Source organism: Leopardus geoffroyi, chromosome X (genome assembly GCF_018350155.1).
Source record: "Leopardus geoffroyi isolate Oge1 chromosome X, O.geoffroyi_Oge1_pat1.0, whole genome shotgun sequence".
Classification (NCBI taxonomy): Eukaryota; Metazoa; Chordata; class Mammalia; order Carnivora; family Felidae; genus Leopardus; species Leopardus geoffroyi.
In genome coordinates, this window is record NC_059343.1 from 26,665,286 (window position 1) to 26,736,713 (window position 71,428).

Genomic DNA, 71,428 nt, shown 5'->3' on the forward strand with positions numbered 1-71,428 from the left:
ATAAATGAACAAACAAACAAGATGCTTCGCTTTGCTGGGTTTCGGTTTGCCAAATCTATGAAGTGGGGAGAAGTGGGTTGGAGGCTATTTGCTGTCTTTGGTGGATTTCACCAACGGTCTCCGGGAGTCATCTCCCAGACTTCGCACCCTGCCTTTCTTCATCTCTCGCTTCTTTTGACTCTGCTCTGTCATCACCCCCCCCCCCCCCCCCCCCCCCCCCCCCGCCGCCGCCAGAATCATGACTTTCGGGATTTGGAGGGAGAAGGGAGGCTGGCCCATTTCAGGATGAGGACAGGAGCCATGCACACAGACTCTACCAGAGCTCACGTAACTGAGGTTAGTGACTTCTCTCAGGGGAACATTAGTAAGGGTCTGGCAAAAACGGATGTAGTGTTGGAGGTCTGGCAGAAAAGGAAGTGTTGGAGGCGGAGGAGGGCGCCGCCCCAGAAGCAGCCTGGGAAGTGTCCGATCTATTACGCTCTCTTGTAAATAACCTCCTATCCACGGAGGGGCGCTCTCTCTGGCACGCTCGCTCCCGCTCCCGGTCCCCAAATCTCTCTCCCTCTCCTCTCTCCTGCTCCCGCTGCCGCTCCCTCCCACGCTGCCAGCTGAGCGACTGTTTCGCAACACCAGGTAAGGACTTCAGCCTGTGGCTTTCCTTAATTCATTTTTCTCTGCGATTTCTGTTATCCTGACAAAGTTTTGGTTTCTACCCTCCATTCATAGACCAACCACGCTAAGTTAATATGTAGGAGTTTTCTTTTGCTTTTTAATGGCGTCAGGGCTTGAGTTTTTTTCATATCCTGAAGGCTTACAAGCTAGTACCAGTTCAAAACCCGCCAGTGGCTCCCCATCAAATAAAACCCTTACTGGTTCCAGTGACCTGAACGTCGCCCTGGAACAGCCTTTCCTGCCGCCCCTACCACTCGGCTCTACCTGCGGATCCTGGAATACACCAACACTGTTCCCCCCGCACGTTGTGAACCCAGGCTCCTCTTGCGACACACTGCTCTAGGGGGAAGCAGGGCTTTTCAGATCCTCCAGGATGTTCTGACGTGTGACCGGGGTTGAGAATAACTGAACTAGAGTTCATTTAGGCTCAAAGCGTCTCCCATGTACCTGTGGGTGTAAACCACCTGGGAATCTTGTCCCAGTGCAGATCCTGGTTCCGGAGTGGGGAGTGGGGAGGGGCTCGGGCGTCCCCAGTTCAACTCCACTCCCAGGTGATGCTCATCGCGACCCTGGGGTGAGTTTCCTAAGATCAGGGAACGCATCTCGTTTCATGCCAACTGTGAAGGTTTGCCGACTGAAAGCCTTGCGAGTTGCCTCGGCGACTCACCTCACCTAAGATGGCGCGTGCCACCTAATCAAGACATCGGGCTCTGTAACATGCATCTGGATGTTGTAACGGGACTTGACGTGGGTGAACGTTTTGTCTTAAACCCTTACATTCTGGAGCCGTGACGGTTTTGTTCTGGACCACGAAGGAAGCTTTCATCTCTCCCGCGATCACAAAATGGGCTTTTGTTCTTCAGGTTCCTCCCCATGGCTTTTATTCCCTCCTCAGTCTTGCTGGGTTTGACACGGAGTGAGGTAGGCTTCAGCCCGAGAGATTTTCTGAGGGAAAAAGTGGCAGAGTAAGAGTGCCGCTCTCCTTTCGGTAGCCAATATCCTTTGCGTGCTCATAAATAGCCCTGATTCCTGACACCCATGCTACATAGATTTCCGAGTCTGTGTTGTGTCAACATCTTTTTTTTTTTTTTTTAATTTTTTTTTTTCAACGTTTATTTATTTTGGGGACAGAGAGAGACAGAGCATGAACGGGGGAGGGGCAGAGAGAGAGGGAGACACAGAATCGGAAACAGGCTCCAGGCTCCGAGCCATCAGCCCAGAGCCCGACGCGGGGCTCGAACTCCCGGACCGCGAGATCGTGACCTGGCTGAAGTCGGACGCTTAACCGACTGCGCCACCCAGGCGCCCCTGTGTTGTGTCAGCATCTTGATCAAGTACCTGTATAGCGTTTTCCTCTGAATTCTTCTTTGTGCCACTTTATATATCTTCCCTGCCCAGAGCGCCCGCACCCAAAAGTCCTCCCTCAAGGACCCCACTTAGTCACCCACTAAATCCGAAATGAAGTCACCCCTGGTCTTGCCCCATCTTGCCCCGGCGGAGGAGATAATCGAATTTCCGCAGCTGCAGCCTCTCTCCTCCCCAGCGCGTAAGAGAATGGAATTTCTTCCTAACGAGGCTAACCAGGGGTATTGTTGTTTCAGGGTTTGTTGACAGGCGAAAGATTTATCCTCTCCGCTCTCATTCCTGACTCAGAAGAGATTGCGGACCTGGAAGCTGCAGTGCCTCTGGGTCACTTGGTAATTTAAAATTGATGACTTGGAAAGAGAATGGAGATAAAGATGCTGTCCTGGGATGTGTCCTTTTATAGAGGGGTGTTGTAATTCGGGGGCATGACGTTCCCTCATGCAGTCCTTTGGAAAAAAAAAAAATAGCACACAGTGGTTTATGGATGTCCTCTGATCGCTGAGTTAATCAGCCGGCTACGCACGGCCACCCCTTTCTGAGCGTAGAGACAAAGACGTACCACTTGGTGATTAGAACAGGGGATCGCGAGGGTGCTAATTAAAATCTTACAAGTAAAGTAGTATGATTCCGTTCTGTCCCGTTCAAAACAGACATGACTACTGTGCTATTAGAAGTCAAAGTAGGGGCGCCTGGGTGGCGCAGTCGGTTAAGCGTCCGACTTCAGCCAGGCCACGATCTCGCGGTCCGGGAGTTCGAGCCCCGCGTCGGGCTCTGGGCTGATGGCTCAGAGCCTGGAGCCTGTTTCCGATCCTGTGTCTCCCTCTCTCTCTGCCCCTCCCCCGTTCATGCTCTGTCTCTCTCTGTCCCAAAAATAAATAAACGTTGAAAAAAAAATTTTTTTAAAAAGAAGTCAAAATAGAGGCTACCTTGGGGTGGGGGTTAAGGACTGGAAGGAAACACAAGGAGTGCTTTCTGCTGTTCTGAACATGTTCTGTTTCTTGATTCCTTTACCAATTCCACCAATCCGTACATACTTCTGATTTGTGCACTTCTCTTTGCATACCGTCCTTCATTAAAAAGCTTACCAGTAAATATCCGGCCCCCTTAACCCTCTTTTTAGTCAAGTTCTCTGCTTACGAGTACGTCGTAAGTTGAAGAAATCACTGTCCGAAATGTATTTGGAAATCAGTGGTTTGATTAAAGGACATACGCCCCCCTCCAACCGAGTGTTCAGTTTCCCACTCAGGCTTCAGTGCCGTGTGCGTGTCAGTCCTGTGCCTGATCCTAACAGCTTGGCTTTGGTGACGCTTAACGCCGGAAAATCCATGACTTGGATGGAGCTGCGACCTTAACGGGCTTCTTTATCTTACTAATGAATTATATCTTAGATGGGTGCTTGCGTTGAAGTATGCAGCCTGCCATTTAGTTATTAGTCACTGAAACCGCCCCACATCTTGGTGACAGCACTCACTGTCAGTGCCCGCACGACAAGACGAGGGACCCTTGTGATCAAGCCTAGTGCTTCCTGGATGCTAATTCCTTCTCCGCACAATGGCGCAGGCTTCGCTTTTACCACGTTACGGAATGAATCAAAACGTTGAGACGGATGATACGGGTGCCCGCTTTACTCCCTAGGAACAAACCAGATGGAATAAATGAATCCTTGGTGTGTTTTTTTTTTTCCCCCTCCCTGCTGTAAATTTATTTATTTAATTTCTTGGGTGGCTATATCTTCACATGGCTCATGAATCACAAAGTACAGATCGTATATAGGCAACGGTATTTCTCCCACCTCTGTTCTCCGTCAGCCAGTGTCCACACCCCACCATCACTGTCGATAGTGTCTTTTTTTTTTTTTTTTTTTAATTTTTTTTTTCAACGTTTATTTATTTTGGGGACAGAGAGAGACAGAGCATGAACGGGGGAGGGGCAGAGAGAGAGGGAGACACAGAATCGGAAACAGGCTCCAGGCTCTGAGCCATCAGCCCAGAGCCCGACGCGGGGCTCGAACTCCCGGACCGCGAGATCGTGACCCGGCTGAAGTCGGACGCTTAACCGACTGCGCCACCCAGGCGCCCCTGTCGATAGTGTCTTTGTATCTTCCAGAGACTATTAGTGTATATTCAAATACAATTGGAAAATATTGGTAAGAGCCTTCTGTCAGGCTTCTATGATCATTAAAAAAAAAAAAAAAAAAAAGGGGCGCCTGGGTGGCGCAGTCGGTTAAGCGTCCGACTTCAGCCAGGTCACGATCTCGCGGTCCGTGAGTTCGAGCCCCGCGTCAGGCTCTGGGCTGATGGCTCAGAGCCTGGAGCCTGTTTCCGATTCTGTGTCTCCCTCTCTCTCTGCCCCTCCCCCGTTCATGCTCTGTCTCTCTCTGTCCCCAAAATAAATAAACGTTGAAAAAAAAAAAAAAAAATCCCTGTTTTGGGATCTTGCTGCTCAACTTGTGATCTTCGGACCCGTAGCATCAGCATCACTTGGTCACTTGGGAATTTGCTAGAAATGCAGAATCTTAGGCCCCGGTCCAGAGCCACAAGTCAGAATCTGCATTTTGCCAACATCTCCAGGGGATCTGTGGAGCCTGAAAGCATGAGAAAGAATGCTGTGGGGGAAAGGGACCTTGGGAGTAAGGAGATCGGTGGATTGCAAAGGTACCCAGCTTATCCCAAAGGAATTCTTTGTTCTTGGGAGGAAAAACTAACTCAACAGAGCCTCATTATCCTTGCCACAGTTTCATCAGAGATTTTTTTTTTTAGGATTCTTTTTTACAAAGTTATTTATTTTGAGAGAGAGGCAGCACAAGTGGTGGAGGGGCAGAGAGCGAGGGAGAGACAGAGAATCTCAAGCAGGCTTGAACCCACGAACTGTGAGATCACGACCTGAGCCCAAATCACGAGCCGGACGCTTAACCGACCGAGGCATCCAGGCGCCCCGCATCAGAGAGTTTTCTGCTGTGCCGGTATGAGATGATGTTCAATTGTCTTCTTCGTGTATGGTTCTCTGAATGCCTGTCTCCTCTGGCCCTAGCATTTGAGGACTTTCACCTGTGCGTGTCTGGACCGGCATGTTGGCTGGCTGGGTGTTGAGCAACGGGCGTGGCCCCCACAGGGAGTCGGTGCCAGGGCCTGCCTAACAGGAGAATTTGGTAAGTCGCTGGCTTCCTAGTCCTCTTTCCCCAAAGTCCCTATCTCGCTCCCCCAGCCCGTTGCCGGCGTCTGCTTGCCTTCAAGCCTCCGTCCAGCGCTCTCAGTTGGAGGCAGCGCCAGATTGCTTTCCAGCTACCACCCTCACCATCCTTTGTCTTTGCTCCGGGTCGTTCCTTTTGGGCTCAAGGATCCTACCCACAGACCTCAGACACATTGTCCTGTTCCAGTCTGAGGATCTGGAGCCAGTTATCAACATGAAAAACAAGGGATGGGGCGCCTGGGTGGCGCAGTCGGTTAAGCGTCCGACTTCAGCCAGGTCACGATCTCGCGGTCCGTGAGTTCGAGCCCCGCGTCGGGCTCTGGGCTGATGGCTCAGAGCCTGGAGCCTGTTTCCGATTCTGTGTCTCCCTGTCTCTCTGCCCCTCCCCCGTTCATGCTCTGTCTCTCTCTGTCCCCAAAATAAATAAACGTTGAAAAAAAAAAAAAAAAAAAAAAAAAAAAAAAAAAAAAAACAAGGGAAAGCAATTGCTTTTAGATTCTCATTGCTTCTTCGAATAAGAACATAATGATACTGTTTGCGGCTGTCAGTGGAGGGAAGAAATTCCATGGGTTGGTTGCGTCCCGCACTGACGCGTGACCTTCTTTTTTGCTGGTTAAGTCTGTTGATGGGAGACATTTTTGGTATCGGTATTGGTATATTGTGGTTTTTCCAAGAAGGGACGTAGTAAAACTTGACACACTTCCTTTCCTCTACTTTTGCAAGTTCTTTCCTGAATAGATATCAGCCACAGAACGTACCTTATACCACTCGACCATTGGCTGCTACTCTAGATTTCCTTCCCTGCAATTTACAGTCCCTGGGCCTCTGTCACAGTCTGATGCTGAGAATTTTGTCTAATGACCAAACCACATTTAAAAACTTTTTACTCCGGGGCGCCTGGGTGGCGCAGTCAGTTAAGCGTCCTACTTCAGCCAGGTCACGATCTCGCGGTCCGTGGGTTCGAGCCCCGCGTCGGGCTCTGGGCTGATGGCTCAGAGCCTGGAGCCTGTTTCCGATTCTGTGTCTCCCTCTCTCTCTGCCCCTCCCCCGTTCATGCTCTGTCTCTCTCTGTCCCCAAAATAAATAAACGTTGAAAGAAAAAAAAAAAAAAAACTTTTTACTCCGGCAGGTGCGCTTAACATGCGACCTCCCCTCCTAACAGATTTCTAAGCGCGGGATACGTTATTGTTGACTGTTGGTACGGTGTTGCATAGCAGATCTGTAGAGCGTGTTCATCTTGCCTAACTGAAGCCTTATGCTTGTCAAATGAATTTTTATTACATTATAATATACACACAAAGGTGCACATCAGTGAGATTTCAAAGCAGGTTGCTCCCACGAAACCAGCACCCAGATCAAAACGAAACAAAACAGAACATGAGCTCCCTCGAGCCTCCTGCATGGTCACCACGTGCCTCCATGGGTAACCACTGTCTTGAGTCCTAAAATCCTACTAAACCGGCCTGTGTATGCTGTACGTGAATGTCCTCCTGTACTGTGCTCCCTTGCGCCTGGCTTCCGTCACTAAGCATGAGGCCTGTATGACGCTCCAACCGTATTCTGTGCAAAGTTGAAGATCGTTCATTCTCGTCGCTGCATTATTTATCCATTCTCCTATTGCTGATTGTTTTGTGGTTTCCAGTGTGAGGCTATTATGACTAGCACTGTTATGAAACTTCCTATCCGTGTCTCTTCATGAAAATACATTACGTTTTTCTCTTGGGTATATACCAAAGATGGAAATTGCTGGGTGATGCTGACTTTTTAACGTATCAAGGCCGATTATCTTGTATGCGTGAGTGCCAAAGAAGCAAGGTATGTGATTAGACGGGTATGCATGCATTCAGACACCTAAGTGCAAGAATTGGAGCTGGAATCTCCACCCCCCACCCCCCCCCCCCCCCCCAGCCTTGTGAAAAAGGATCTTTTTGCCTACCAGCAGTTTCAGAGCTCCTGCCTTCTTCCAGCTTTCCAAGGATGCAGTGTTGATTGCTTTAGTTTATTTTATGATTTTAATGAGATCACCCCCTGCGCCAATAGCTTTTCCAAGCATGACATATCCCGGCTCCATAGCGAGAACCGAGTCAACTCTCAGCTGTGCGCCAGCAGCAGCTAAAAAATGGCTCTTCCTGATTTTCTGCCGTAGGATCTCCATCCTTGAGGGTGAATAGTAGAGGCAGGACACGCCATGAGCAGAGGAGGTGGTCGTCTGCATGCTGTCACTGGAAGCTCTGCCTGGCCCTTAAATAGCGCTGCCATAAGCACCCTGTTCCTAGAGGGCGTGGGACCCCCACTGCCCACGCTAGCATTTTAGGTTAGACCACGGAGGCAGGGGAGATGCTGCTGGAAGGCTACTGCTGAAATGTATGCGCTTCCTGCAGAGAGAAGAAGGGTCTTTGTCTGTCTCCCAGGGGGGTTAATAACTCATAAACTTGGCAGTCGGGAGAACTCAGTGTGTGTGGCACAGGAAAGAGGGTTTTAATGGAGGTGACAAGGCTAGGAGGTGAAACAGTGGGGACTTGAGGGGGAGGAACAGAGTCTTAGGGCAGTGTAAGGAGAGCCCGGGCCTGGAGGGGATTCCTGGCAAGACCCTACGGACCACCTAGAAGGCAGGGCCGGGGTTAAGAGAACACCCAAGAACAAAATGTCTGCTGAGAAATCACTCGGATCTTTAATGGTCTGTACTTTCGATTCTCTGACTTCATCTGTTGAATAAAACAGTATTTTGATTCTTACACTTAAAAATCTTTACTGTTTGTACTTTCTTTATTATGCTGATCTTATTTGGTAGATTTTAGTCATTTCTTGTGGGAGAGGGTAATGGGGCCATAATTTGATAACTTCTCAGCTCCAGGCTGTTCAAGACTTTTTTCTGTCAAATGTGTAATATTTTCTCTTTATTTATGAATATATATATATATACACACACACATAATACATACTATATATATGTATATGTATATATATATATATATATATATATATATATATATAGTGTTGGATATCATTAAATTCCATCATAATGGTGATTTTGAGGGAGAGGAGGCATGTTCTTAGAGATTCACCCACATTGAACAGACCTCAAGAATCTTTATTGTTTTTCTGATTATAAAATAAGGCATACTCATAGGAAATTCAAATTTTACAGAAGTGAAGAAAGTAGGAACCCCAAACCCTGGATACCTTGAGTGTATGTTAAAGGGATAGCGGGACTCAGGGATATCTGTTGCTCATATTTTTTGATAGTAAGGGCATACTTTTAAAGAAGTATTCTGACTACTTCTCATACGACAGGATTAAATGCATATATTAAATACATTCCTTATAACAAATGTCCGATTGGCCATGGGATGTGATGGCCCTTCTGGGAAACACAGCAGAGCCTGACTTTTTCCTTTGCCTCTTCCCGGCCCCTTCTCTGTCTTCCACTGAAATTTAGGGAGCAATGAGAGTAACTACATAACAAGACAACTCCATGTATTCAAAAGGAATTTTTAAAAACCTAAGAAATGTATAAAAATTGCCACAAAAGATTATATAAGAATGTTCCTAAGTCTTCCTCATCTTAGCCAAAACCTGGCGATGATCCAAATTTCCATCAGTGGGATAATGAATAAACAGATTGTGGTGTATCTGTGGTGTATCATTTGACATTATCAGCAGTGAAAAGGATTAAGCTACTGATCAGGCAACATTAGGAGTGATTCTCAAGAATGTTTTGTTGACAGCAAAACAACAGAATGGGAGAAGATATTCGCAAATGGCATATCAGATAAAGGGTTGGTATCCAAAATCTATGAAGAACTTATCAAACTCAACACCCAAAAAACAAATAATCCAGTGAATAAATCGGCCAAAGACATGAACAGACACTTTTCCAAAGAAAACATCCAGATGGCCAACCGACACATGAAAAGATGCTCAACACCACGCATCATCAGGGAAATACAAATCCAAACCACAATGAGATACCACCTCCCGTCGTTCAGAATGGCTAAAATGAACAACTCAGGAAACAACAGATGTTGGTGAGGATGCGGAAAGAGGGGACCCCATTGCTGGTGGGAATGCAAACTAGTGCAGCCACTTTGGAAAACAGTATGGAGGTTCCTCAAAAAATTAAAAATAGAGCTATCCTATGACCCAGCAATTGTACCACTAGATGTTTATCCAAAAGATGCAAAACATGCTGACTTGAAGGGGCACGTGCACCCCAGTGTTTATAGCAGCACTATCAACGATAGCCAAATTATGGAAACAGCCAGATGTCCATCAACTGAGGATAAAGAAGATGTGGTGTATATACAATGGAATATTACTCAGCCATCAAAAAGAATGAAATCTTGCCATTTGCAACAACGTGGAGGGAACTAGAGCGTATTATGCTAAGCGATATAAGTCAGTCAGACAAAGACAAATGTCATGATCTCACTCACACGTGGAATTTAAGAAACAAAACAGGCACACAGGGAGAGGAAAAATAAGATAAAAACAGAGAGGGAGGCAACCATAAGAGACTCTTAAATACAGAAAACAAACTGAGGGTTGCTGGAAGGGAGGGGGGTGGGGCGATGGGCTAAATGGGTGATAGGCATTAAGGAGGCCACTTGTTGGCATGAGCACTGGGTGTCATATGTAAATGACGAATCACTAAGTTCTCCTGAAATTAAAAAAAAAAAAGAATGTGTCTTTGAGCAAAAGAAACCAGAATCAAGAGTACCTAGTATATATGATTCAATTTATGTGCAGTTCTCAAACAGTTGAACCTAATCCGTGGTGACAGAAATCGGAACAGTTGTTGGCTGGGATGGGGACTGGGTTGGGGGAGGTCATGGGCAGGGACTGGCTACAAGGGGCACAAGGGACTTTTGGGGATAATGGAAAAGTTCCATATCTTAAATGAGGCGGTGTGTTCACAGGCATATACATTTGTCACAATTCACCATTGTGTCTTATTATGATCTGTCCTCTGTGTTGCATAGAAATTCTGTTCCAGCAAAAACAATCTTTTAGTAACAATTTTAATGTTTGTTTATCTTTGAGAGAGACAGACAGACTGAGTGAGTGGGAGAGGGGCACAGAGAGAGAGAGAGAGAGAGAGAGAGAGAATCTGAAGCAGGCTCCAGGCTCTGAGCTGTCAGCACAGAGCCCGAGGCGGGGCTTGAACTCATGAGCCGTGAGCTCATGGCCTGAGCTGAAGTCGGATCCCCAACTGACTGAGCCACCCAGGTGCCCCAGCAAAAGTAATTTTAAAAGAATCCCGTAGTAAGTGAGAGAGGGCATGTAGCACGTGGCGCCATTGTCCCACCGACACACCTCTTAACTGCTCCTTCCCTTCTGCCCCTGGCCTTCCGCAATACCAGGGACATGCTGAATGCCCACTGAAGGACTTCCCATGAGTTACCATTCCTGGGGCCACCATCAAGCCCTGGGGGACAAGAGCCCGTGGATAAATACTCCCGCTTGTCAGGTGGACGATTCTGGAAGGTCTTCTATGGGCCGTTTGGTGGTCTTCATGGAATCGAGTCACTGTAAGCTGCCTAAAGCACCTTTACAGCGGCCAGTTCTCCTTCCCTCTCGCACTCTCCCTTAACTTTCGCTCCTCCGTTTTGGGATCCACTCCCAAACAAATGACCTGCATCCCTACCTCATCAAGTTCTGTCGTCAGAGGAACCCAAACTGTGTAGGGCGGGAATTGCTGTGGTTCCTGCTCCAGTATTCCCCTGCTTCCTTATTCCTTTCTTTCTCCCCTCTCCTTTCATTCTCTAAGACTGTGTTTTAGGGAAAATAGAGGGGAAAGAAGATGCATTAGAGGGAGGGTTAGTAAGAGAAATATATATATATATATATATATATATATATATATATATATATATATATATATTCCCCATGAAAACACCGTAATCTAATTGCAGAACATTTTCATCGCCTCTGAAGAAAACCTTGTGCCCACGGGAAGTCACTTCCCACCCCCACTTGCCCCTGGCTCCTTCACTCTCCAGCCTCTGGCAGTTACTAATCAGCTTTGTCTCTCCGTGGTCTGCCCATTCTGGACATTTCGTGTAAATGTGTTTAGTCAGGAGGTATAAACAACCCAAGACCATCAAGAGATGATTGGATAAACGAAATGTAGTATATACGTACCACATAGTATTATCCAGTCACGAAAAGCACTGAAGCTCTGACACGTGCTACAACGTGGACCTTGAAAATATTATAATAAATGAAAAAAAAAAAAAACCCTCAATCATAAAAGACCACATCTTGTACTATTCTATTTGTAGGAGATGCCCATTTACGTGGATTGGTCCTACCTTTTGGCTGGTGTGAATAGCGTTGCCCGAACCTTCAAGTACCAGTTTTTGTTTGGACACCTGTTGTTAGGTCTTTGGAGGTGTATACCTAGATGTGGATTTGTTGGGTCATTTGACAGTTCTGTGTTCAGTTTTTCAAGGAACCACCAGACTTTTCGGTAGTGGCTGTACCATTTTATATTCCCACTGGTAATATATGAGCATTTCAATTCATACATTGCCTTTTTCTTTAACCTATTCCCCAAGCTTTCCCTCAACGTTTATGGGAAATACATATATAATCAGCCCTCATTTACTTCTCGTAAAGTTGTAGATTTCTCTTACTAATCTTCCTCGAATGCACCTCCCTCCACCTCTAATTTTCCTAAAATGCGGTCCTTCGTACTGACAGAATTCCATTGGGAGGATTTCAAGCCCTGAAAGAAGTAAGACAGAGGTCATGGTCTCTTTTCTCCCGGAATATTCTTTGGTCCCTGAGGACATTTACCCACCTCCTGCCCAGAACCAGCTCTGTGTCGTAGTGAGTACTGGGAGACAGAGCTTTCGGCAGGACCTAAAATGATAACGGTAGTTACCCCTTGATAGAGAAACTTCACCTGGCTTTTCCCCCCCTCCTCTCTCCTTCTCCCTCCCTCAGAATATTTTGTATAACTTTTTATGTCATACTATAAGAATGTATTGTTTGTAACTAAAAAACAATCGAAGGAGAAAAAATGTGAGGCTTAAAAAAAAAATGTCCCCAACGATGTCTCAGTATTTAAACATGCAACACCAGTTATGTTAACTTAAGGTTGCTTTTCAAATTCCCTGTAATTCACAACATGCTAAGTTGATGTTGGACCCCCTCCCTCTGAATTGGAAGAAAGTCTCAGTTCTTTTAGCAAATACTTCTAAGAATCTCTTGGGATGCTCGTGATGAATGGTGTACAATTGTGAATATACCAAGAACCACTGAATTAGTGCATTTAAATCAGTGAAATTTCTAGTATGTAAGTCATCTGGCCCAGGGAAGGGAATCAGCACTAATTTTAGCAAACAGTGTTCTTCCATTTTAAATTTGGTTGGTGAAATTCCAAGGATCATAAACAATGGAGAGAGAATTAGACACCTGTACTCATGTACTCTTTTCCCCAGATGTCCTCTTTTCTGCACTCATTCATTAGTTAAATTATTTAACAAATATTTAAGTATTAATTAGTACTGTGTGCATCTAGATCAGTTGTTAATTCAGAAAGAGAAACAAATTTCTTTAAAACAACACCCAAACCGGGACTATATGGAAAGGGGCCCTCTGACTTGAGAGCCTTGTGAGCCTGTGCTTTCGGTGGACAGATTTGGACTGTGGCCCCCTCTAGCCCCCTTCCTTTCAATGAGGGACAGGGACATAGAAACTCGCCTGATGCATCAGGATGGTTCCTAATCAAGACTCATGTATTAGTGGTATTTTCTCTTTTCTTTTTCTTTCTTTTGTCTCTATTCTCGATGCTTTGGAATCAGGGGCTGGGGTGGGGGTGGGGGACAGCTGACCCGAAAGGGATGGTCCCTCCCAGGGTTGGCTAATTCCTGGAGAAAACAGACAGTTCGACCTGGAGTGTGCCTTTCATATGCAAACGAACAAATCCAGACCCCATACCTCGTCCGTCCGCCTCTTCCGCCTGGCTCTTCCATTCCAGGCTGATATTCCCAGGTCCTAATCACCCCGGGGCCCAGTCAGACAACTCAGGACAGCCCCAGACCACACTGCAGAGATTATCCAAACTAGGCAACCCTAAACCTGTTTATCCTGTCCTTGCAGCGAAAACCACAGTAAAGGCTTCTACCCACATTGTCTCTTTACTCTTTCTGCCTCCTGATCCACGCTGTTCTCTGTGCCTGTGCGACCCTGCGCGGTGTGGCGTGCCCCTTCTTTCGGGGATCTGTGAGTAACAAACTGTCTTTTCAATGGTAACATCTTTTGATCGGTTGGCTTCGTCATATATTACTTGAATAAGAAAAACCTTACCTGGGCCTAAGTATTAGAGGGGAAGATTTGTTCTGCACATAAAATACAGTGACTATCAGGATAGATTCAGAGATGCTGATAAGCATCCTTTTAGACAGTAAGAAGTATTTGGTGTGTGTGTGTGTGTGTGTGTGTGTGTGTGTGTGTGTGTGTATAGGCCTTGATTCAATTTCAGTAGGTCAAGACTCCAACATCAATTTAACATGTCATGAATTACAGGGAATTTGATAAGCAACCTTAAGTTTGCATAATTTAATAGAGTTGCATGTTCAAATATTGAGACACCACTGGGGGGATTTTTTTTCAAAAGCGCTCACATTCTTTTCTCCTTTGATTTATCGTTTTCTAGTTATAAATAATACATTCCTATGGTAAAAAAAAAAAAAAATAGAAAGCTACACAGAATTTTCTGAGGGAGAAAGAGAAAAGAGATTGAAATAAGAAGAAAAAAAAAAACCAAAACAGGCGCAATTTCTCTACCCAAAAGTAACTACCGATATCCCTTTAGGTCCTGGTAAAGGCACTATCTCCCAGTACTCAGTACGGCACAGAGCTGGTTCTGGGCAGGAGGTGGGCAAATGTCCTCAGGGACCGAAGAACCTTCTGGGAGAAAGGAGACTGTGACTTCTGTCTTATTTCTTCCGTGGTTTGAAATAGTCCCCGTGGAGGTTTGTCAGTGGGAGGGACATGGAAATCCCCAAAGGGACCATCACAGAGACGAACCCTTGATGGGTGATTGGGGCCCAGTACCAGGCCCTACATCTGGGCGGATGGGAGGTTGTCTCGGACACAGTGCGTGTGATCCAGCTCCGACAGCTTCCCTTACGTAGCAAAGGGGCTTTAGGGACAGTAACGGAGCGTGTGAATGTAAACTTGGTTAGAGCTCACTAACTAACTCGAGTGGTATTGCGTTTCCTTGAGAACCGGCTGTGGCTGGCAGAGATCTGGATGAGGGTGAGGGTCCCAGGTTCCCACTGGTACCTTATGGGGACCACAAAGGCAAGAAACAGAGGCTTACTAGGGGTCGAACAGAACATATCTAACTTTTGTGCCAAGTCTGAATGTGTCACATGCCTTTATTTATTTAACCCTTATACTTTAACACTCACAATACAATGAGAGGGTTGCAGTAAAGAAATCACTCCCATTTACAGAGGAGCAGGCGACGCACAGAGCATTGAAATAGTTCACAGCGCTCCTGAAGGGCTGTGCTAAACGGTGCTCTTCGTCGGACATATTCATTTTCCTCTCCACACACCTCCTTCTTGCTCCGTTGACTGGGGACTTGACCCCTGTCCTTCAGTCACCTGTTCTCGCAACACGGACTACCCCAGAAGTTAGTGGCTTAAGACACGACTTGATTAGTCCTCATGATTCTGTGGTTTTGCTGGGGCTCCGCTGGAGTTTCCTCTGCTGGTCTCACTTAGGGTCTCTTCATGTACCCACCTCAGCTGGGATCTAGCTGAGGCCAGGATGGTCTCTTATCCTTCAGGACTCCCCTTCACATGGATTCTATTCACTCTGTTGTCCAGTCTGGGTTTTCTTCCAACTTGTGCCCTAGGACACAGGAAGTTGAAGCTGCCAGCCTTCTTAAGAGCTGGGCTTAAAAAATCCTCCAGTGATGGGCATGCAGGCTGGTGCAGCCACTCTGGAAAACAGTATGGAGGTTCCTCGAAAAATTAAAAATAGAACTACCCTACGACCCAGCAGTTACACTACTAGGCATTTATCCAAGGGATACAGGTGTGCTGTTTCGAAGGGACACGTGCACCCCTATGTTTATGGCAGCACTGTCAACAATAGCCAAAGTATGGAAAGAGCCCAAATGTCCATCGATGGATGAATCGGTAAAGAAGATGTGGTATATATACACAACGGAGTATTACTCGGCAATCTACAAGAATGAAATCTTACCATTTGCAGCTACGTGGATGGAACTGGAGGGTACTATGCTAAGTGAAATTAGTCAGTGAGAGAAAGACAAAAATCCTATGACTTCACTCATATGAGGACTTTAAGAGACAAAACAGATGAACATAAGGGAAGGGAAACAAAAATAATATAAAAAATAAGGAGGGGGACAAAACATAAGAGACTCATAAATATGGAGAACAAACAGAGGGTTCCTGGAGGGGGTGTGGGGGGGGGTTGGGCTAAATGGGTAAGGGGCATTAAGGGATCTACTCCTGAAATCATTGTTGCACCATATGCTAACTAATTTGGATGTAAATTAAAAAAAAAAATAGAATTAAAAATAATACTAAAATAAAAAAAAAAAATCCTCAAGTGACCCTTCCTGCCACATTCTGTTGGTCCAAGCAAGTTCACAAGGCCAGTCCAGATTCAAGAGGATGGGAAACAGGCCCCACTTTTTGATGGACATAGCAGCATATACATACAGAAAAGGAAGGAATTGCTGGTAGAAACCATACCATGTGACTTACTTTATTTAGTAAAAAAAAAATATGAGTGGATGTGACATCCAAGCAGAAGCTTTAAGAGTGTTTGCAGAGTATAGTCTAGTCTCTGCTGTCTTCCACTAGAACATGTATTTCTCAAATCAAGATCCCTCCTTCAGTCAAGAAGGCACATGGTACAGAGCCTATCACGACCCAGAGTCAGGATCATACTCAAGGCAGCTTACCTATGGCCACCTACACGTCGGATGAAGGAGAAATATGTATTTGTTGCTGTAATCAACATTTGTTTGTTAGGCAGCGTAACCCAGTGGTAACTGACTAGTACACACGTAGAGCTGGGATTTGAACTCAGGCAGCATAGTTTGGGAATCCAGACTCTCAGCCAGCACCCTCTACGCTTGACGTGGATTCAGTGATAATCCAAGTTCAACTTTGGATTAAGGAGGCCTTGGATGTTCTGAGACAGACGGAAACCGTTGGGGAGGTGCTGAGAGAGACGTGGTGCAAATGTGAGGAGGTATGGGCTACAGGAAGAAGGTGAACTGTTAGAAGGATATATGATCAAATTTGTATCAGAAGCTGGACAAGTGGGCCATTCTCCTTATTCAACTACTATGTGCCACCCAGCTCGTGCCTCAGCTGTACCTTAGCTCCCCTCCTAATTAAAGGAAGCTTTTATTTTTATTGTTTAGCATCTTTAAAAACCTGAAAAACAGAACCAGGTTACCTTGTATGGGGGAGACATACTCCCTCTGGAGTCAGCATTGCAAACATCTTTACTGATGTTAAAGCCCGAGACAGAAGTGTTAAAAATGTCATTGTATTTTATTTATTATTTTTTATGATTATTTTTAGAGAGAGAGAGCCTGAGCCGGGGAGAGGGGCAGAGGGACAGAGAGCATCTCAAGCAGGCTCCACGCCGAGTGTGGAGCCTGATGGGGGGCTCGATCCCGGGACCTTGGGATCCTGACCTGAGCTGACATCAAGACTCAGATACTCACTTGGTTGAGCCACCCCGGTGCTCCTAAAAATTTCATTTTAAGTGCTGAGAGTTTTCTGTATACCAGTGCAATGGTCACCTCTCAGGTCTCATGTTACCCGACCTGCGAGCATTATGAGACAGAGCCGGATATCCCTCATCCATTAATTGCACTTCCTCCATGTGGCTTCTGAAGCCCCGTGCCCTTGGGGTTCCTCCTCCCGCCCTGGTTGTTTTTTCTCAGTATCTTTTGCCAGGTCCTCCTTTCCCGAGCTCCATTTTCAGTCGTTATCTTTCCTCTGTCTACGCCCGCTTCTTTGGTGAACTCATTTGATTTTGAAATAGTTGACATTCTGTCCGTGTGCCAATGACCCCAAATTTACCTGCAGCCCAGACCCCTCTCCTCAACTCGAGGCATGCTCATGTGACTGCTTATTTGACATCTCCATTTGGACGTCAGACCTCTCAAAGTCACCATTCCGAATGGAACTCCTGCTTTCCTCCCGCTCTACTGCTGGTGTTTCCATCTCAGTTGATGGCAACTCCATCCTTTGGGGGGTTACTTAGCCCCAGATCTTTGGAGCCATCTATATTCTTCCTTTTTACCCTCCGTATTCAGTCCATCAGGAAATTATGTTGATTCTACCTTCCACATATATTCACAATCCCCTTCCTTCTGATTACCTCCCCATAACCACGATGCTCTGAGCCCCAATCGCCTCTCACCTGGTTCGTTGCCATTGCCTCCCTATGGGTGTTCTTGCCTCTACCTTCACTCCGTTGCAGTCACTGTCAACAGAGTCAACAGACTGATACTTTGAGACGTAAGATCACGGCACTTCTCTGCTTCAGTGGCTTTTCATTTCATATTAATATAAAGCCACAGTCCTTAATTTAACTTGCAAGGCTCTAGATACGATCTGTCTCCCGTCAGACAGAGAGCACTTCGTCTTGTACCCTGAGTGCAGGCGTCGATCCAGACACATAGGAGGTATATAAATATGTACTGAATGGATAAATGAATGAAACTCGTTATAGGAGAAGCCTTCAGTCCCCCAGCGAAAGGTAAGATATGTTTGTTCAGAATAGAGGTGTTGTGTTTTGATCGTTAAAGTCAGAAGTCTAGCGAGGTGTGTTCCCGTTTTTCACAAAAGCTGGTAAGACAGTACAGATGGAGAGGAGTTTAGCCTACCTCACCAAATTCTTTCTTTTCTTCTGCTTCCAGGACTGGGTTGGATGAATTCAGCAGCCCTCAGCTACACTGTAATGGCCCATGGCCACATCTGGCTTCTCTGAGCTCACACAGCTGTTCTGTCAACTCCCTGTGGGTTTATGTCCCCTCCTCTTCTAGGAAACTGCACTGCCTATTGGCAATTAGCCCTAATGAAGCAGCAGGAGTTTCCTGAGGGGAATGCATTGCTGCCAAGTATAATTACTATTAGCAGCTGTGGGGCCTCTGGCTCCGTGAAAGGAACCCATCCACCTGTCAGAGCGGGCAGCAGGACTGCTAAAGCCGCACCTAGCAGTCAGTTCATGTCTCTAAGCCAGGCCAACTCTGTGCCGAAAACAAGAGACTGGCATTTGGAAACCAATTGAGAGCACTTAACTTCAAATGTTCAAGTTTCTGCAGCCCAGCTGCATGGGTTGTGGAGCCGTAGCAAATCGCCAATTCACATCTCTCCGTTCAATGCGATCCTTATCTCTTCCAAGCATCCACAATGCCTGCCTATCCTTAGAAAGCAGTGGGGACCCCTCAGAGGGATGCAGGAATGTCTAATTGTGTTTATTTTGGTCAAAAAAGAAAGGAGACAGGTTTTGCTAATAACTGACCGACCCTAGTTTCTTTCGTGGGTCAGTGTATGAGACCTTCACGTCTCTTCTGGGAGAAGATGTGCAGTTCTCCAGTGAGGAGGGTTTATGGTGGCGCCCTTTTGGTGCTGTGTTTCTATGGAACTAAATGCGATTGCCGATTCTTTCCTGCGTCTGAAAGATGGAATCTAACTGTACTCCCGCTTGAATCCAAGCTTAGTGACTTACTTGACCAGCAGTGTATGATAGAAGTGACTCTGTGCCAGTTGTGGGGCTAGCGTACGAAGAGACTAAGCGCTTCTGCATTGCACTTTTAGAACCTTGGGCAACCATGCCGTGAGGAAGCGCAAGCTATGCAAATGGACAGGCCGTGTGGGGAGATGGCTGGTGGCCCCGGTGTTCTGTCTCCCAGTCAACTCATCCTAGATGATGTCCCAAGCATCATGAAGCAGAGATGAGTTGTTCTCACTGTGCCTTGTCCAAATTGCTGACTGACAAAATGTTAATCTTGAATAATACTGAATTATTGTTTTAAGCTCCTGTCCTTGGGCATAGTTGTACAGCAGCAGTTGGTAGAAACAATGACCAGTTTTCGTAATTGAGAGGATTTCGCGCTTGAGAGGATTTAGAGATTGTATTAAGAAGTTTAATTTTTTTTTTTTTTAACGTTGATTTTTATTTTTGAGACAGAGAGAGACAGAGCATGAACGGGGGAGGGGCAGAGAGAGAGAGGGAGACACAGAATCGGAAACAGGCTCCAGGCTCTGAGCCATCAGCCCAGAGCCCGACGCGGGGCTCGAACTCACGGACCGCGAGATCGTGACCTGAGCTGAAGTCGGACGCTCAACCGACTGAGCCACCCAGGCGCCCCTGTATTAAGAAGTTGAAATAAACTCTTGAGACACTGATAGGGACCTCAAGAGATTCTTACAAAGAATCCTCAGATGGATGAAAACACCAGGACTAATACAAGTAAACTTAGGAGCGGACCGTCGTCCTCGTTCGAGCTAGCTTTTCATCACCCATATTGTGAGGCAAAAAGGTGACACTTTTATGAAACCTAACAAGTAGTTATCCCCAAATCTGAGATTATTAGAGAAGACCATTTGAAAAATTAATAGACACCCGCTATCGTTAACAATATACGTCACCCTGAGTATATACGAGTCTTCAGAAATTAGCTAACGTGAAGCTATCGTGATTAGCAAGACATTAAAAGCTAAGTGTTCAGAACATGAAACCAAACTACAGTTCACTAGAAGTATAATTTTGATACCATTAGTTAAAAGAATGTTTAGTTTATTTTACCCCGCCCTTTAAAATTGTCTGTTTTTATGTGTTTTGTAATTTCTACATAGTGTGAACTATACCATACACGTAAACTACACATGTAACGGTGTAAAATGTATATGCGCAAATTAAATAATAATAATCAAGCGCGCATTCCTGGACCTACCACCCAGCTTCAAAAATAGAACATCACCACCACCTTAGAAGCCCCCTTAGAAGGTCATGTTGCTCACCTTCCACGTGAACAGTAGCCTGGACTTGAGATTGCCAGTCAGCTCGTTTGCTTCAGGGGTTTTCTTAACTCGGTGTGAATATATCTGTTAATGATACACCGCTTAGTCTTCCCCGGTTAGACCAGTAGACAGTTGGATTTAAGCTGGATGGATTCTGTAGTGACCTGGCCTTTTCACTGAACTTTGTGTCTCTGAGTCTCATTCATGTTGACGCATGCGGCTGTAGTTCATTCGTGTCCACTGTTGCAGCTCAGTCCAGGGGATGAATGTCTCAGTCTGATGATCTTGTTACTTGTGATGGAGCGTTGGTTATTTTCAGCATTTTGTTGTCGGGGTGAAGACTGCCGTAAGCATTCTTTCTATACCTCCTCGCACACGTGCGAGAAGTTCTCTAGCTTACGTATCTACAAGTGGGAACTACTGGGTCATAGATATGTACGTGTTCAACTTCGCTTTTCCAAAATCGATGAGCTTCTAGCAACAGCGGCTGAAAGCGCGTGTTGTTTTACATTTTTTGTCCACCCTTGTTATTACCTGACTTCAATCTTGCCATTCTAGCCTGTGCAAAATGGTATTTCGTAGAGTCCATTTGTGTTTCCCTGAATGATTAGTGATTTTAGCATCTTTGCGTGTTATGGCCATTTTTGTTTCCTCTTTGGTGAGACGTCCACATCCATTTGTCAGGAGCACCCTGTCTTAAATATTACAGCCATTAAATAAGACTTGATGGCTCCTGGGGTATGTCTTTCCACCTTATTTTTCTTGTTCAGGAGTGCTGTGGTTATTGTTGGTCCTATTCTCTTCTATGTAATTTTAGAATCAGCTTGTCAGATTCCACCCTAACCCCACTGAGCCTTTGATTAAAAGAGCATTGACTGTAGGGATTCGCCTGGGAAGAGTTGACATCTTTACAATGCTGAATCTTCCAAAACAAGAATTTGCTCTATTTCTCCATTTATTTAAGTCATCTTTGTCTTTCTATCTAGGATTCTAATTTTACCATAAGGAACATACTCATCTGTTGCTAGATTTATTCCTGGAAACATTTGTCTATACTGCTCATTTTAAATGGCAATTTTTTAAAAAATTGTATTTTCTAAGTACTTTTTTCCTGGGGCCTAGAAAATCGATTGGTTTTCGTATTTTGTGTTCATATTCAGAAATCTCACCAATCCATCTTTTATTTTTTCCCCAACTGAGCCGTTCTTTCTCCCATGTTCGCTCCTAATAACGTATCCTGTCTCTCTCACTTCCCCACTGCGTACATTTTCCCCTTTCACGTCTTCATTCACCCAGGCTATTTTTACCCCCCCCCCCCCCCATTTAATCTTTTTTACCCTTGGCGAACACTCACACCAGTATCTTTTTTCTGCTCTGGATTGCCAGCCCATCTTATTAATTCTAATAATTTATCCGTAAATTCTCTCGATTTTTCTGCATCGGAAGTTATAATCACATATCGAAAGAATTTTGCTTTTCCTTATCGATCCAAAACCATTTTGTTTTTTGCTCTTACTGCATTGGCTAAAAGTTCCAAAACAATGCTGACTGGAAGCTGTATCAGTGAGCTCAGTTATAATATAGTAACAAGAGCCCTGCAAATCTCAGTGGCTTACAATTTTTTTTTTTTTTTTTACTTGTGCTTCTTGTCTACATTGGGCTGACTGTAGCCTCCAGTTTATTTTCATTCCAGAACCAAGGCTCAGTGGGCATCCTCTCTCTGGAGGATTGCTAGGAAGTTAAATATGGTAGAATCAACATTCTAGTTCTTTTTTTAAAAAAATTTTTTTTTAACGTTTATTTATTTTTGAGACAGAGAGAGACAGAGCATGAACGGGGGAGGGTCAGAGAGAGGGAGACACAGAATCTGAAACAGGCTCCAGGCTCTGAGCCATTAGCCCAGAGCCCAACGCGGGGCTCGAACTCACGGACCGCGAGATCATGACCTGAGCCGAAGTCGGCCGCTGAACCGACTGAGCCACCCAGGCGCCCCAACACTCTAGTTCTTAAACCTGTCTTCAGCAGTGGGCACATCACTTCTAATCACTTTCATTAGTCCAAGCAAGACTATTGGCCAAGGCCAACACCAGCAGGGCAGGGATGTAGAATCCTAAACAGGGAGCAGCAGCAAACATTGTGCGCAGTAAAGCAATCCACCACAGGGGCTGTACTCCCATTATTTTACTACTGGGAGAGCATCTTCAAAAAATGCTTCACCTTTTGGAAGCAAGTTCAACTTTGTCTTGTGAGCATTTTGGCTTTCTCTGTCAGTTCCTTCTCGTAGCTGGCTGCATCTTTGTTGCTGCCTAATGTGGGGTCTGTTCTCCTGTCAGTGATCTCTCTTTATATTTCCCCACTCTCTTTTTCCTCACGTTCTTCACGCGCTGGTGGAAGAACGACTCTTCTATGAATCCTTCACCAACTAAGCCCAGCTTTCCATATTAGAATCCCTAGAATGTGCCCTCCATGTCACCAAGCCATTGACTCATTATATAGACCATTGTGCTCTTCTCGTATGAATCAGTGCTCCAACTTACGTCTTTTTTTACCTCATTAAATAAGCTATAAGAATTAAATGAGATATGTGGAAACTTCCTCCTACGTAGTACCTAAATTATGCGTTTCCTTTATTATTTAGGAATATTTACTTATACTCTACAGAGAACAACAGAAATAAAGGCAATAGGTGACATAAATAGAGGCTAGAGATTGCTAATAGATTGAGACATATTAGCCATGTTAAGGCAAGTAGAGCATATATATTGAACATCGACAAGAAGGACCCACTCAGACTACCCACAAGAATTGTAGATTTCTTTTTTTCAACGTTTTATTTATTTATTTATTTATTTATTTATTTATTTATTTATTTATTTTGGGGGGACAGAGAGAGACAGAGCATGAACGGGGGAGGGGCAGAGAGAGAGGGAGACACAGAATCGGAAACAGGCTCCAGGCTCTGAGCCATCAGCCCAGAGCCCGACGCGGGGCTCGAACTCCTGGACCGCGAGATCGTGACCTGGCTGAAGTCGGACGCTTAACCGACTGCGCCACCCAGGCGCCCCAAGAATTGTAGATTTCTTAAGTCAGCTACCCATTAGTGACTCCCGTTCTGGCCCCACATGTCCTCTGTTTGAGACACACAGACAAAAGCAGCAGAGTGGCAAATTATAACAATGGCCAGACATACTTGTCCCTCTTTCTCACCGATAGAGCAAGAATATATTACCTCCAGGTGATTTCTCCTTTTAAAAAATTTATTTATTTTGAGAGGGAGAGGGCTGGGGAGGGGCAGAGAGAGGGAGAGAATCCCAAGCAGGCTCCGCTCTGTTAGCACAGAGTCTGGCACGCAGTTGGAACTCATGAACTGTGAGATCATGAGCTGAGCCGAGATCAAGAGCCAAAGGCTTAACCAACTGAGCCACCCAGGTGCCTTGTCTCCAGGTCATCTCCATTTGCCGAGTCTCCTTGTTCATTTTTAACTCTGATCTTTATAACCACGTCACCAGTAGGTGATGTGACAGTGGGATACAGGACGTACACATTTGGCGTAACTCATGTTTCAGGCGTCGTGGTCCTTCTATCCCACGTGTACCTGATCCCAAATGTGTCAACCACTCCCTTTCTTTCCCTTCTCTCTTTTTCTAAGTCAACTCAAACTATGTGATTCGAGCGCTGAAAGTTGATCTGTGAGCCTTTCTGTTTCTTTTTTTTTTTTTTAACGCTTATTTATTTAGTTTGAGAGAGGGGCGGGGCAGAGAGAGAGGGAGAGGGAATCCCAAGAAGGCTCCACTCCGTCAGCACGGGGCCCGACGTGGGGCTCAAACTCAGGAACTGCAAGATCATGACCTGAGCCTTAATCAAGAGTCGGACACTTAAAACGAGTGAGCCACCTAGGCGCCCAAGCCTTTTTGTTCCTGATCCCTTGGTGTAGCTTGTCTGCTGATGTTCGTGGAGTCTCCGGATTCGTCAAGATAATTTCCTCCCCAAACAGTTTCTGTCACACGGGTGTCCGTCAGTATTAATTACTGTCAAAAACAAAAGCACAGACCCAAAATGGAGTCACTTAAGCTAGACCACATCACCAACGGGCGGGGGTGGGGGTGGGGCTCAATACCTAACCTAATTAGGGTACTTAGGCAGTTTTGACCTCCCCTAGAAATGTAGTTTTTACTGGCCAGTCAAGAATTTTCGGGTCAGCACCCGTGGGGTCATCTGTCACACAGGGCCTCTCCATTCCCCAAAAGGAGGATGAGGTAATCTGCACGATAAGACCCCCAGCTTTTCCACCTAAGGGCAAGTGGCCTTGCCTGACATAGTCCTTTCTTTTCATGATTCGCAAAACCTCCTTACCCCCTGCCTCCTTCCTAGAAACCTCTTCCATTTTTTACAGCTCCTTGCAGCTCCCCTCTGCCTGCTGGATGGGACGCTCCCCGATTCAGGAATTGCTTAATAAAGCCAATTACATCTTCACATTTACTCGGTGAGTTTTGTTTTTTAACAGTACCTTCATTTTTTTCTCCACTAAGCTCTTTGAAGTCAGGAACTATTTTTTCTGCTTTTCTAATATTCTCTTAGCATTCAGAGTTGGACAAATGATAACCACGTAATAGATATTTATTGATGAACTTTCCTCCCAGTTTCATGTAGGCAAGATGTGAGAACCATGGCATTACATTCCATCATATGAAGTTTTTGTTTTGTTTTGTTGTTGTTGTTGTTGTTTTTAAGTAATCTCTGTGCCCAGTGTGGGGCTTGAACTCTCAACCCCAAGATCAAGAGTACCATGCTGTACTGACTGAGCCAGCCAGGCGCCCCCGGCCATATGAAGGTTTACAGGTATACTTCCAGCTCTTAATGTATGTAATTTTGAAACGATAGTGTTTTCACGTACAGTATTCCAAGCAATCATCGGCGCGCGCGCGCGCGTGTGTGTGTGTGCGCGCGCGCGCACGCATCCACACTTCCGTGTGTTGGGAGAGTTGTGGGCGGTGGGGGAGGCGGAGGAGGGAGTAAAACTTACTGTGCGGTTACTCTGTGATGTGGCCGCTTGGCCTTGTGCCAGTTATTTATACACATCACATCGTTCAATCCATTACAACAACGGTTCTCAAACTTTAGCCCGATGGAATCGCCTGGAGGGCTTGTTAAAATGCAGATGGCTGGGCCCTGCCCTCAGAATTCTTGATTCAGTGGCTCGCAGGTGAGGCCTGAGAATCTGCATCTCAGACACGTGCCCAGGTGATGCTTCAGCTGCTGATTTGGGAACACACTTTAAGAGTTACTTGATAGCAAATCTGTAAAGTAATCGCTGTTCTACGGATGAGAACATATAGTTGGACAAGTAAAGCACGTTTCCCAAATTCACACGGAGAGTCCGTTGGAAAGTTTGAATTTGAACCCTGGTCTTTCTGACTTGAAATGCTGGGGAGGGTGGAAGGAAAGAGTCCCACGACTGGTTTCCTTGACTTCCAGGGAAGAAAAAGCCTTGGGGTCTTGCAGAGACAGATGTATGGTCTGCAAGTTAACAGCAAGGTGTTTTGAGAAAGCATTGTGTATGAAACACGTGTTGGATCGAGTTCAAGTGCTACTGAGTCACTGCTGTCGTCTTCTGTGTTCGCTATATAGCCTTGACTGTGACGTGCCCAAATCCAAATCGTTCCTCTGTAGCCGCGCCTTGACTTTGAACAATTCCATGGTGTCAGGTGGTCCTCCTCTGCTTCCCATCTACCCTTGCACGCCCACTTTCTGTTCCCATGGTCATTGGTTCAGTGGGGGTGCAACGCAGTTTTAGTTCAGCATAAACATCATGGACATGTGTCTATTTAAAAAAAAAATTTTTTTTAACATCTATTCATTTTTGAGAGTGAGAGAGACAGAGCATGAGCCGGGGAGGGGCAGAGAGAGAGGGAGACACAGAATCCGAAGCAGGCTCCAGGCTCCGAGCTGTCAACACGGCCCGTCGTGGGGCTTGAACTCACGGACCGCGATATCATGACCTGAGCTGAAGTCGGACGCTGAACCGACTGAGCCACCCAGGCGCCCTGACGTGTGTCTTATTTTTAAAAACAGTTTTTGTCATCCTAATCTAGGGTTTTTGGTCACTCGCTTCTCAAGTTCAACCTGAAGGGTCCTGATACTGAATATCATTATCAAGAATATGAACATTGGGGCACCTGGGTGGCTCACTGGGTTCAGGGTCCGACTTCGGCTTAGGTCATGATCTCACGGTTTGTGAGCTCGAGCCCGCATCGGGCTCTGTGCTGACAGCTCAAAGCCTAGGCGTCCTTCGGATTCTGTGTCTTCCCTCTCTCTCTGATCCTCTCCTCACGTTCTGCCTCTCTCTCATATAAATAAATACTAAAAAAATTAAAAAAAAAGAATATAAGCGTCTATTTATATGTGTATAGACCTTTCAAGTTTTGAAACTGTCTGAAGATCTATATTCTTCTTATCTGGTCTTTTCAGAAATTATTTGAAAATATTATTAATAATCCTCATGTGCAGAGGAAACCATAAGCTTGTAGATGAGAGAAGAAATTTGCCGGAGGTTTCCAGACATGTTCTAGGGATTCAATAAATATTTGCTAAATTAATGAATAAAAATGAAAAAGCTGATACATTATGAAAGTAGACCTCTACTTTATAACATTATCTTCATTTCCAGTGATTCCCTTTTATATACTTTTTAAACCCAAAACCCTTCCACAAAGAAATGTCTAGCAAAGTCCATTTTTTTCCTTTCTTCCATGTTACCCTAATATCCATTGTTTATTGAGCTCTTGTCACATGCTAGGCATATCTCAAATACCATCTGATTTATTCTGTAAACTAAGATTAGGAAAGAATCTCATTTAATCCTGTGAGGTGGATATTATTATTCCCATTCTAAAAATAAGGAAGATCCCAACTGAAGGACATTCTATAAAATAATTGGCATGTTCTCTAAAAAAAAAAAAAAAAATGTCAATATTACCAAAGACGAGGAATAGGAGGATAAAAACAGATGAAAATTAAACGCGATATGGGATCCTGGACTAGATCCTGCAGTGGAAGTTTTCTTTTGGGGACAGTTTATGCGTTTGGAATATAGACTGTTGATTAAATAAAAGTATCGTGTCAACGTTAACGTTCTTAAATTTGAATTATGGTCATATAAGAGCTTCTCCTTGTTCTAAGGATATCCACACTGAAATATTAAAGGGTTACGACGCATACAGCTGTAGTCTGCTTCCAAATGGTCCAGAAAAAAATGAAACCGAGAGAGAGAATAATAAAGCAAGTTATTTGGACTCTTGTTGATTTCTCTAGTCGAAACTTTTTCAAATTAAAAAGTAGAACAATAGCAATAATAATAAAACTCAACAGGATCCAAACCTGTCCAAGGACGTTTCATAATCAGCACCACAGCCTGTCAGGTTCCTCACCACCCCCTCTCACCGCTCAGGCCCTGCTTTCCTTACTGAACTTCCTCCACGGGGCTCCAAGGCCTTGAAGGTGTTAGGCCTCACAGGAGGTGATGAGCTGGCCCACTTTGGCTAGAACTGTCTCAGTTTTAGTATTGAAACTCTTGTGTGCCCCGAAACCCTCAGTCCTGCCTGGGCAAACGGAGCGATTGGTCACCCTACCCCATGAGTAAGCTTTTACCGTATGTACTGCAGAGTGAGTCTAGGACCCAGGAAGGAGGTTTTAAGACCCCACTACACTCTGGGAGGTTAAAACCTGTTACCTGTTCCCCTTCAGCACCAGCCTGGCAAACCCCATCCACAGTGCCCTTGAAAGGGTCACTTAACTTGCCCAAGGTCTCACGGCTAGTAAATGGTATAGCTGAGCTAGAACCTGAGCTTGGGGCCAGTGCTCCATTTATTCATTCATCCATGAATCTGTCATCTAAAAGCTGTATTTAGTGATCACTTACTATGTATCAGCCAGTGTTTTAGGGCCCTGGGATATAGGGGATATAGCTGTGAACGAAATAAACAAGATCCCAAACTACCTTAGAGTAGCGAGGAAGATGGGTAGTACACAAATGGACAAGTCAACAAGAAAGAGTGAGAAGGGATTTCCAGAGAATTAAAACAGAGTCATGTGCTAGAGTGAGTATGCCTGGGTAACTACTTTAAATTGGAAGAGTAAAACAAACATAGAATGACAAAAAGGAGACTGCCACGGAAGTTTAGGGAGGGACATTTCTGGCTGAAGGTAGAGCAAATGTAAATTCCCTGAGGCAAGAACGATGTTGACATTTTCAAAGAACAAGAAGAAAGCCATGTGGCTGGTATATAGTGTGTGTGTGTGTGTGTGTGTGTGTGTGTGTGGTGTGTATCAGGCGGGAGAAGGAAGGAAAGGAAAGGGGAAAGAGAGAGAGGAGAGAGGGGGAGAGAGAGATAGAGCTTGCTCTAAGAACGGCGGGAAACCATTTGAAGGTTTTAAGCTAGGTCGGTGGCATGACCTTGATATGTTATTTTTATTTTTTTTAATGTTTATTTATTTATTTTGAGAGAGAACAAGAGAGCAGGAAAGGGGCAGAGAGAGAGGGAGAGAGAGAATCCCAAGCAGGCTTTGTGCTATCAGCACAGATCCTGATGGGGGGCTCTATCCCATGAACTGTGAGATCATGACCTGAGCCGAAACCAAGAATTGGACCCTTAACCGACGGAACCACTCAGGCGCCCCGACCTTGATATTTTAAAGGAGAGTGAATTTGTCAGGGTGCAGTGGTTCAAGTAGGATGATGGTGACCTGGATTATGTCAGTGGTGACGGACATGGAGGGAAGTGGGATTTGCAGGAGGAGTTGGCAGAGCTTACTGACAGATTGGATAGAAAGGCTGAGAGAATAAAAAAAAAGCAATCAGGTCTAATTCCTAGAGTTTTGACTTGAGCAGTTCTCTCTAAGGCAGCTGTGTCCTGAGATGGGGAAGGCGGGCAGTGGTGGGGAAGCCGACCGAGAGGCGGCCACCCAAGGGTCGTGTTTTGGCCACGTCACGTCAGGTGTCTGTCGCAGAGCCCCACGGAGTTGTTAAATAGACACTAGGGGCTGTGAATCCGGTGTCCTAGAGAGGGATCAAAGCTGGAGATTTAGTGCTTGGAGTCTTCGGGATCTGGGGAACCTCAGCATAAACTTGGAATTGAACGAGGTGGCCCGTGCTTCTCCCTGGCCGCATGTGCTGCCTGGACTGAGAGGCTGGGCAGCGGGCTAGGAGCCAGCCCCGGAGACCTAGTGGAGCAAGAGAGCGACTGGAGGCCAAGCGAGGAAGCTCTTTGATTAAGGTCCGCTCCCCCTGTGGGCGGGGTAATTTACACACAGCCCGATATTTACATGAGGTCACAATAATCCTTTAAACTCCAATAGCGCTGTAGGTGAGCGAGGGTTTTTGCTCAGGTGTTCTCAGGTAACCGGTGCGACAGTCCCGTGAGGTGTGTTTTATTATCGTCGTCTCGCATGTGAGGGACCTGCTAACGGACATGTCAAGTGAGTGTCCAGGGTCCAAGTGCATCTTAGGTCGGGTTCCCTAGAAGCAGAGCCTGAAGCGGGGTGGGGGTCTTGTTCGAGTGGCTTATTGAGCAAGCACTCTTCGAAGGGGAGAAGGGAAGTGGAAAAGGGCGGAGGAAGAGAGCCCAACAAGGACGTGGTCTGGACTAGAGGCTGATTTCTGCCTGATCCACAGGAGCCCCAGGGGCACACGAAGCGCCACGAACTGGTCCTCCCTTGAGATAGTCGGCCTTTGGTACTCTTGTGGCATCACTCATTGGCTAGTGGCTGCCCCTGGGAGGGGAGGGGGCCTTAATGTCCTGGGCCAAGGGACTCCCACTTGTCCGAGAGCAGTTTCCTGGAGAGGAAGACAGCCACGAGCGGGTAGCTGCCTACAGTGATAGCAGCTGGGGGACGAGCGAACCCGTCAGGGAGCCCAGTGCTAGTGGGCATTAGGATTTGAACCCAGGTCTCCTGGGGCTACGTCCCACGGAGTTTTGCACCATCGTCACACGGCACTATGATATCAATATGGGGTCCTTTATGGAGTGTGGCTTTTTACCGTGGGGCGGGGGGGCGTGGGGGTGGAAGAAAGAACTCCTGAAGAATAGGAAGAGGGCAGAATCGTAACTGAGAGGTTCTAGAACGTGAAGCGGGGGTGAGGTAAGATACTAGAAGTAAAGGATGAACTTGATCCTTTTTTTTTTTTTATTAAAAATTTTTTTTTTCAACGTTTATTTATTTTTGGGACAGAGAGAGACAGAGCATGAACGGGGGAGGGGCAGAGAGAGAGGGAGACACAGAATCAGAAACAGGCTCCAGGCTCCGAGCCATCAGCCCAGAGCCCGACGCAGGGCTCGAACTCACAGACCGCGAGATCGTGACCTGGCTGAAGTCGGACGCTTAACCGACTGCGCCACCCAGGCGCCCCAAACTTGATCCTTTTATTAACATTCCATACATTGATGAAAATAAGTCCTAGGTTCCCATGTCTTCCATATTAGAAATTTAATCTGCGAAATGGGTAACATGAAACAAAAGAGTCAAATGCTGGACAAGTGTCTTCTTGCTAATGGGAGGCAGTGCTGGTTGCTGAGATGGTTCTTGTAAACATTCAAAACATCTTCCTCTGCATGAGTCGCCTAGGTTGATTTCAAGCGTTTTCACTGGCTTCTTTTCACAAGCTCCCTTTTTGAAGACACTGCTGAAATTAGTGGTACTTTGCTATAAAGCCCCTAACAACTTTCATGTCCATTTTTTCCTTCTGTGACCTCCGGATAATTAAGTGCCTTTTCCTCCCAAGAAGAAATGTGAAGCATGTGGCGAGCCTGCTGGCCTATTTGCTGATTTATGGGTCAAGTCTCCAGTTATTACAGACAAAATTTGAAAGTCTCGGCTTAAGAAGCCCTGCTGATTTAAGAATCTCGCGAGAAATATGTGCATAATGAATTATCTGCAGATAATAATTCAGATTGTCCCTGGGTGATTCATATCACCCGCTTTTATTAAATTATCCATTTTCTGGGAGAGATTCAGGTCTGCACAAAGTAAGATGTAGGGATGCACATAATATTGTAAGAGGTTGAACAGAAAACAGTTTTATTGCAGAAGAGTGTTGACTCCAAATTTAAAGCTAATTTTCACAAGGCGAGGAGTATGTGTGTGTGACTTATACACATGTGTTGAAGAACATTTTCTGTCTGTACGTGTTGGAGCTCTTGGCGTGTTTAAAAATGGTTTTTGCAAAAAAAAATAACCATTTCCTTGTGAGTGGTGATCGAGAGAAGCAGGATAAAAATAATCAAATTATTTCTTAAAAAAAAAAATGGAAACAGCAGTCATCAAGGTCCATTTTTAGCAAGGCACATGGGCCTGACAAGGCACTAGTTAGGAGAATGTGTCACCCTTAAATATGTGGGTTTATTTAACAATGGAACAAATAGATATATAAAGAACAGAGCTCCAGTACCGAGAAGTCAGAAAGACCTATTTTTCTGTTTCTTCCTTTTTCTGTTTCTTTCTTTTTCTTTCTTTCTTTCTTTTTTTTTTCTTTCTTTCTTTCTTTCTTTCTTTCTTTCTTTCTTTCTTTCTTTCTTTCTTTCTTTCTTTCTTTCTTAGGAATGAAGCTTATTTTTTCCAATCTTGTTTTATATAACAAAAAGAAGGAAAGAAAACCTTCACAAAACAGATGCAGGAGTATTCCAGAAGGCAGATGCCAGAGTCAGTAAAGAGGTTCCCCCAGAGTCTCTGCCCTCCTCCGATGAACATGGGGGGGGGCACACAGGCGGGTTGGGGGTGCCAGCTTTCAACGGGGTCTCGGCTCCTTTTCACCTGAAAACCTGATTGAGGTCTGCTCTTTACAGAGCCCGGCTGGAGATACTGAGGGGGAGGAATTGCAAGCAAGCATACAAACCTTCTGGAAGCTCATCGAGGCCTTCTGCTTCTCCACATTTTGATTTTTCGGGGTTTTTTTTTAAGGTTTTCATACCTCGGGCAAGGTGATTTATTATTATTGGGACTTTATCTAACTCTTTATTCTTGCAAACTGCTTTACAGTCATTTTTCTCTCCTTATTGAGCACCGTGCCTTTCCTGTCCGCCACTATAATTGGTTTTGGGGGAGGTGGCACTTCCTTTCCTGGGGAAAAGGAGATGCTGTTTCTGATAGTAGGCACCTTCTGAGGTTTTGACCCTTGTTTCTCCTTTGCTGTTTCTTCCTTTGATCTCGTTCCCCCCAGCCACCTGTCACCTTGTTTCTTTGCTGCTATTCAGACCTGCTCTCATTTCCTCCACCTCTGTCCTCAAGTCCCACGTAGCCCTCTTGTTCGGTCTCGCCCCCACCGCTGGATCCCTCTCTCCGCTCTGGACGCCAAGTGGTCCAGAGCCAGCCTGAGGTCTGTCCTTGGGAAGTGGGCGTTCCTCTCGTGCCCCACCTGCCCTTGGAGCTCCACCAATGGGATCTTACCTTAACAGAAGGGAGGAGCGCATTCGTCCCAGGCCACTGCTGAAAGTGTCATTCCCTTTTGTGTGCGGATACTCTCTTTTTTTTAATGTTTGTTTATTCTGAGAGAGAGGGAGAGGGAGAGAGAGAGAGAGAGAGCGCGCGCTCACGCACCTGCGCATGAGTGGGGGAGGGGCAGAGAGAGAGAGGGAGACAGAGAATCCGAAGCAGGCTCTGAGCTGTCAGCACCGAGCCCGATGTGGGGCTCGATCTCACGAACCGTGAGATCATGGCCTCAGCCGAAATCACGAGTCGGACACTTAACCGCCTGAGCCACCCAGGGGCCCCCGGGAGGCAGATACTCTGAAGTTGAAGCCTGTGCCGTTATCATTTGGGTAGCGATTTGAATAGTAGCGATTTCATGTGCTGCAAACTAAATGCTATTCCCGCGTGACCTTAGAGTTCATATGTGTGATGCCTGGGTTCCGGGAGAGCCAGCCCTACCCCTTCTCCTCAGCCACCGAAGAAAGTTGGGGTAAATTCTTTGAAAACTTTGCAGACGGTCAAAGCCCCTCTGCCGGTTTTCTCTGGTCCCTGTTTGCTACGATATGCGACTCCTTGCACTTACCTTTCCTGTCCGCTCACGCCGTCCCCTCCGCCCCGGGAAGCTTGCAACTCGGATCCCGTGCTCTGCTTGCCCACGTCCTCGCTCGCTCTCCCTCGGTCCTAAGTGAAGCCTCGTCCCCTGTGGGTCTTTCAGGCGGTGGTCCCCCAGCTCTCATTCACAGGGTGTCAGGTTGAAAGGGGGGGGGGCGGGTCCTCGCCTGGCTCTCCGTGCTTCTTCCAGACCATTTTCCACCCTAGGGGCTTCTGAGACTCAGGTGGGGTAACTGCCATTCTCTCAATGTCCTCATCATCTCTGTCAGCGTCCAGCTCGCTGGTCACTCTCCCTCAGTCAGTGACTGTCCATTGTTTCCTCTACACCCCAGCCCTGCCATCATCCTCTGAGCCCCATGGCCTGTGTAGATAACAAGCCACCCCTAGGCTTTCAAGGTGCGTATCTTCTTCTGTGACCTTTGCCTACGCTCCCCTCCAGTCATGCGTTCCATGGCCTTATTGTAGAACTTGTCGCTCTTAGAACCGCACCCACTTCTGGTGTCCTTCGTTCGCATCGTCCACTCTGACCACAGTCTCCTAAATGTCCCCTCCCGCTGCCTCCCTCAGTTGCTCCCTCTACCCCTGTTGGTCAACCTCAAGGGAGCCATCCTCGCTTGGCCCACTTATTTCTCCCTGTGTGATACTGGCTCCCTCTTATCTTCCCTTTCTTGCTTTGCGTGCATCTGGCGGTCTGTCACTCACACCTCTCCCCTGCCAGGATTCTTAACATCTTTGTTCTATCCCTTCTGTCAAATCCACACGTCAAAACCCTATTCTCGCATGGACCCAACTTCTGCTGTTTGCCTACATCTAAACAGTTGAGCGCTTCTGGGCAAAATCTCACCACTGGTACGACCATTAGTCCGTGACTCGTGAGTTCACCCAAGACTGCCCTCCGTGGCACCTAGAAGTCCCTCCGTGTTTCCATAGTCGACTCCGTCCTTCTCAGTCTCCGCTGTGACTGTTGGAAACCTTCACTCTCACCTTAGCTCTGGTCTCTCCCTCACCCCTCGGTCTCTGCAGAGATACTGTGGTTCCTAGTTCACTGAGAAAAAAGGTCACCAGGTAGGAGCGCACAAAATTTCTGCCCACCAGACTTACACATATCTCTGTAACTGCCCCCTTCTCTCTCATTCCACCTGTAAGGATGGAAGAGATGTCCCTCCTTGCTATCAACTTTTAAAAACACTTAAGCCCTTCTACTCTTTTGTGTGTGTGTGCGTGTGAGAGAGAGAGAGAGAGAGAGAGAGAGAGAGCGAGCAAGCGTGCACATGAGCGACGTAGAGGGGCAGAGAGGGAGAGAGAATCTTTTTTAAAAAGTTTTTTTACTGTTTATATTTGATACAAAGAGACAGAGCATGAGTGAGGGAGGGGCAGGGAGAGAGGGAGACACAGAATCGGAAGCAGGCTCCAGGTTCCGAGCTGTCAGCCCAGAGCCCGACGCGGGGCTCGAACTCACGAACCGCGAGATCATGACCTGAACTCACGTGGGACGCTTAACTGACTGAGCCTCCCAGGCGCCCCAAACCTTTCTCCTCTTAATAAGCCCTTCTCATTCCATGTTCTCCGTCCTCTTCTTTTTCCCCATTCCCTCCCACACACTTGAGGGCCAACTTTCCTAAAAGGATTGTCCACACTTTCTGTCTTCATTTAATACCTGCCATAGCCTCCTCGACTCACTACGGTCTCCCTTCTGCCCTCACCACGCCACAAAAACTGCTCGGGCCAGAGTCACCAGTAACTTCTCGTGTTGGGGAACCCAATGAAGTCCCTTCTCTTCAGTTCTTACTTGCTCTCTTGGCATCCTCCTTGTGTTGAAACACTCATTTCCTTGAGTTCGGTGATACGGGCCACTCCAGCTTCTCCTCCCGCCTTTCTGACCACTCCCTCTCAGGCTCAGGCTCAGCCTATACTTTTAGTATTGGTGCTCCCTGGAGTTTGGTCCTTGGCAGTCTTGTATTGCTACTCCATAGATGCCCTGGGGAGACCTTGTCCACGCTCCTGCTTCGGTTATCGTCGGCACGCCTCTCTCTTCTCTTGTGTTCATGCGATGGATTCCTTTTTTCTTTTTTCTCTACTGGTTATTCATTTCCTTCATCATTTGGTGCCTGGATCACTTTCAGCCACGAAGTGTATCCACCTCCTAAGTATTTCCGACACAACTTCGGTCACTTTTTATTATCTATTGGCCAAATAAAAGCTCAGAGTTAACCAACTACGGTTCAGTGGCATTTGATTTGGTGTGAGAAAAATTTCAGTTAGATCCTGGTTCTAGAACTCATATTAATCGACTTCATGGTGATCATTTATTTGGACAAATTTTGGTTTTCTTGAATGAGCTTGAGATTCCAAATTATATCCAGAGAAATCTGTTAGGCTTTAAAAAAGGCATTTGAAATTCTTCCATGCAAATGAACATATTCCAGCCTGTGTATAAAAAGCAGAAGGAGCCCGAGACTTATTTTGGGTTACTCAGTGGTGTTCTGAGACGTCCCCCTGATTCAATACAGCTTGGAGAAGGATTTAAGAAAGTGGGTTATGTGGTTATCCTCAACCAACAATAACACCATAACCATCTAATAAAGTGTGCATGGGGGTGGGGGGGAGCTCAGAATGAGTATGTGATTTGAATGTGATGCATCAGCCTTGCAAATAGTTACTCCCAGAGTGAGTTGCAATTTGCTGTGTCAGATGAATGCTAAAACGGCTGTATTCATTCATTGCATGATCTCTAAATCTCCCGGGGGGGAAGGAAAGGGAGATTTAAAAAATTCTCGGTTTTATACTTACTTTTCAGGTTGCAGAATATGAAGTTGATAGAAAACCTTGTACCTTGTTCCACTGAATGAGGCTCCTCAGATAATGTTTACAGATGATGAGCCTTCTCTCACCAAAATGTTCAGCAAGAGGAACAACACACTTTGAAAATGCCTATCAAAGGCATTTAATCATAGTATAAAGACTCCCGGAGTGAGCCTGGGTGGGTAGTGCAATCCTGGCCTGTTCACCATTACAGGTTTATCTAATATATTCTGCACAGTAACACTTCGTACGGCAGTGAGGGTGCTCGGTTCAGGCTTCAGGACGTTTCTAATCTTCCGGGAAGCTTTTCGGCTTGGGCAAGATTTAGGTTCTATGTCCTTCCGCACCAGGCGGCTGAACTGCCTTTCTCGAACCACCGAGAGGGAGGTAGGGAGGGGTTCCTTCATCTCAGTCCCTTGCCGCGTCCAGAGTGTGCTTTGTCAGGAGAGACTGTCAGATAATTTGTGCGGGACATCGTACCCATGTGATAAAAGACCTTGCCTGAAGATCAGCACAATAATGTCTGCCCATCTGTGCAAAGCCCTTCTGGGCAGCATCTTAGTAAACTACAGAAGTCATGCTCTGAACACGAAACAACCCAACTGGTAGCATATGCATAGAGCCTGTATTAGATAGCTTTTGCCGTGTAACAAACTTTTCCAAAACTTGATGGCTCTGACCATCATTTTACTCTTTCTATCAATCTAAGAGAGACTGCAAGTAGGGGAGAGGGGCAGAGGGGGAGGGATGGAGGGAGAGAGAGAGACAGAGAGAGAATCTTAAGCAGGTTCCGCTTAAGGCTTGGAACCTGATGTGGGGCTCAATCCCGTGATCCTGGGATCGTGACCTGAGCCAAAACCCAGAGTCTGACGATCAGCCGACTGAGCCACCCAGGTGCCCCCACGATCATTTATTTAGCTCCCAATTTGGTGGGCTTCCGGGGCAGTTCTTCTGGTCTAGGCTGGCTCTACTGATTTCTGTGGGTTTTCTTCCTGAGTACACAGTTAGCTGGAAAGTTCGCAGGTGGCTGGGTGATCCAGAATGGCCTCATGTATGTGCCTGGCTGTTGACTGTCTATTGGCCGGTAGCTGACTGACTACAGTCCTTCTTCCTGTGGTCTCTTAACTTCCAGAAGGCGAGTTGAGAGTCAGTCACAAGGTAGTCTTAGGGTCCCAAGCATAGCAATAGGGCAAACCTCAACGTGCGAGGACTAAAAGCGTCTGTCCGAGTCATGTTGGCTATTGTCCCACTGGCAAGAGCAAATCACATGGCCCACATTCAAGGACTAGAACACGCCGTGATGGGGAGAGCTGCGACATTAATACTGCACGTGTGTGGATCTAGGGGTTGGGGGATGATTTGGGGCCATTTTTGCGATCAAGCACACAGCTCTTTGGAACTTGCCAAGTGTTCTCACGTGCGTTATCCTCGCTGCAATCATGTGGGATGGAAACTGTGGTGCCCATTTTACAGATAAGCAAAGTGGCTCACAGAATCTAAACAGCTTAACCAGCATCCTTGCCCCACACGGCAGCCTGAAGTATAAAAAAAACACAGAGAAACTCTCTGTTATACTGTTAGCTCTGAAAGCATATGCTCGGTATCTCAGCATTTTTTTTTTTTTTTTTTTTTTTTTTTTGCTTCTTAAATCACGTGGTTCCCAAATTTAATGAGAATCAGAGTCATTTCCTGGCACTTGTTAAAATTCAAATTCCAGGGATCCACCTGAGGTTCTGAATCTGCACTGGCTTATGACACTGGGTGTTCCTAGCATGGTACATTTTTATGCTCCAGGGGACACTAAAATTCCTGTGGTTGGCTTTCCAGATCCACGAGTTCATAGCATTGGGACAGTTATTAATTTCTCTGAGACTTTGTCTTGTCGTCCGCGAAACAGGGTAATAAGAAAGACATCCCCCCCACACCCCTGCCCAGAGGGCTGGAGTGAAGATTCAATGAATAGCCTAGGAAACGTTGAGCCTGGTGGCCGGGAGATGCTCAGTAAGTGTTATTTTTTGATCTCTTCATCCTGACAGGCTGTAGGACCTGATGATGAGGAACATCAACGCGAGGGGGAGAAATCGTGTCCACTATGCTTGGCAGACTTGCACTGTCAATGCCCATACCCGAGAAATGATGGTCAAATGTGCATCAGCACTTCAGAAAGCACATAGCTCTGGGGCACCTGCGGGGGGGGCTCAGTCAGTCGAGCGTCCGACTTCGGCCCGGGTCGTGATCTCGCCGTCTGTGAGTTCGAGCCCCGCGTCGGGCTCCGCTGCTGACGGCTCGGAGCCTGGAGCCTGCTTCGGATTCTGGGTCTCCTTCTCTCTCTCTCTGCCCCTCCCCTGCTCCCACTCTGTCTCTCGCAAAAATAAATAAACATTAAAAAAAAAAAAAAAAAGAAAAAAGAAAGCACATAGCTCTGTTTGAGGGGGAGAAGATACCAGATTCTTCAGAAGCCTAAGAATCATGACTGGAAAGAGTGACAGGCCTGGTAGGCAACAGCTGTTGTCATTAGAGACCAACTATATGCACAAGAGGCGCAGAAGGGCTGGTCATGCCTCAACCCCTCCAGTCTTTTCCAAATTGCTGTGAACTTCTAGTGTCAGCACTATTGTCTGTATGTCCCCAGACAGGGACAAAACGTACAGTGATTCTCTGTGACTGCTTCGCCTCATCCGAGTCCGTTGTGTCAATGTGGAGAGAAGCCCACCACACGGTTTCTTCTAACAATTCCAAGGAAGGATCTAAAACGTGGCACGTAGTCGGTAATTTCCAGATAACGCGAGACATCCTCTTGAAGTCTCTGCGTCAAAATGATGATCAAGTGGCCGGTTTCTTAAGGTTTTTTCATTTTGGCACGTTCTCTCCTATTTTTTATGCTGCTTCCCCCGTTGTGTCTCGGTCCGCTGTGTCTCCTTTTTCCTTCGTGGCTTCTGTCTTTGTAGATTTCATGGTTTTCTCTGCTGGTTCCTTCTTTCTTGTTTTTGAAAAGGAAAAGGTGCCTTTTTCCTTTTTTAACCCGAACGACCAGCATCCACTTTAAAACGTGTGCCTTTACTCTGTTCTTAGGGTGTTTGCAGCTCATCTCCTATATTAACCACCGTGGGGCGTAGGGTGGGGTGTTTTCCGCTCATCTGTCATCGTGGCTGCGGCGAAATCGTAGCTGCAAGCTGGAGTGATACAAAGCACACCTCCTAATCTTGGCTAGACCAGAACATCTACTCTTCTGACTCGTGTGAGCAGCGCAGGGTTTAACAGCCGCTGGTCCGGATAGGTGGTAGCGGAAAAATAACGAGGGGTCGTGCACGTGTGTGCGCCTGTGTGGCCGGCGTTTGTGTGTTGAAGACTGAGCAGCTTTGTGCCAGAGGGACCCTCTCTTCCCCACTCGGTCCCTCCCTCTCCTCCCCAGTATTCCGTTTGGCTCTCCGGACTTCACCTCTTGGCCGTTTCTCCCGAGGTTCAAGGCTCCCAGTACCCAGCGACACGCACCTGTCCCAGGACCTCAAAGTAAAATTAGAACTTGGTTACAGCTGGAACCTTCATTGTTCTCTAAGGCTGAAAGCAACAGGGCCCAGGGCAACGGAGGACCCCTGGTGGCACTTGGGGCAGCCCTTATCTCCGGTGGCACCGCTGTCACTGTCCTTCCTGCTGTTTGAGCAGCCATCCGTTAATGGTGGGCTCAGGGCGGGGAGAATTTCCTGATTTGCCCGTTTTAACTAAAGTTACTCAACACTGCTATCAAACAGCTGATCTGATCTTTTTCATCAAATCAACCAGCTGTTTTAACTTCGCTGTATGTTGGGGAAGGTGCAAGCGTCAGCTTTTGAATGAATTTGTTCCGTACGTTGCCTGCTGTGGTATCGTGTGCATTTGGGGACTTGTGTTTAGAGTTTGTCAAAGGTCCATCTGAATCAGCTGGGGTACTTGAAATAAACCCACAAATTCACGGATGCTATTTCTGTTCTGTAGCATTAGAATCTTTTGGCTTAGGGCTTGGGAATTTGCATTTTTAACGAGTTTGAAGAAATACCTGAAGTTTGAGAACTTAAGAGCTGTTGCTGATCATTGATTCTTTGGTGTGCCTCACCTGTTTTGGCTGGGCGTCCGCTTTCCACCCCCGTTCCGGGGAAAACAAAGCTTAGGGGCCACGTTCTGTGCAGGACAAGTTATTGTACATTTTTCTGAGTGAGGGCTGGGGTTTTCTTTTTCTTTCTTTTTCTTTCTTTCTCTCTCTCTTTCTTTCTTTCTTTCTTTCTTTCTTTCTTTCTTTCTTTCTTGTTAGAAGTTTATTTATTTTGAGAGAGCAAGAAAGCACACAGGGAAGGGCAGAAAGAGAGAGAGACAGAGAGAGAGAGTCCCAAGCAGGCTCTGTGCAATCAGAGCCCGACACGGGGCTCGATTGCACGAATAGTGAGATCACAACTTGAGCCAAAATCAAGAGGCGGACCCTTAACAGATTGAGCCACTTAGGTGCCCCTGGGACTTTCTTTTGTAAAAATAGTTTAGAAAAGCTCGTTTGAATAACTTCTCTTTGGGGGAAGCCAACCACTTGCTTCTATCATAATTAAATAAAGGACGTTTGCCGTGAAACTTTCTTAGAACCCTGGGCTGGCATCTTACGACACCACCAACAACCTCTCTCCTTCAACATATTTGAAGATCCTAATATTTATTATCTACGACCAGGGCCTTCCTACTAAAAGGCCAAAATACTTACTGCCTTAAACAGATTAGTGTAGAAATGTGAAGATTTGGCTGATTCCAAGATGTTTTCCAAGTTTCCAAGATTCTGCCAGCTGCCTCCGAGGGGTCTGTGGCAAAGGCTCACGGGTGTCATGTCGCCTTCTCCCTTTTCCTTTAGAAAAGAACCCTTGTTGCCTTCAAGGGGTTCAAACACTGCCCTGAATCTGATCTAAGGCCGCGTTTTCCAGCCTCTTTTGCGCATAGTTGCGGCCATGTAACTAAGTTCTGGGCGATTAAATGTAAACGGAAATGTCCCATGGGATTTCTGCTTCAAGGTCACGGCCTAATTTGGGAGGGTTTCCCCTTCCGTCTTTTTTCTGTTGTTCCTTCCTGTTCCTCTGAATGTGACATACGAGTGCTAGAGCTTGACTGGTCGTCTTGGACTGTGACGCACCCTTCGGGGCGAGAGGCAAGGCTGAGGGTGGCCAACCTGCAGACTTTTTCGACATAAAAGAATAAATCTGCTGTGTTTCGCCACTAATATTCTGAGTTTTACATTTTATATGCAGCTGAAACTAGTTCCGATACACATTTTAAACCTCCTTCTGCTTCCCTTCTGTGCTCAAACTTTATCCTGTATGAGAATTGCCTGGTGGCGGGGGGGCGGTGCTGGGTGGCTCAGTGGGTTAAGCTTCTGACTCTTGATATCGGCTCAGGTTGTGATTTCATGGTCGTGCGATTGAGGCCCGGCCCGAGTTGGGCTCCACGCTGACAGCGTGGAGCCGGCTTGGGATTCTCTCTCGGCCCCTTTCCTGTGCTCTCTTTCTCTCTCACTCTCTCTCAAAATAAAGAAGGAAACATTAAAAAAAAAAAACAAATAACAAAAAACCCCCATGGTCACCCGGAAGGCGTTTAGACGCACAGATTTCTGGGGCCATCCCCAGAGTTTTGGAGTCAGTAGATGTGGGGTGGGGTCTGAGAGCTGGCATTTCTAACAACCGCAGTGTGAGGCTGACGCTGCCGTCCCGGGGCTGCACTTTGAGAACCACTGTCCTCTCGAGATGATCTTGCATCGTCGGGCAGCTTCCGACTCCAATCACTGAGAGTGAGCATAGGTCAGCTAAATTTCACATCTCTCAGCTGATAGTGCAAGTGCGTGCTCCCCAGCTCAGTGAAATTAATACAAATGCCACAGTTTATTGGCTTTTGGAGCCAAGTCGCTTCGATTCCTGGGTTCAAGAGCACGGCCACATGCGCGTTCTTCGTGGTTCGCCCGCCCCTCCGGCTCCAGACCCCCCGATACCAACTCCTCTCTCATCCTCTTCACCACAATATGCAAACAACTTCCAGAGAAGCCCCCCTACATTCCACAGGGAACTCCTTGGCTGTCGTCCGTTCGTTCCAAGTTCAAGATGGAGGGGGAAAGCATTGCATTGTCCTCCTTCATGCTGGGCAAGACCATTTTCTTATATATCTGATGGGGGGCAAAATGTCTGCCGGTGGAAAGGACGCCTGTGTTCGTGCTCATATGCGAAAGTGCTGACTCGAACTTGGGATGTCATTGGTGTTTTCTACCCCCGGTCAGTGCCGATGTGCCGTTCGTCACTGCTGCTTGCCAGGAACTGCTCCTTCTTTACACCGTTTTGCTGGATGGGTTAAGTCCAGTCTTTCCCTTATGACCCTTCCTACCTCCTGTATCCCACCCCAAGTCCTGAGGAAATCCTCTCTCAATTAACATTCCCCAGTCTTTTTTCCTAAGTCCATTTTACCACGTACTTTGGAGTCAGACGTACCTGAGTTTGAAGCCAGTCTTGACTACTTCCTCACTGTATGAGCTTCAGCAAGTGACTGACCCAGCTAAGATTCCGTCACCTCATTTGTCATAATGCGGCTAATCGTGTGGACTCCACAGGGCTGAGGTGAAGATTAAGGTAGGCGACGCTTATGAAGGGCTTAACCCAGTTCCCGGTTCCTGGTGAGTGCATAATACCTGGTGTTCATTATCACGAATGGTGGCCTTTCAATCCGCTGAAGAAGAGTTTAGTCCCCCTGTGATACCAAAAGCATGCGCCACGAAAGAAAAAAATGGACACGTTGGACTTCGTCAAATGAAAACCTTTTGCTTTACAAAAGCCCCTCTTATAAGAACGAAAAGACAGAGAATATTTGCAAATCACATGTGCTACAAAAAACTCACATCCAGGGGCGCCTGGGTGGCGCAGTCGGTTAAGCGTCCGACTTCAGCCAGGTCACGATCTCGCGGTCCGTGAGTTCGAGCCCCGCGTCGGGCTCTGGGCTGATGGCTCAGAGCCTGGAGCCTGTTTCCGCTTCTGTGTCTCCCTCTCTCTCTGCCCCTCCCCCGTTCATGCTCTGTCTCTCTCTGTCCCAAAAATAAATACAACGTTGAAAAAAAAAAAATTAAAAAAAAAAAAACTCACATCCACAGTATATAAAGAATTCTCTCAATTCAACGGTAAGGAAACAAACCGTCCAATTAGAAAATGGACAAAAGACTTGAACAGAAATTTCAGCAAAGAAGATAAACGGGTGGCGAGGAAGCGCATGAAGAGTTAGTCGACATCACCGGCCGTTACGGGAAGGCAAAGTAAAATCGCGAGAAGATCCCACTACAGTAGAAGGGCGAAAACGAACGTTACCCATCGTACCAGATTCTGGCAAGAACGCAGAGATATAGGGGCCCCTGGCTGGCTCAGTCGGTGGAGTGTGCCACTCTTGATCTCAGGGTTGTGTGTTCGAGCCCCATTTTGGGTGTAGAGATTACTGAAAAATAAAATCCTAAAAAACAAACAAACAAACAAACAAACAACCCAAAACCCAAAACAAAAGAAGAATGCTGAGACACTGGATCTTTCATAATTGGTGGAAATGTAAAGTTGTACAATCATCTACAAAGCAGTATGGCAATCATCACACACCTGGGCATTTATCTTAGAGAAATGAAAACTTATGTTTACGTAAAAACATATACGTGAGTACTCATGGAAGCTTTATTTGTAGCCCCAAACTGGAAACAGCCCAAACGTCCTTCACCAAGTGAATGGTTGAACACATTATGGTACGTCCAATCCAATGGAATACTAGTCAGCAATAAAAAGGAATCGACGATTGATAGAACAACTTGGATGGATTTTAGGGGAGTTGTGTCCAGTGTCTCAACCCATTTGGGCTCCTGTAACAAAATACCACAAGCTAAGTTGCTTATGAACAACAGAAGTTTACTTACCACAGTTCTGGAAACTGGGAAGTCCAAGATCAAGGGGCCAGCACGATCTCATTCTGGTGAAGGTCCCTTTCTGTGTTCATAGCCTGAACCATCTTGCCATGAAGGAAGGGGCAAGGGACCTTAGTGAGGTCTTTAAAAAAAAATTTTTTTTAATGTTTATTTATTTTTTTTTGAGAGAGAGAGTGTGTGTGAGCAGGGGAGGGGCAGAGAGAGAGGGAGACACAGACTCTGAAATAGGCTCCAGGCTCTGAGCTGTCAGCACAGAACCCGACGTGGGGCTCGAACCCACAATCCGTGAGATCACGACCTGAGCCGAAGTCGGACGCGTCACCAACTGAGCCACCCAGGCGCCCCGTGAGATCTCTTTTAAGAAAGCCTGAATTCCGTTCACAACAGCCCTACCGGCATGATCTAAGCACCTCCCAAACACTTCCTGACAGCCTCATGTCTGGGGGCTAGGATTTCAGCGTGAGGATATGGTGGAGTTGGGGCACAACATTCAGATCATAGCGCTCAGTGAAAAAGGCTAGTCTCAAAAAGCCTTACATTTTATGGTTTCACTTATGTAACCTCCTCAATGTTACATAACATTTGTAATGGCCACATTAGAGATGGAGAACAGACAGGCGGTTTCCAGGGGTGAGGGAAGGGGGAGGAAGGAAGGAGGTGTGACTGAAAAAATGAGACAGCTCAAGGGAGTTCCTTTGTGGTGGTGATGTCGCATGTTCCTACGTGTGACAAAATGCCATGGAACTCTACGCAGACATCGAAAAAGGACTGCAGGCAGAAACTGGTGAAATCAGAATCAGATCTGTGGTCTGATAACTTACGCCAGTTCATCGCCCAGTTTTGACGATGCGTGATAGCCTTGTACGATGTCACCACAAGGGGAAGCCCCGTGATGGGCACATTGTGTTGTACTATTTTTGCAACTTCCTGTGAATCTCTAATTATCTCAAAATTAAAAGTTAAGAAAAAATTAGCGGCAACAAAATTGCAGCCCCAATCACCGAGTCCATGGCCCATTCAGTCGGCAAAATGAGAGAAAAAAAGAACCCTCCTGCTATTGGTTTTCATGGTGATTTCATTGGAGACGAGCTATACTTTGGAGAAATTGATGCTTGGTACTGAATTTTCCTTCAGACAGTTACTAGGTTGTGTTTTTTGCTTTCTAGAACTGGATACGTGTCGTGTTGTCATCAGAGCTTTACCATCCTACGGAACACTGAGTGGGAATAGAGTTTTAAAAGGAATTTAGTGTTGGAATCATTCTCTGGTCGCCATATAGCCTTCTTCCCATTGTACACATGCCTCTTTTTCTGGCCACGTTGCAGAAAGGTCTAATGTTCTGCCCACTTCTCAGTTGTAGGCAGCAAGGATGAGGTGACTTTGGTAGTGGCTTTTCCTAACCAGGAAGAGTTAAAAGTGGGTGGTGAAAAAGTCACCCAGAGCTGTATCTGGTGAAAGGACAGCTTTAAAAGAGCAACAGAACAATTCAACCCTTAAGCAGAGACCTTATTTATATGCCACATTTCGGCTGGGGAGAGATTTTGTGACCAAATCTTGGAGCCTTAAAGATGAAGTCTATAATATAAACACACTAGCAGCGTTAACTCTCCCAGCGCAAGGTGGGCTTGGCTCACAAGCCCCATGTGTTATTTTGGTTCCCTCTGGCACGGGAGACATTTCAATAGTCAGTGTCACGCTTGCATTTCTATGCTTTTCATCTGTGAACTTTCAGACGTGGCCCAGAACTACATGCAAAATTAAACCGTAAACCCCCATGTGTATTTTAACCCACAGACTAGATTCAGACTTTGGGTTCTAGAATGGACTTTTGTCACTTCCTTCCCTCTGACAAAATGGAGTTTGGCATATAGGCTGGGCAAGCCGAGGCTTCCTTCCGATTTGTTCTGGCTATTCTTTCCAGCAAGAAGTAAGCGACTGGGAACTATCCTTTTTCTTCCCGGTTGCCGGCGAGGTTGGCTTGGTTACATTACAGTAAGGTCTCGGGTAGAGGAAGCAACAAAAACTCTCAGTTACCTGCTTTCTAGAAGTCCTGCTTCTGAGCCCTCGTATATACTGTTCCCTCTCTTTGCAGTGCTCTTCCGTCTTTCTACTTCAAGCTTTGCCCCTGCCCTTGAGAGGTCAGTTTTTATTCATCCTTCAGAATTAGCTCAAAACTTACTTCTGGGAGGAAGCCCTAAATTAGATCAAGTCCCCTCTTCCACTCTCTCCTGGCATCCTGGACTTTTCTTTCATAGCATTTATGACAGATGTAATTAAACAGTTAATGCGGTAGTCACATTTCGCTTGATGTCTTTTCTACTGCACTGTAAAGGCTGCAAGGGCAGAGAGATGTCTCACTGAACACAGATGCTCATCCCCGGTACCCAGCACCGTGCCTGGCATATACTAGGGGTTCAGCAAACGTTGGTTGAATAAAGTAAAGAATGCGTGAAGACAAATGCGGATGCAGAAGAATGGTATTAATCATATTATCTACATTTATGGAGCACTTCGTGTACATAATGCTAGGCTTTGGGCTAAATGCGTTGCGCGATGATGTGCTATTTAATTCTTGCCATAACTCTGAGGTAAATACTATTCTCATCCCCCATTTAACAGATAAGGAAACTGAGGCGTTAGAGAGTTTAAGGAAGTTGCTCAAGGCTACATAGGTGGTAACATTTTTGAAGCCTGTACTAGCTTTTCTCGTATCCCTTTTCGCTCCCTTCCCCCTCCTCTGTCCACTTTATATCCACACTCACCCTTTCTCAGCGGAGAACATCCCTGATGTCGATGATGGAAAGAAGTTCCTTTGTCCCGGACATTCTCTGAGGACATTGCTCCTGGGGGACGAGCTGCTTCTGGAGCACATATTTGATGGGGTGGCCAAGGGCAGGTCAAGTTGCCTGATTCACGACATCAGTATCTCTCTCTGGCAGTCTGCGGGTGTTTGGATGATACGCTGAGGCAGGTTCAAAAGCACCGTTCTGCTCATTCTAATATATATGATAATATTGTACTTTAGTTATAGGGTACTTTGTTGTTGTTTTTTTTTTATCCAAGGGTCTAAAAGTTCTTTTTCAACGGATCAGTTTCGAACAACACAACGCGGTTTTAAACACGGACTCATAATGCTATTGGAGACCCAAAATTTGAGAAGCTAACGGCCACTATTTAATATTTTTCAAATCTGACTCATGGCTCTCCCCTCCCTGATGCTAGCTAGTGCCATCATCCTGACTATCACGGTTTAGCGGTTTTAAAATACACGTTACATACCAAGTAGGCTGCGGTAGCTTTCTCAGTGACATTTGGAAACACATTAAAAATATGCAGCTTGACTTTTCATCCCCTTCACACCCTCTGCATTTCCCTTTTGGAGAGCTCAGAGGGCGGCAGAGTGGGAAGAAAATCGGCCGAAAGAAAAAGAAAATAGCATTTACCCCCGTAGAAAAACAATGTGCAAACACAGATCTATTGTTCTCGCTTCAGGTTCCGGCTTCCATGCCTGCCTTTTTGCGTCTTGCATTTTATTTGTGTTTAATCGTGCTTTTGCCAGCTTCGGTGTCCTTTTGCTTAACCTCTCCTCCTGATTGTCTTGCTGGCCCCACTGTTCCGTTGGCTGCTGCAGCTCTGCTCATTTTTATGTTGTTCTTGTTGGTCCTTGCTTTTCGTTCGCTCCGTTCATTCACTTTGTCTGCGTCCCTTTCCTAATTCTCCACTCCCTCGTAGTTTCTCAGATCTCAGACAGGTCTTGCTTCCAACTCCAAGAATATATTGATTCCAAACCTTGACCCTTTTCGTTAACTAATGTTATTTCTTTAATTAATCCCTCTGCGTTTTATTCTTAAGAATCTATCTACAATTTTCTCTAATTGAATTTCCAGCTCCCATATTTTCTTGTGAGGTTTCTTTCTGGCAGAGCATTTACTTGGTTTCTTTTTTCCTTCATTACTGAATGTAATTGGAGAGGCTTGTTTTTTTTTTTTTTTTTTTTTTCTGTCTGTCTCTGCTTTTGGTCTTCCGATGTACGTGGACTCAACAACGGGAAGCAGTGAGTGAGCGGGGCACGTCGAAGGAGCACTGGATTTGGAGTCCGAAGGTCTGCGCTCCTGTCTCAACTCTGCCACTTAACCATCAGAAGCTCATGTGTACAATGGAAATAATGGTCTTACTGGCCCTGCTAAGGGATCAAATGAGATAAAATGATGCAGACAGATGGCAAATGTCTCCTCCTCCAGGGATTTTTAGGCCTTGTGGATGCATTCATTTCCTTTCAACGGCACCTCTTTTCCAGTTAGCGCAGGGCCAAACTAAAACAATGGCAAATCTGGGGCGCCTGGGTGGCGCAGTCGGTTAAGCGTCCGACTTCAGCCAGGTCACGATCTCGCGGTCCGTGAGTTCGAGCCCCGCGTCGGGCTCTGGGCTGATGGCTCAGAGCCTGGAGCCTGTTTCCGATTCTGTGTCTCCCTCTCTCTCTGCCCCTCCCCCGTTCATGCTCTGTCTCTCTCTGTCCCCAAAATAAATAAACGTTGGAAAAAAAAAAAAATTTAAAACAATGGCAAATGTGAACTTAAGCACTAGAAGTTTGAAATCTTATCCAATGCTCTCAGAAGCTCTAATTAGCCTCTTGGTGAAAATATCCTGGTCACGGTGGCACAGAGGATGCTGACCGTATCTCCGTTTCTTGGCGGAAGCATGCATCCCAAGAAGGCTGTTAAACTAGAATTAAAAGAGATCTTAGGTTCCAGGATCCGGAAACTGTCGTTCTGGTTTCCCAAACAAAGATGGAATCTTATCTTCATCATTTCCTTAAGTCAGTTGTCCAAACTTGGCATAAATACATTTTAGTTATGGGTACTTGCTCTTTCGGAAAGCAGCCCGTTTCACTGCCCAATATTTTGTGCAAAATGATCCATAGTGTTCATCCCCTGCTGCCGCTGACTTCCTGAACTAGTCCAATTCTTCTTACTTGCGACAGCTCTTTGATGTTTCTGGGCAGTTTCTATGCTCTTCTTTTCTAGAGGCTACAATCCCTGTCCCTTGGATGGTTTTTCGTATAACGTGGGTTTTCATGTCCTTCGACATTCTAGATCGCTCCATTTGTCAACGGCCTCTACGAAACCGAGCCTCCAGAGCTGGATGCAATACTCTGGATGTGTTTCCACCATAGAGATCTGGACGTTAGGCTATCGCCGAGGAGGCTCACTCGCCTTGGGAACATGGGTGCTTTTGTCGGTTTGAGAAAGCTGCATTACGGTCCATAAAATTCTCTCGCAGGAGCCAATAAGCCAGTTTTTATGTGTATGTCAAGAACTTGCATAGAGAAATTTATTTTCGGTAGGACTGTAGAGGGCTCTGAGTTACACTATGGATAATGAATTTCTTATTATGGAGAAACCCGAGGTGTCCCTTCAGTATAATTGGAACTACTTTATGCAAAGGATAGAATGCTAGGTGTCGGGTTCTTATCTGTCATTATTCTTTAACCTTTATTGAGTTTTTACTCTGCACTCTGCATGTGAAGTATTTTACAGATACAACAGCCCTGCGAGGCAAGACAATTATTACTCCTATTTTATAGAGAAGGATACTGAGGCACAGAGAGATTTATTAATTTGTCCAGGGTCAGCCAGCAAGTAGATCCGAACCCAGGAAGTCTGACTCTGAACTCTATTCAGCCTCCCCTCCCTATGCAGTGCATGATTGGAAAACATTACTTAGGGTGAGTGGTTAGTTTGTATTAAAGGAAAAGATCTGAAGAAGTCCTTATCCTCAGATTTCTCTCTCCCAAGTTTCCAAGGTCCGTTCCAGGGAACGTTGGTACCTTAAGATGACGTGAGAGGGGGAAAGGAGTTCCCACGGTGAAGGCCGCATAGTTAGTTACCATTTTTAACGTAGCCCCTTGGACCATGCTACCCTAAAGGCCTGCTTCAAGTAAAAGTGACAGGTTTCCGTGAGATACTATACGCGAGAACGCTTTGTAGATGCCGAACACGTGGTCCATGTATATGGCTTCTCAGATCGTTCATGAATTTTACATGCCTAAAAATGCCACTTAATACAGTTACTTCTCTGATCATTTACATGTCCTTTACGGAGTATTTTAAAACTTGCTGGATTTATGGTTATCAGTCGTTGCGACACACGTAATTATAATGAATTAGGAAGTTTAAGATCCCAACGTGGAGGCTGTGTTAGAATAGGAACACTGGTAAGGGACAGGAAATGGGAAACATTTTAAATCCTATCATGGTCTTTTGTAATTCTCTGAAATTCCATTAAGTTCAACCATCGATGCTCAAAGAAGCATGGACGAGAAATGTACGTTAGTTATGTTGAGCCACTCCTGTATAGACTTCAGTAGCAACCATAACAGCAACAATAAAGCTCTAAAGACACGTAGAAATTCTCTAAATTAACTCTGTGTTTTAATAGAACCACGAATATGACTACTCTAGATCCGTCTTTATTCTGTCATTACAGTCCAATTTGCTCTCTAGCTTCCTTTTATCCATTTTTGTTCCCCACACACTATGAATATTTACTGAATGATCATGGCCCACTTAGAAGCATCACTTCGGGAGACTAAACAAATTAAGGGCATTCAATCTCTTTGTGTAAATGACATTTTCAAAGACAAGTTGGGAAAAAAAATCAATCCATTCCATATAAGACACAATAAAAATGTCACCAACACTGGGCGTAAAGTCAAACCAAGCAAGTTTGTGCATTTTTATTATTATTATCTTTCCAAAATGAAAAGGGAAATCGAAAATACATGAACCTTAATTTTTGAGACCAGTCTGGGAAACTGTAATTACATTAGCAACATCCAACAGTGTTATCAACAGTGAGCAATTCCTCTCATCTCAACACAGCAGCCGACTCAGAAAATCACACCTTCCAGCTCATGGGATTTGTGACACTTAGTAATGCATGTGTAATTGGGTAAAAATAGTCATTACTGCAGTCTTGATTTTTGTTTGCTTCTGTATTTCTCTAAAGGAAGAAATACTCCTGAGTCTCTTCCTGCTTCTTCAAAAAGGCTGTGGTCCGCTCCCCTTGCAAGGAGTATATAGCACGACCTTTTTCAATCCCAGTCATGCAAAGGCTGCCATATTCCTGACGGGACAGTTGTGCCAGCAGAAGCCCTGGAACCTCTTCTTCCCCCTACAAAGAAGCTGGAGGTGCTGGGAGATCCCAGTCATCTGTTGGCTAGATCTCTTTGCCCCCACTTAAGCCTCCTTTTTCTCCTGGATGCTATTTCCAGACCATATTCCTAAAATATGAATCCTATCACGTTCCTCCTCTGTTCGGACACCTACCATGGCTTTTAATTGCTGAATGCTTAAAGTCTAAACTTCCCAGCATCCATCCAGAGAATAAATTTATTAGGAAATCCAGTGCCATCCTCTTGGTAATGTTCATTTTCCTCTTCTCTACCTCTTGAACCTTCTGCCCTTGCCTTGCTTGGTACCAGTGTTCTACCTTCGTTGATTCTGCGTTGCCTCCCTGAACTGACTTTTCCTCTCCCTCCTGCTTGTTCACATCCCTGCCTTTCTTCCAGTTCCCATTCACCTTCCACACCATCCACAAAGCCTTTTCTCTTTATCTTCCTGTCATTTGGTTGGAGATTTCCTGCAGGAAAGGAGCCAGGAGATACAAAGGCAGAAGGGAATTAGGTATTGGAACATTTACCCCCCTCACCTTTCGTTCCATGTAGTCTAAATGTATAATTGCTACATTTCATTCCATTTTCAGCTCCACCTACATGTCCCATGGCATCTTGAACTTGGGAAGAGTCCCTACTTTGTCCCAACATCCCCATACCCCTCTTCGGTCCCCTCTTTCTAACAATGATGTTACCCTGTATCCAGATGCCCAGAGCTAGAAATCCAAACACTATCCTTCAAAATCCTTTCCTTTCCTTTCCTTTCCTTTCCTTTCCTTTCCTTTCCTTTCCTTTCCTTTCCTGCCCATCTGGTCACCAAGAACTACAATTTCTCATCTTCCATATCTCTCAACACCACTCTCTCCTCTCTTCTTAACTGGATGAACTGCCAGATTTTCTCTGATCTCTCCTGGTTCTTTTCCAGTATCTTTTCTCTTTCCTTACCCTCTGCCTTACACTTCTCCACTTTTACCCTAAACGTGGGAAGGTCGATGTGGCCCACACCACTCTCTCTATCTGCGATGTATTCCCCTGTTTCTTCTCTTCAACATGTCCTATTCAGTCTTCAAAATTCTGTCCAGGTATCATCGTGCCCGAGGAAGCTTCCAGGATACCCACCACTCCCAAGGCAAGATCACGTTCCATTTCTCTGTGGGTCCGTAATTCGAATATAGCGCTCACATATCGGTTTTTATGTTGGTGTCTCCAACTTAAAATATGAACGTCTTGAGGGTAGAACGCCTACCACCTCGCACAGTACTTGACCATAATGAAGCCCTCATAAATAATTATTCAATGAATGAATAGCATATAGTTCTAGTATTCTCTCCTTGGCTTTTTAAGAATTCTTCGTTGGTTTACATACATAAATATATCTTTCTAAGGTTATAAGGACCTCAATAATAAAAAACGCTGTGTATCTAAAACTGCACTGGAATCACCCCCCGCACGTGAACAACTATGATAGATACACTAGAGATCGTGACTGAGAGTAAGAGGTCAAATATGTGAACTGATCAAGAGGCTATGTTTAAACTTTCATTCCCCCTTCCTGCTCAGCTTTTAATGGATACATCTTTGGCTTATTGAGTAGAAGTGTAATCATTTTTCAGGACATCACTTTCAGGTCTAGCCAAGGGCGCCCATCAACAGAGCCCATCATCAGCTGCGGTTGACCAGGGCTCTAATTTGGCTGTTATCACTGAACTCTTTTGTAAGAAAGGTTGACTAAGCAGTGACCTTGTCTATTTCACAAGATATAGAGAGCTCTCCCTCTAAACTTCTCCCATAAGTTTCAAGACCTTTCATTTTAATGTCTGGGAGCTGTAGATGAGGTATAAATAACCACTGAGGAAGTGGTGTGGTAGATAAATAATAGCGGATCAACAATCCCACAAGCCAGAATTCTGCTCCTGATGAAACTATTGACATAAAAAAATCTATTGCCACGGTGGTTTCAGTTTCGTAAAACTATGCCGAATTTAGAATGAAAAAGAAAGTATGTGTAATTCAGTAACACGGATAAATGCAAGAACCAAAATGCATAAGGAAAGTTCACATATTGCCAAACTATTCCGGTTTCATGTATTCCTTTGGACATCTGGTGGACCCGGGGCTTGATCATGCTGTATGATAATTCAAAACATGGCACTTCCCATGCATTTGCCACACTCCTGCTGTATTATATGGCATCATATGGCTCCTCTGTCCCAGCCAAATTGTTCCACAACTTGTTCCTGAAAATGCTTCACATTCTGGCTCCTGCCTAGATACCCCCACCCCTCATGTCACCCTTTTCTAAGTCATGCTCTTTCAAGATGTAGCTAAACCCGTAAAGAGTGTATAATGCTTCAAAGGCAAAAGGGATACTAATTTGGGAGAACTTAATTCTGCAAGCAGAAAAAAATCCCAACGTGGTTGCGTATGGGGTATATTCAATGCGGCCGGCGCATCGTCTTAGGAATAACCTCTCCTCCAAGAAATTACTCTGCCAAAATAGATCATTGCAGTGCCCTGCCCTCCACTAAGAGGCTTTAATATAATTAACTAGTGACTGTTACCTGTTGAGTGACTTAAGACCAAACTTATCTAAGGAATGAAAAGCGAAGCAATAGTAATTCTGTTCTTACACTCTTGGTGTTTTCATGGTGCTTAATACACATTATTCCATCATAATGCTAGCACTGCTTCCCTAAGAAGAACAACTGGTGGGCTGTGGACCGAAACATCAATAATGCCGTCGTGGCTGGCGAGGACTTTTCCTGCTTCAAATCCTAAAGAGCATCAGATCATTCACTCATTCGGTCAAACATACTTTCTGACGATCTCCTCTGTTCTAGGCAGTATTCTAAGCATCTAAAATAAAACCGTGGGCAAAACAGCTAAAAATCCCTGCCTTCATGAATTTTATATTCTAGAAGGAGAAGACAGACAATGAACAGAACAAATAAGTAAGGTAAGAAAGTGATAGTTGTTACAGAGGGACATTAAACAGAAAGAGGGGCATAGGAAATAGAGAAGGGGAGTTCAAGGAAGGCACACTAGACAAGTGATAGCGGTGCATAGGGTTGAAGGAGGTGAGGCAACAATTCAGGAAGGAGGAATAATATTGACGGTAGATTGTTTGCAAAAGTGGCCACAAAAATTCCCATTCCTCTAGCCACATCTTTGGGTAGGCCCTTCCACATTGATTCTAGGCTTAGCCACGTGTTCTTCTTTGACCTATGGGACAAAATCAAATGTGATCCAATTGATCTCAGAAACTCTTATGACCACCATATGTAAACAAACCTGGGCTACCCTGATGGATGATGAGAAACATGGCTAAGGGGGTTAATATTGCCCCATTAACATCAAGCCACTCCTATTATACTATGGAAGCAGTCACAGATGATACGTAAACATAGAGGCATGGTTGTGCTCCAGCGTAACGTTATTTACAAAAAGAGGTGGTGGCAGGCCAGATTTGGCTGGCAGCCTATAGCCTGCCAAGTCCTCTCCTAGACGATCTCGTCTTAGCCAAGCTGGCCTAGGCAAAAACTGCCCAGTCAACCCAGAGAACCATGAGACTCAACCATTGTTATTTTAAGCCATTATGTTTTGGATTGGTTTGTTACACAGCAAAAGCTAACTGCTACAGTGTTCCAGACAGAGAACACCAGATACAAAACCCTAACAAGGGAGTATGCTTGGGACACCCTAGAAATTATAAAGGGAGCAATGTCACTGGAGCCAAGTGAGCAAGGAGGCGAGCAATAAAAAATAAGTGCAGAAGAAACAGAATAGAGGAATAGGACAGGCAGATTGTAAGGGCTGTGAGGGCCACCGTAGCAGAGGAGTGACGTGATTTGACTTATGTTTTTAATTTGTTTTAACGTTTATTCATTTTTGAGAGATAGGGAGAACAGAGCATGAGCGGGGGAGGGGCAGAGAGAGAGGGAGTCACAGAATCCGAAACAGGCTCCGGGCTCTGAGCTGTCCGCACACAACCCGACGCGGGGCTCAAACTCACGGACCGCGAGATCATGACCTGAGCCGAAGTCGGACGCTCAACCGACTGAGCCACCCAGGCGCCCCTGGTTTGACTTATGTTTTTAAAAGCTCAGTCTAGCTGCTGTGTTGAAAATAGACTGTAGAGTACAAGGGCAGAGGCAGGGAGGTCACTTAGCCTATTGCAATCACCTGGGTGGGAGGTTTGGTAGGCTGGAGATGGGTAGTAGCCCTAAAGGTTGCAAGAGGGATCCGAATTTGGGTATATTTTTCATGAGATGCACTAATAATTTGGATGTGGACTATAGGAGACAGAAGGCAATTAAAGATCACATCACGGCTTTTGTCCTAAAAAATTGGAAGTTGCCATTAATTTGAGATGAAGAAAATTGTAGGTAGAGAAGTTCTGGGGCGAAGTATGAGGAGTTCTATGCAGCACGTCAAATTTAAGATGCCTGTTAGGCGTTCGAGTAGGTATTTGTGTACCCGGGTCTAAAGTTCAAAAAAGAAGATTAGATTGGAGGTACAAATTTGGAATCATCAGCACAGAGAGGACATTTCATATGCATGAAAATGATGCTATTGCCAAAGGAGTGCAGGTACACAGTGAAGAGAAAAGCCTTAGGAAGCGAGCCTTGGGACATTCCAATTCTAAGATATCAGGGAGATGGTGAAGAGGAATTGATCACTAAAGGAGCAGGTGACCAAGAAGGAGAGGCCAGAGAAGTATAAAGAAAACCAGGAGAGTGAAATATCCTGAAGGTCAACTCAAGAAAGTGTTCAAGGAGGATGAGGGCTGAGAATTAACCCTTGGATTTATCGGTACAGAGGAAATTAGAGACTACGGCAAAGTCCGTTTTGGTGGAGTTATGGACACGTAAGCCTGATAGGCATGGGTTTGGGAAGAGATTGTGAGTATGGAGAGCACTTTCAAGGAATTTAGCCATGAAGTAGAACAGAGAAACCAATCACTAGCCAGAGGGTAATTAGAGGGATATTTTAGAGTAAGATAAAAGATATCATGGTTTTGTTCTGAAGAGAATGATCCAGTGAAGAGAGAGCAAGTGATGATGTAGAAAAGGGAGTGAGGGGGGCACCTGGGTGGCTCAGTCAGTTAAGCGTCGACTTCGGCTCAGGTCATGATCTCGCGGTCCGTGAGTTCAAGCCCCGCGTTGGGCTCTGTGCCGACGGCACAGAGCCTGGAGCCTGTTTCAGATTCTGTGTCTCCCTTTCTCTCTGACCTTCCCCCGTTCATGCTCTGTCTCTCTCTGTCTCACAAATAAATAAATGTTAAAAAAAAGAAAAGAAAAGAAAAGAAAAGGGAGTGAGGCCGTCCTAGACCACGATGTCCATTAAAGCCACCAGATTACTGCATCAGCCTGAGTACCTCCAGATGAAGGAAAGTCTTTGAGTGGACAAGAAGAGATGGGCTCTAGGGGTTAACCTTAGATAGGGGCATGGAGAGTTCATCTGGTAGCAGGAGAGAGGGTAGAGTAAATGGGCCCACATGCTGGTGGGTGGGAGGTATGGTGGCAGATGGGAGTCTTCAGACGTCCTTATACTTTGTATTTGTTCAGTGAAATAGGAAGAAAGGTTACCAGCCAAGAGTGAGGTTTGGGAGCATGTGTGAGTGGTTAGCGACTGGAGAGAGTAGTAGATTGTTCCAGTAACAACTCCCAGCGCCTAAGACCCTTGACATTCCTCTCCTCCACTGATTCTGGGCTTGCCATGTGATTTTCTGTAGCCAACTGGACATTGGCAAATATGATACAAGCAGTGGCTTACAAAATGTCTCTTTCTAGGAACTGCCACCACCACTTGAGGCTGCTCAGGCTAGCCTGCTGGGGACATGTGACCCGTCCACTAGCAAGTGCCAACTGCCGTCTTAGACCAGCCAGCCGCATTCAAGTCACTAGATGACCACAGCCACGTGAGTGACCCCAAACAAATGCAGCAGAGGAACCGCCCGACTGATCCCGACCCAACTGGTGACCCACACAATCGTGAGCAAATAAAATGATTACCGCCTTAAGACGCTATTTACTGGGATGGCTTGCTGTATAGCCAAGGTTAACAGATACAGAGGAGAATTATGGAAAAAGGTCCCGTCCTTTTTCCATAACGGGTAGAGTTGGTAGAATAGGGACATACAGTATGGATGGCTGGTGTTACTAAGGGACTACTTAAGAGTCCTACTCATTAAGGACATTCAGTCAGTCTGGTTGGGCTTTTTTCTAGCCACATTCAGTTACATGGGTGCAGGTGTGGTCTAGGGGAGAGATGAATATAATCAGGGTAGGGATTTTTGCCAAGCAAGTACAACAATGCCAGAGGATCAGGTGGGGTGGACATATCTACAAGGGAATCATGATCGTCATTTACCATGGGCTGCAACCTCAGAAAATACAGGAGATCAAGGAGTTCAGATGAAGTGAAAAGGTCGTTGGACCAATTGATAGGATTTCCCAGAGGGGTTAAAGGATTTTTTTTTTTTTTTTTTTTTGGCATCAGGACACTAGGGAGAATGAACTAGAAAAAGAGGAAGTGGTGGTCAGAGCGTCTGGTACATGAATTAGAGATTATGAAAAGAGAATAGTTGTTGCGGATGACGAGGTTTATGATATGACTATAGCAATAAGTGGCCGAATAGATAGGACAAGATGGTGGGAGGAGAAACAGCAAGAAAGTAAGAGGCCAGGTTGTGGCAGGATCATCTATGTGGATATTGAAATCACCAGGAATTAGGCCAGCGCTAATACTGGGGAAGGTTGCCGTTGGCCAGGAGCTAAGATAGTCAAGAAATGTCGGGTGGGGGGTCCCTAGATAACTGTAAAAAGAAAGGATCGTGTCGGGCCATTATGTGGTGGCATTCGATTCTAAGCTGGGGCATTTAAGGGCAGAGGGCCAAGAGGAAGAATGGCCTGGAAGTGTGAACAAGGAAGAAGGAGGACACCTGTCTTACTTTCAGGCCCAGGGGTACTGGGGGGGTCGGGGGATGGCTATGACTCAGTGGGACTGCACCAGAAGGGGTGTCCTTAGGGGCATTGCTGATTTCCCACGGAGCAAGAAGGTGAAGAAGACAGCGTTCAGACAAGAGGTTGCGAATGTAGGAGATTGTGCTAATAATGGCCCCTGAGTTCCAAACAGCTCAGGGGAAGGCTTTCAAGAGTTGGGGGAGGGTGAGAGAAGGGGACGGACAGGGGAAGTGGCCAGCCTCGTGGGGATTAGAGCGTGAAGGTAGAGGCGTGTTTCGGGAAAGGGCTGGGCAGTCCGGTTCTCGCGGCGACAGACAGAAGCGGAGGTGAAGACCGCTTGAGGTTAGACCTTGCCAGGGCGAGGTGGACCGTCCTGGTAAGGCGTCAGTTTTGGAGGCTGGGGAGTTTCCAGGGGACCCCTTTTCACATCTGCCCGGAGAGATGTGGAAGTGGGGCGACGGTGGTCACGTGTTGTTCGTTGGAGAGGCACACGGGTGAGTGCCCGCCGTCCAGCCTCCCCGTCGTTGCTGGATTCCGTCTGGACACGCACGCGTTCCCTGGGAACGGCCCGGCGGGAGAAGGTGTGCCAGCATCTGGTAAACCTCAGGGGTGGCTGATAAAACTTCCTTCTTCCACGTGTCTGACACCAACAGCAAATGGCTTTTTAAGAGCGGCCCGACAGGCCCGAGCGGGGTGTGATGTTCTTTCTCTGGGAGCAAGGGTGCGGGGCCCGCCTTTCTTCGATGTTGCGCTGAGACGCTTGTGCCGGCACCACGGGAGGCTTGGATGCTCCCCCGGCACTTCTGACGTTCTGACGTCTGGACTCGGACTCTTCCGAAGCGGCAAATTGGAACCATAGCGAAGCTCTGGTATGAAAGGCGAACGGACAGCAAGGCCTTATACAGAACTTTTTTTTTTTTTTTTAACGTTTATTTATTTATTTATTTTTGAGAGTGAGAGAGACAGAGCATGAGTGGGGGAGGAGCAGAGAGAGAGGGAGACACAGAATCCGAAGCAGCCTCCAGTCCCCGAGCCGTCAGCCCAGAGCCCGACGCGGGGCTCGAACTCACGCACTGCGAGATCGTGACCTGAGCCGAAGTCGGTCGCTCAGCCGACTGAGCCACCCCGGCGCCCCTATACAGAACGTTTTGATGTCGCTCGCCTCATCAGAGAGAATACTCTCTCTGCCTCTTCAAACGCAAGATCATTAGGTTTCACGTTTTAATATTCATCCCAAGCGTCTGTCGCTGGGCACCCTCATTAGCCCAGGATTTCTCCAAGAAGGGATTTAGCATCCCCCTCCTGAAGCCCAGATCCAAATATGTGGCTGCCTCAAATGGCCTTTTCGTTAAACCTAAAAACTTCACGCTTGGCCTTCAGCCGTCCCGAATGCTTCGTCTTTTATCAGCTCACCTTGAGTTGTATACTTCTTCCCTTCACACCAGGCGGACTGGACTCTCTCTCTGGCCTTCGTCCTTGTCAGTCAGGCCCAGATTCGGAAGACTGGTCTCACGTCGTACACTCTCTTCTTGACATCTGTCAGGCCAGCTCTCCCCCGTCTCGCGAGGTTCCGCGTAAAGCTAACCGTCTCCCAGAGAATGATCCATATATGGCTTTTTAATCAACAGGGCACTCTTTTCCTTCATTTCTTTGTTCTCCATTTTCCATACACATTCACATACTTTTCAGAACAAGTGGAGGGAAAAAAGCAGACATTGTTTTGGTATTAAAGTTGCTTCGTTCAGTGTGGACCTATCATGTTTTCTTCTTTTAAGTTTATTTAGTTCCTTCGAGGGAGAGAGAGAGAGAGCTGGGGAGGGGCAGAGAGAGGGAGAGAGAGAGAATCCCAAGCAGGCGGAGCCCCATGTGGGGCCTGAACTCAGAACCATGACGTTATGATCTGAGCCCAAATCTAGAGTCGGACGCTTAACCTATGGAGTCACCCAGGCGCCCCTGGACCTATCACGTTTTCATATGTGAAATCTTCTGGGCCAGAGCGTGCCTTTCCGCCAACCGTAACACCATTATGAGTTGGGCTGTAATGATTATGATTGGGTTCTCCGTCTTCCTGACACCTTCAAGGTCCCCACTTCTCTTCCTAGCCTCTTGGGTAAGTGGGGCATTTTCTTTTTCTCGAAACTCCTTTCCCGGAAGGCCACGCTCCCTTTGCTGCCACGAACAGATCAGATAAATGTCTTCTTCCTGGTGTGCTGATGTCATGCTTGGAGCTCTGTTAGTCATATTGGAATGTGAGATCAACAACACTGGAAGCAAGCTCTGTCCCAGAGAGCAACAGACAAATACATTGTATCAAATCAAACGTCTCAGTTGTAAGGCACACCATTATTTTATGCACCATGAAGAAGGAAAGAAAATGCTATCACATTCGGACGCAGTTTTTTTTCCCTCCGTTAGATTTTCCTTAGGTTTTTCAAATTATACTTATTAGAAGTTCTCCTGTACATTGACTTAGACACATACCTTTTTGTCACTGGATCACTCATGCATACACACAAAAAGGAAACTGTGAGGTGATGAAGGTGTCACCTACCCTTATTGTGGTGCTCATTTCACATTACATCCGCCTATCAAGTCGTCATGTCGTATGCCTTAAACTTATACAATGCCATATGTCAATAACACCTCAATAAAGTTGGAATAAAACATAAAATATTTTGGGGGCACCTGGGTGGCTCAGTGGGTTAATCGGCTGACTCCAGCTCAGGTCATGATCTCACGGTTCTCGGGTTCGAGCCCCACATCCGGCTCTGTAGTGACAGCACAAAGGCTGCGTGGGATTCTCTCTTTCCTTCTCTCTCTCTGCCCCTCCCCTGCTCTCTCTCTCTCTCTCTCTCTCTCTCAAAAATAAATAGACATTAAAAAAAACTTAAAAAATCATTTAAAAAAACCAAATCTGAACTCTTCTAAATTGCTTTTGTACTCTGCGTCGTTGATGGCCCTTGCTCTCGTCCTCTGTGCCATCGAGAGTGCAGTGTTTCTCAAAAGTCCTCTTTTGGAGGACAAAATGCCCCCAGGATTTTGTTCCTGGCCAATAATGCCACTCTGTCGAATCTTGATGTGCCTGCTGAGGCAATGACAGCTATGGCCAACAGCGATCGTAAGATGCATCCCGATGTCGAAGATGTGAAAAAATGTACCGCTCAGAATGAGTGAAATCATATTTGGAAGGAGCTCCCACGGCATACTTGTTTCACATACAGGGGAGAAACCCTATCTTTTTAAAGCTACTGCTTTTGTGAGCTTTGTTACTCATCACCGAACCCAATCCAAACTTATATAGGATTCTTTTTTTTAAAGCTTATTTATTTTGAGAGAGACAGAGGCAGCGCAAGTGGGAGGGGGAGGGGCAGAGAGGCAGAGAGAGAGGGAGAGAGAGAATCCTAAGCGGGCTCCGTGAGCGCAGAGCGGGGCTCGATGCGGGGCTTGAACCCATGGAGCCATGAGATCGTGACCTGAGCTGAAACCAAGAGTTGGACGCTTAACGGACTAAGCCCCCCGGGCGCCCGCAAACTTACATACGATTCTTAAAAACAGGTTAGCCACTCTTACTTTGCTTTCCTCCTTGACTAGTCAGTCGAGGCGTCATTTATTCTTGACCTTCTCGGTGTTCTAACACTTTGCGAACGACCCTCATTTTACCCTTCACCTCAGCCTTGCCGAAGCAGATTCTCCCTCAATATCCCTCTGAATCTGAACTCAGGACTGCAAGCAAATGGTGTGTAATAACAACGTTCATCGTTTTAAAGGAGTTCATCATTTTAAAGGAGTCAGAAGCAATTAGCAGGTGCTTGGTACTTCTTGTCACACGTTTCCGAGGGGGGAAAAAAACCTACTTTTTCCTTTTTCTGGAAAATGAAGTACAAGTTGTCAGTGACAACAGTCTATTAAGAAGTTTTCTTTTGTGATACAGTGAGGACTTTCAACGCGGTTAATTTGAATGCGTGTTTGAGCCTGAGATGAAGTTATCAGTTTTATCATCTTCCCCCCAGTCTGTCCTGGTGGGATCATTGCCTGCGACCCCGGTACCCGTAGCAACAGCGCTCATTTCCGACATCATTCCTTAAAGCAACAGACTGACCACGACAGCGGCCAACGGCTGACACGCGTCCAGCTGTGTGCCTCGGGGTGGTATTTTCCAGGCCTGGAAGAGACCGAGTCACGAGTCACTCAGACGTCCTGAAGGTCAGGCGATCGGGGGGTTGGAAGGCTGTGAGGACGCGGGAAGGGGGTGCATCCACCAGGGTGGTGTTTGAAGGGCGCTCACCCCTTCTGAGGGGCACGTGGCAGAGGAGGGCAGGAAAACGCGACAGCACCGGATGGGAGAAGAAGACCCTCGGAAACTTCAGTGGCCGTCGCGGGAATTCTCACATCGTTCTGCCACCGCCCCACGTGTTCAAAAGGCTGCTCGTGGACCCCAAAATGGAACCTAAAGGAGGGGATTTCGAAAATTCCTCTTGTCCCGCAGAACAAGAAGGAGGGCAGCAATTGAGCTGCCACCGTTTCTAGACTTCCCTGCCCGGGATGCTTAAAGAAAAGCTGTGAAACGCTACAGCACGAGCAGTGACTTGTAATAGGCGCTGGAGTGTAATCACAATTCTCTTTGAGTCTCGAGGGCGAGGAAATCCTTCGTTTCCGGGTACAATAAGAGGATGTAGGTCTAAGCGGACTTCTCCGCATTATCTCGGGGAGTCCCTCTGAATCACAGCAAAGGGAAGGATGGGATAAAGGGGGCGCCCAGCGGCCAAGACAGAACCGGACTGGGGTCAGCTTTACATCCCAGGGAAGAGACCACAACGGGCCATGGTTCGGCACGTATAGTCGGAATCCTGTGTGTGGCTAGGATTCAGGCTATCTCTGTGCCGCTGAGCTGGATGTGCAGGCCGAACAGGTATGTTTTGCAGCCTCCCCTTTAAAACCTATTGTGCCCAGGGGCGCCTGCGTGGCTCAGTCGGTCAAGTATCTGACTGCGGCTCAGATCATGATCTCGAGGTTCGTGGGTTGGAGCCCCGCATCGGGCTCTGTGCCGACAGCTCGGAGCCTGGCGCCTGCTTCGGATTCTGTGTCTCCCTCTCTCTTTGCCCCCCTCCCCTGCTCACGCTCTGTCTCTCTCCCTCTCCCACTCTCAAAAAATAAACATTAAAAAAAAAAAAAAATCCTATCGTGCCTGTGCAGAAGCCACTCAGAGTGAAGCCATCTGGATGGAGAGTATGCCCTGGGGATTTCCAGTCCTGAGGTTTCCTAGGTGCTCGGTGCCAATTCAGGTAACGCCGTGGCTGGTTGCTGCCTGAACGGAGGGAGTCAGGTGTACAGGTGCCGACTAGCTCTAGCCCTTATAAATTCTGTCACTGGTTCTAAGGACTCCTGGCATAGGGGAAGGGTTTGGCTGAGGTTTAGAGGCTGTCCCCACCCCGAGGCTGCAAGGCATACCTGTAATTAGGGGAGAGACTAGAGTGATCAGGGCTGTCTTTAAGAGCGTTGGGGATTTCCCTGCCTTCCGGGTCCGGTTATCTGGCTAGATTTCCAGTCTACCCACACAGTCTTGCTTAACCCATGGATATACCTGTGGGGCAAGAGGAAAAAAAAAAAAAAACCAAAAAAAAAAACAATGGAACACGGCATCGGAAAATCGATGTTGGTGTCCACAGTCTGTAATGTATTTGTGCGGCCTCCCTTTTTCTCGCTGGTTAAGACTTGCTCGTGACACCTGCCCTCCTTACTTCCCGAGGGTCCTATAAAAATAAGATACTACGCCAATGTTAAATAAAAGGACTTGGACTTGCAAAGCGCCATTGTTATTTTAGTTTGTCACACCCCCGTCCTTGAGGGAGGCGGCCTAAGGGTCATTTCCCATAATCACTGCAGCCTAGAGTGGATCCACGCGCAATCCCATTCCCTCTACCTCGTTCCCAGAGACAACTACTCTGATGAATTCTAGACCATGTTCTTTTACATTTTTATTTTTATTTATTTTTTAAATTTTATTTAAGTTTAATTTTTTTACTATGAAATTTATTGTCAAATGGGTTTCCATACAACGCCCAGTGCTCATCCCAAGAGGTGCCCTCCTCGATACCCATCACCCACCCTCCCCTTTTATATTTTTATCATACATATGCACCCACCCGACACCAGGGTCCCAGACCACCCAGACCACCTTACCTCACCCCACTCCACTCCACCCCACCCCCCTCCCCTCCACCCCCTCCCCTCCACCCCCCTCCATCCTACCCTACCCCACCCCCCTCCACTCCACCCCACCCCCCTCCCCTCCACCCCACCCCCACCCCCTCCCCTCCACCCCACCCCCACCCCCTCCCCTCCCCTCCACCCCCCTCCATCCCACCCTACCCCAACCCCCTCCACTCCACCCCACCCCCCTCCACCCCACCCCACCCCACCCCACTCCACCCCGCCCCCATCCTCAGAACCATTGATCAGGGGATTGGTTTGTCTTTTCTAGGGTCCCACAGAATGTCTTCTCCCTCCATTTCTGGAGATCCTGAGCTGCATAGGGATGGGGCTGGGTGGGTGGAGAGACTCCTGGATACCTGTTTAAAAACTTAAAAGGTGTGAGATTTGCACACGAATCAACAAGACCTTTATTTAGGAACAAAACAACTTTATTGCAACCAAGGAACCAAATAACTTTATTGAAACCAAATAACTTCATTTATTTATGGCAAAACTGGAAGAAAAAAACTGGAACGTTTTGCAAGTGCAATACTGCAAAATGCATGCTCGGCATGGTGACCAGGGGAAGTTACCATGCACCCTGTGGCTATGGGAAGGCAGTCCCAACTCAGTTCTTGTCGCTGTTGCCCAGGGTGAGCTTGTCAAAGAGGTACTCTGCCAAGCCATTTTCCGGGGCCCCCATCTTGCACAGGCTGGTGATGTAGCCCCCCAGCTCTTTGATGACCTTGACTTGCTCGGGCAGGTAGTTGATCTCCAGGAAGCTGCACAGATGGGCGTCGTTCTTGTCAGCGGCCAGCTGGTACAGGTCGAGCAGGCTCTGGTTCACACTCTTCTGCAGGTGAAAGGCGCACTCCATGGCGTTGAGGCCGTTCTCCCAGTTGTCGCGGTCAGGCTTCATGATGTCGCGGAGGCGGATGCGGCCCCCACGCTGGTTCTGCAGCTCCATCAGCTTCTCGGCATGCTGGGTCTCCTCGTGGGACCGGCGCAGGAAGAACTTGGAGAAATTCTCCAGGGCCACGTCGGCGCGGTCGAAATAGAAGGCCATCGACAGGTACACGTAGGAGGTGTGGAGCTCCAGGTTGATCTGGCTGTTGATGGCGGCCTCGCACTGCGGGTGGTAGTTCTGGCGCACTTGACAGAACGGCGCGGTGGCCATGGCTGGCGGCGCTGGCACCAAGGCGAAGGCGAAGGCGGCTCAGAAACGAGGGCGGCAAGGCCGAAGGCGGTGGCGGCGGGTCTCCGGCGCTTTTTCAGAGTAGCCGACCAGGCAGGCCCGGCGGCAGTCTCCGAGATGCGGCTGGAATGAGGTCCGTTACTCCAGAGGTCGGGGTTTGAATCCGTTACGCGAATCCGTTACGTGAAGGGGCGTGGTCACGAAGGCGAGGGAGGGGGTGGTGGGCGGGGCGCCACGTTCAACGTTCCATCCGTGCTGAGGTCCAGGCGCCTGCGCGCTGAGTGTCTTGAAGCCGTTTAAAAAAAAAAAAAAAAAAAAAAAAAAGGTGGGGCGCCTGGGTGGCTCAGTCGGTTAAGCGTCCGACTTCAGCCAGGTCACGATCTCACGGTCCGTGAGTTCGAGCCCCGCGTCAGGCTCTGGGCTGATGGCTCAGAGCCTGGAGCCTGTTTCTGATTCTGTGTCTCCCTCTCTCTCTGCCCCTCCCCTGTTCATGCTCTGTCTCTCTCTGTCCCAAAAATAAATAAACGCTGAAAAAAAAAAAAAAAAGTTACGAGAGGGAAGGAGGCAAACCCTAAGTGACTCTGAAATACTGAGAACAAACTGATGGTTGATGGGGGGGGGGGGGAGACGGGAAAGTGGGTGATGGGCATGGAGGAGGGCATCTGCTGGGATGAGCACCGGGTGTTGCCTGGAAACGAATTTGACAGTAAATCATATATAAAAAAATAAAGCCATAAATCCTAAAAAAAATAAAAATAAAAATATAACTCTTGTTAAAATATATATTTAATATATTTTAATACATTGCTGTGGTTTGTGAATATATCTCACGAAAAAAAACCCCACCGGATTTTTTTTTTACCCGTATTTTGCAAACATTCATAAAATAACTCTTGAGATGCAATTCACATTCTATAAACTCGACCTTTTGAAAGTGATTAGCTACTCGGTTTATAGGATGTTCATGGCGTTAGGCAGCCATCACCACAATCTAATTTCACAGTTTCATCACTCCAAAATGAAAATTCCCTACCCATAAGGTGTTACTCCCCAGACCTGGCTACCACTGATCTCTCTTCTGTCTCTACAGATTTGCCTATTTGGGATATTTCAAATAAAGGGAATCCTACAGTATGTGGACTTTTGTGTCTGATTTCTGTATTTAGCATAATGTCTCTAATCTTCCTTTTTTCATTGCTGAATAGTGTTCCATAACATGGATATGTCACATTTTCTTTATCCTTTCATCAGTTGATGGACATTTGGGTTTTTTTTCCATTTTGTGGTTATTATGAATAGTGTTGCTATGAATATTTGTGTGCAGGTATTTGCGTAGACATATTTGTATTCTCTTGGGACTATGCCTAGGAGGGAATTGCTAGGTCACATGACAACTCTGTGTTTAATCTTTTGAGGAACGGCCACATCTTTTCCAAAGCGGCTGCACCATTTTACATTCTCACCAATGATGTGTGAAGTTTCCAACAGTGTTATTGTCTGTTACTGCAAAGTAATATCACATTGTGGCTTTGATTTGCATTTCTCTAATGACTAAGCATGTTGAGCATCTTTGTATGTTCTTATTGGCCGTTTGTATATCTTCTTTTCCTCTTTTCTTTTTAAAAATTGTAATTCCAGTATGGCTACCATACAGTGTTATATTCGTTTCAGGTATACAATATAGTGATTCCATAATTCTCTGCAGTTCTCAGTGCTCATCATAAGTGTACTCTTAACCCCCTTCCCCTGTTTCACCCATTTCCCCCCACCCCGCACCTCCCCATTGGTAACTATCAGTTCTCTATAGTTACAAGTCTGATTTTTGGGGTTTGTCTATTTTTGTCTTTGTTCGTTTGCTTTGTTTCCTGAATTCCACATATGAGTGAAATAATACGGCACTCGTCTTCCTCTGACTGGCTTAGTTTGCTTAGCATAATACCCTCTAGATCCATCCATGTTGTTGCGGATGGCAAGATTTCATTCTTTTTTTATGGCCGAATAATATTTCAAATACTTATAAACATATACATATATGTAAACATATATGACGTTTTCTTTATCCATTCCTCAATCAATGGACATACGCTGTTTCCGTAATTTGGCTGTTGTAGATAATGCTGCTCTAAACATGGAAACATTGGGGCTCATGTATCCCTTTGGATTCGTATTTTGGTATTCTCTGGGTAAATATCTAGAAGTGCAGTTGCTGGATCATAGGGTAGTTCTATGTTTCACTTTTTGAGGAATCTCCGTACTATTTTCCAGAGGGGCTGCCCCCGTCAGCATTCCCACCAACAATGCAAGAGGGTTCCCCTTTCTCCACATCCTCACCAACACTTGTTGTTTCTTGTGTCGTTGATTGTAGCCTTTCTGACAGGTGTGAGGTGATATCTCACTGTAGTTTTGATTTGCATGTCCCTGATGATCAGCGATGTTGAGCATCTTTTCATGTTTTTGTTGGCCATCTGTCTGTCGTCTTTAGAAAAATGTCTGTCTGTGTATTCTGCCTGTTTCTTAATTGGATTATTTGGGGTTTTTTTGGCGTTGAGTTATATATCTTTATATATTTTGGATACTGACCTTTTATCAGATATGTCATTGGCAAGTATCTTCTCTCGTTTAGTAGGTTGTCTTTTAGTTTTGCTGATTGTTTCCTTTGCTCTGCTTTTTATTTCGATGTAATCCTGATTGTTTTTGTTCTGGTTTCCCTTGCCTCAAGAGACATATCAGGAAAAATGTTGCTATGCCCAACGTCAGAAAAAATTACTGCCTCTGCTCCCCTCTGGGATTCTTATGGTTTCAGGTGTCACATTTCAAACTTCCAGTTCTGGGGGTGCCTGGGTGGTTCAGTCGGTGAAGCATCTGGGTCCGGCTCAGGTCACGATCTTTCGGTTCGTGAGTTCAAGCCCTGCGTCGGGCGCTGTGCTGACAGCTTGGAGCCTGGAGCCTGCTTCAGAATCTGTGTCTCCCTCTCTCTCTGCCTCTCCCCTGCTAACACTCTGTCTCTCTCTCAGAAATGAATAAACATTAAAAAAAATTAAAAAAAGAAAACAAATGCAAGTGAGTTGTGTTGAGCGGAAGGCAACTTATTCGGGGCTCATTTTGCATCACTTGGGTGCATTTATCTCAACATGCCTTATTTCCTGCCTAGCCAAATATGGCTCTTCTCCTTTGAATCATTGCTAACATCTTACTGGTTTTCTCATTAATTAACGAGTTCAATAAAATCTTTGACCTGTAGTATCTCATATTTGCGAGAGATTTCAGTTTCTTTTTCTTTAATTATCCTTTAACATTCCCCACTGTCATCCCCACCCCACTGGGAACATAACCAACCCCACAGGAGTTGTCTTACTTAGTAGGGTAAGCGCTTTTGGGGGGGTGCTCACCAGAGCTGTGAATCCTGAAGAGTATTGGAGACCTGAAGGCATAGCATCCCTGAGCGGGATATGGAGTGAGAGCATCTCTGAGGAGAAGGAGGCCGAGCGTAACTCTGGGAAAACGGGGAACCAAAGCAAACCAGTGGAGGAAGGTAGCACGTATAGAGAGTGGGCCACGGGAGGGACCTCATCCAGGGAACCCTGGAATCCCTGCGGGGCGGAGGCTGGCCCAGGGCATGTTAGGGAGGGCAGAGAAGGAAGCATGGGCAGTAAAGGTCTGTACGGAACCAGAGTGGCTGAGAACCAGGGGAATGTTGAAAGCTTCCAGGCAGGGGAAGTAGTCAGCAGAGACTTGAGGGGATCTGACAGGCCGAGAGGCATGATCTGGCTAAAATTAGCCCTGGAAGGAGGTAGGGACGTGAGCTTTTGCAGTCAGGAGAAAGGATCCCATCATCAGCGCTTTCAGGCTTCCTAAGTCACAGCCCTGAAGAGGGTGTTGGGACCCACAGATCCTGAGGGTGTAGAATACTTGGGACTGGGCCATGAACTCTGTTTTCCAGAGAAGCTTCCTTCCAGCTGGTGATCGGAAGTAGGGAAGCTCTCGCGCATCCGGCTGGCTCAACCGAAGGGCATAGCAAAGTTCGGTGAGGGCTCCTGTTTGGTTGGGTACCGATACGTCCAACACCGCTCCACTGAAACACGCCTGTCGTGCGTCCTGGTGTGTGTCAGCTGATGACTGACAGTAGTTCAGCTAAACGTCAATTTGCTCTCAAGTTGTCACCTTTCGGTTTTATTCGGCGTGCTACACATTCTCCATGTGCTTCTCCAGTGCTCTTTTCTGCCCTTCTCCATCTTCCTCTGAGCTCTGGAGCCCGGCTTGTATGGATGGCATCCACGGGGCCCTGGCCCTCGGGCCCCTGGTTGAGCTCAGCCAATGGGCGGCACTGGCAGGAGACGGGAAGGCAGGAGGAGAGGGAGTTTGGGATACTTATTTTCTTGGCTCGCTCTCTTTAGGGAAGATCAGGAAGAGGCAAACCTATTACCTCTTTGTAGCTCTAGCTCCCCGGATGAAGTAGGGACCGTTCTCAGGAGGGGCTTTCTGCAAACATTGCTCACTTCGGAGGAATTTACCCCAAAGAACAGGTGTTCTTTGGGTCAGGTTTAATGCACAGCCTAAGAAATTCATGGGGAGCCACAATCCAGTATGCAGTGCTCCATTGCTTCGGCCCAGAGAATCAATGGAACACAGAGACTAAATAGAAATCAAGAAGAAATGAAGTCCCTCATCGACAACAGTCTCAAGCAACAAAACAGTAGCCCAGGTGAAGCTGCCACCGGGGATTCAGCCTCCAGTTGTGTAGCCTGTGGATTTCTCTAGCTCCTGGCCCCCTTGTTTCCTTAGGTGATTGATCTTTTGGTTACCCCTCACCGAATTAGGAGACCTGTTAGAGGGTCGCCTGGGTGGCTCAGTCGGTGAAGCGGCCGACTTCGGCTCAGGTCATGATCTCACCGTCTGTGAGTTCAAGCCCCGCGTCGGGCTCTGTGCTGACGGCTCAGAGCCCGGAGCCTGTTTCAGATTCTGTGTCTCCCTCTCTCTGACCTTCCCCCGTTCATGCTCTGTCTCTCTCTGTCTCAAAAATAAATAAACATTAAAAAAAAAAAAAGGCCTGTTAGAGAAACAGGAAAGAGGAAGCAGAGAGAGTCATTTTCTACTTGTCGGTAGCCATGTTAAAAAGTCTGGTTGGGCGGGGGGCGGCACAGTGGTTAAGTGGCTCCCTGAACCCTTTGATTCTTGATTTTGGCTCAGATCATGATCTTGAGGTTTGTGGGATCAAGCCCTGCGTTGGGCTCTGTGCTGACAACGCAGAGCCTGCTTGGGATTCTCTCTCTCCTAGCTCCCTGACCTCCCCCCCCCCCCACTTTCTCTCTCTCTCTCCCCAAATAAATGAACAAGCATTTAAAAAAACCGTTGAAAAAAAAGGCTGGTTAGGGGGGCGCCTGGGTGGCTCCGTCGGTGAAGCGTCCGACTTCAGCTCAGGTCATGATCTCGCGGTTTGTGAGTTCGAGCCCTGTGTCGGGCTCTGTGCTGACAGCTGGGAGCCTGGAGCCTGCTTCGGATTCCGTGTCTCCCTCTCTCTCTCTGCCCCTCCCCCACTCATGCTCTGTGTCTCTCTGTCTCTCGATAATAAATAAACGTTAAAAAAATTTTTTTTTTTTAAAGTTTGGTTAGGGAAGATGTTGAGTTAGTAAGGTTTGAGGATTAACTGTTTATTTCAAGTGAACCCTTGTCCCTCCTTGCTCACCTTCTCCTGATCAGAGCTGTTTCAGACTGCTGTGCACAGCAGTGCATGGGTGGGTCCAGTGAATGTATGCAAGGGATTATAGATGCTGACTATTTAATTAGCTACCTCTTAATCATTTACTCCCAGACAGGAAA

The 71,428-nt window shown here is 46.4% G+C and overlaps 1 protein-coding gene and 3 long non-coding RNA genes across 4 annotated transcripts in view; 3 read left to right on the forward strand and 1 right to left on the reverse strand.

Annotated features, from left to right (window-relative positions):
- Window positions 1–589: 589 nt before the first annotated feature.
- On the forward strand, window positions 590–19,200 carry LOC123594630. The gene is made up of 4 exons (XR_006710816.1): window positions 590–633; window positions 2,274–2,444; window positions 5,068–5,185; window positions 19,068–19,200. It is a non-coding gene; the product is annotated as an uncharacterized LOC123594630 (long non-coding RNA).
- Window positions 19,201–24,664: 5,464 nt separating this feature from the next.
- LOC123594631 lies at window positions 24,665–58,242 on the forward strand. The gene is made up of 3 exons (XR_006710817.1): window positions 24,665–24,756; window positions 25,005–25,112; window positions 57,052–58,242. It is a non-coding gene; the product is annotated as an uncharacterized LOC123594631 (long non-coding RNA).
- Window positions 58,243–63,316: 5,074 nt separating this feature from the next.
- Window positions 63,317–71,428, forward strand: part of LOC123594730 — an 18,493-nt gene continuing 10,381 nt past the window's right edge. Inside the window, exons 1-2 of the long non-coding RNA XR_006710857.1 lie at window positions 63,317–63,506; window positions 64,706–64,812. This is a non-coding gene — a long non-coding RNA (uncharacterized LOC123594730). The remainder of the gene's footprint in view (window positions 63,507–64,705; window positions 64,813–71,428) is intronic.
- Window positions 64,878–65,799, reverse strand: LOC123594729 (ferritin heavy chain-like). Its single transcript, XM_045471636.1, has one exon. It carries the CDS (start codon window positions 65,591–65,593, stop codon window positions 65,045–65,047), a length of 549 nt encoding a protein of 182 aa, XP_045327592.1. The 5' UTR covers window positions 65,594–65,799; the 3' UTR covers window positions 64,878–65,044.

What these genes read in the sequence shown, in the direction of transcription:
- LOC123594729 (XM_045471636.1), bottom strand. Translation starts at nt 65,593, where the DNA reads ATGGCCACCGCGCCGTTCTGTCAAGTGCGCCAGAACTACCACCCGCAG.